The 60,948-nt window shown below is 47.0% G+C and overlaps 1 protein-coding gene across 1 annotated transcript; it reads left to right on the forward strand.

The window, feature by feature from the left end:
• Window positions 1-16,261: 16,261 nt before the first annotated feature.
• LOC144097932 (cytochrome P450 3A6-like) lies at window positions 16,262-46,213 on the forward strand. The gene is made up of 14 exons (XM_077630529.1): window positions 16,262-16,317; window positions 19,486-19,582; window positions 20,557-20,609; window positions 25,254-25,350; window positions 26,169-26,294; window positions 32,537-32,771; window positions 35,422-35,561; window positions 37,149-37,281; window positions 40,436-40,526; window positions 42,343-42,451; window positions 43,005-43,093; window positions 44,569-44,709; window positions 45,809-45,974; window positions 46,109-46,213. The coding sequence occupies exons 1-14, from the start codon at window positions 16,262-16,264 to the stop codon at window positions 46,211-46,213; spliced, it is 1,638 nt and encodes a 545-aa protein (XP_077486655.1).
• The last annotated feature ends 14,735 nt before the right edge of the window (window positions 46,214-60,948 follow it).

Raw genomic sequence — 60,948 nt, forward strand, 5'->3', positions numbered from 1 at the left:
TAGAGTACGGGGCTGTCCCTGAGTTCAAAAGCACTCACTCTTTGCTTTGAGGAGGGAGCTCTTTGTGGTTGGTGACTGAGCGGTACTTGCTTCTGGTATGTATCCAATTTTATGCGCAGTTCGGTTCATAGACATTCATTAACACATTTTATAAGGGCAAACTTAAACCGTGCTACTCTCTTGAAATTTTTAAGCGCTGCAATTCAACTTAGGGGAAGCCTGGTAAGATTGCATCATGGTACTACATAAGCATTTCCAATATAAAAAACGAAGGAATGACGGCCCTAGGCATGTCTATTAACTTTGGAAAAGCTTACGTGTTTTTATTAGTACTTTCTGTTCCCGCCGTTCCTTGATAATATGAGAGAATTAACCAACTATCCTAAGCTGGACTTTAGAGACAACGCCACGCTCTTGATCTACGCCTCTAAAGTCGTCGCTTGTCGCACACTGTGGTTAAGAAATGTTTAAGGCGCTTCGTAAGAGCTACAAGGGGCAGCTGATTAACCTTCAGATGCATATAGGCGACACCATTGTACTAGAAAATGTAAACCCTCTGAGACTCTCTCGAGCCTTCTTTAGCGATAACCTGTTCGTGATTCGAGTAAAGACTTTTAAGCGCTGTGTAAAGTCATTGGTCTCGACAATCAGAAAACACTTTGTTTTTGTTTCTCAGCTCTGTTTCCACCTGTCAATGTCCTAAACGTGCAATGTTTCAGTAAGGACGCCTCTTACGGGCCTTTGTGCAGGGTCTTCACTGCCGTTGCCATCTGAAGTTGTCTTCAGATATGCCACAAATCATTAGTTACGCAATTCATTGCGCGCGTTAACTATGTTCTTGCTTTTCAAAAAGCTTGGCCTAACTGTAATATAGCTGTCACGCTTTTGTTTTTCAGACAGCCCATGTAATTAATTGCACCTTTCTTTCGAGGTCCTTATCATTCTAAAACAATAAAAATACATAAATTGCTTGCCTTCATTCTATAGAGACCCGCCGCGGTGGCTCAGTGGTTAGGGCGCTCGACTACTGATCCGGAGTTCCCGGGTTCGAACCCGACCGCGGCGGCTGCGTTTTTATGGAGGAAAAACGCTAACGCGCCCGTGTGCTGTGCGATGTCAGTGCGCGTTAAAGATCCCCAGGTGGTCGAAATTATGCCGGAGCCCTCCACTACGGCACCTATTTCTCTTTATCTTTCACTCCCTCCTTCATCCCTTCCCTTACGGCGCGGTTCAGGTGTCCAACGATATATGAGACAGATACTGCGCCATTTCCTTTCTCCGCCAAAAAAACAATTATTATTATTATTATTATTATTATTATTATTATTATTATTATTATTATTATTAATATTATTATTATTAATATTATTATTATTATTATTATTATTATTATTATTATTATTATTATTATTATTATTATTATTATTATTATTATTATTATTATTATTATTATTATTATTATTATTATTATTATTATTATTATTATTATTATTCTATAGAGCGGTGGAATGTAAAGGTGGACCCCCGGGCACTCGCCTGTTTTTAAACATAATAATTGGTTTTTGGGGAAAGGAAATGGCGCAGTATCTGTCTCAAATATCGTTGGACACTTGAACCGCACCGTAAGGGAAGGGATAAAGGAGAGAGTGAAAGAAGAAAGGAAGAAGAGGTGCCGATGTGGAGGGCTCCGGAATAATTTCGACCACCTGGGGATCTTTAACGTGCACTGACATCGCACAGCACACGGGCGCTTTAGAGTTTCTCCTCCATAAAAACGCAGCCGCCGCCTGTTTTTGAAAACAAAAAAGTCCTTTAAAATGCGCACCTCGGTAGCCTAAAAAACTCGCGAGTTCTACCTTGAACGATTAATAACTGGACGCCCCACTCCAGTTTGAACCAACACAGTGCTGTGCGCGTGTTATTTAATTCCTCTAAAATGAACTAATCACGCGCACAACCTGGACACATTTCTTATTGTGTTAATAGTTTGTACATATTACTTCTCCCCCTATCCTCTCTACCTGTCCCCTCACCTCTTTCATTTCATTTCTCCATTCTGCCTGCTATCCTTTATTTCCGCTGCCCCAGCTCAGGTGCTTCAGTATCGATGGCAGATGCCGGGGCTAGCAAAAATCTTCTTCTTCTTTTTACTATTATTTTTTAATAAAACCACTACCACCACCCCACTCGTGTACCCAGGCCTGGGCAAAACATCTGCACGTCAGCATAGTTACAGATATTTAAAGGGGCTGTGAAAGGAGATCTCAGCAAAGATGCGATGTGCCTAAGATGCTAAAGGACGCCGATTCACAAATATGCTCCAGCAAGAACTTTTTATAGATACGTTTTGTGGAAGCTGAGTCATATCTAGACAAAATTTGAATTTCTGCGTCTTCGCACCTTTCCCTCTCCTCTCGTCACTTTTTGAACGCTGAAATGTCGGCGCTCCTCCGCCGGCCCCTCGCAACCGTCCCCTCCGGCGGCTGCCGACGAGCGCGAACCAATGCTAGCAGTCCGCTGCTGACGTAACGAGCGCGGATGCTGAAGTAATGAGCGCGGAATCGGGCGAAACCCAGGCACCGCATGTTACCGCTAGGCGCGGAATCGGGAGTTTTAAAAATTGTATTGTAAATAATCGCCTCGCTTTAGAGGTCTTGTACGCGGCATGAACGCTCGTTGGCCTGTACTCTACACAATGCGAGCATTTTATAGACAACCTCAAACACCCTTTTCAGGGACCCTTTAACTGTTGCTTACTGCGGCATCGGGACATCTGCACCTCCAGCGCTTGCTGCTTTGGATTTAGATATTCCCGATACAATATCAGATTAATTTCTCACTGTATTAAGCACCTAGCAAGAAAGAACTTTCTTGGCAGTATTTGCCTAACTTGCCCCAGAAGAGCTCGCATAATGCATGAGGTGCGATGTGGCTTGGAAGCAAAACGAGCCGTCTTCACTATAAATGGATAAGTTCCGCTAACAATACAGTTCAGGAAAAGCTACTCATGAAAAAAGGGACTGTTCAGAAACTGCAATCGATCTGTCACAAAATGCAATAAATTCTGCTGGTAGGGTACAGGCTCGCCTGTATGAATTGCATAGTTTGCTTTGTATCTACATGAATGCAGCAGTGATTAATGAAGGTTTAGAGGGGGCCGTAATGCACTGAAGCGTAAACAATGCCGAAAACTTCGGCAAACAAATTCAAGGCACATATGGACAGTTTTGCTAGCGGGTTTTTATGACCAAATAAGAGAACGCAAGGAGGAGACCCGAGCTGACGGATCAAAACACACAAGCTTGCCTTGATGACGATGATGCATTTTTAAGGCACGTGGTTATCTGTGGCCCAAGAGCGCCCAGATTGTTTTTCATTTACTTAAGATAGGGTGAAAGACCCATTTTCTATGCAATTCTTCCTAAAAAAGCCTAGCGCCAGGCCAATAGAAAGTTTGTATTCATTGCATCAGCAGTGGGCACACGGTGGCACACGGGATCGAACCGCGCCCATTCTGCGTGCTAGGCAGATGTCAAGGCTTATGCCTGTCTTAGTAATTGCTCTCATATAAAAATGTAAATGGTGCTAGCTCAACAGAAAAGGAGGAAGAATTGAAAGGACGAAAAAATTATTGCAAACATGCGAGAACAACATTTGGGCTATCATGAAGCGTTTTCCAGCACTAAATCTCATTTTGTGAAACAATGACAGACGCAGCGCTCATAATAGCGATTACGCGTCGTTCAGTCCCTTGCGCATCTGTGAGGTAACGCGTAGGCTTTTAGGTCTGTTTCTTCATCGGGGCATATGCTCGCACACATTACTCTGTAAGTCTAGATCTGTCTAGTCAGTTTTTTTTTTTTTGCTGCAGTTGTGTTAATTTAGGCGCATACGGAGGCAACCCCCTATTTTCAATATGTATTGCTTCCCGCAGGATAATTGAATTAGGTACACATCTACACACAGCACTAAGCGTGTCTTTTGCTTCTGCAGAGGCGCGTTAACTAAACGGCAGCATTTATTCTGCGACAACGTAAGAAGCTCGTCGGCTCATTGGGTGACGTCAGGTGTCACACCTGTGTCGATTGAAAGATCCAAGTCATGTGATCACACATGCTGAGCGTGACACGTCATGTGTGGTCATGACAAGTATGTGAAGTCATCTGACGTCTCATATAACGCGACGTCAACAGACCTGCAAGCGATGGCCGAAAACCACGTCAGCAAACCGGAATTGATGGCACGGTTCGACAGGCTCCTTGTGCTATCGCAACCCAAGCATGGGAATAGTCTGTTGTCCAGAAATATTTTTAAGCTCTTTTGCCCCCAGGGCATTCCCATTGATTTGGAAACAGTGGTAACACCAACCTTCTATCCGGTTCCTTTTAAGTTTAGGGTGTGCACGTGGTGTTGTTACATGCATAAAATGATCTTACCGGTCATGTTTTCTTTCCTGTCTCTTTTGTTCCTAAGAGGCGGTATTTGTGCTATTCTCAGAGACCAATAATAAGTCAACTATAAGTAAGTGCTCTCTGTGCCTTGACCTTTTAGTCGTGGCGCTCTCTGTGCCTTGGCCCTTTAGTCTTGGTTCGTTCTTTCACTGTCTTATATGATCAGGCTTAAGGGCGCACAGCACAGGTGGAACAGGAACAAGGACAAAGGAAGAACCCAGACACCAGTGATGCTGCTTCTATGTGGGCCTGTGTCTTATGTCTTGAACGTGCCCAACTCGTTTAAGTGTCATTCTTTGTTAGCAATAAGAAACACGGTAAAAACTTATTTCTAGTGAACTTGAACTGGCTAAGTTTATATATATATATATATATATATATATATATATATATATATATATATATATATATATATATATATATGCTAAAGTACCTGAATTCGATTGCATGTTGGAAGCGTTAATTTACCACATAGAAATCTCAGCTCCGTGGCAGCGCGTTATGAATCGGCAACATTTTGGTACTGGTGAAAGCGAGTCTCTTCTGGTTGTCGGAAAAGTAATGGAGGTAGAAAGTTTCTTTGTGAAATTTCTTTTTTTTTCAGACCATGGAAACAGTAGAAAAGTTTCCAGTAGAAGAATAAAAGCTAGCCTCGTGTTTGAAAAACTGGTTTTTTAGTTGCTGCTCATCAAAGAAAAAAAACGGTCTTGGAGAAGCAACGAGCCGTAATTATGTTAGGCGCAGTTTCAATAAGGCATAGCGAGCTGTACCGTCATTCTTTGTCGGTTTTTCAGTTTTATGACACGTGTGCTCACCTCTTGCTTGATTTTTGCTTCCTGGCTTTCTGCAGAGTAAATAAAAAAAATGTTTTGACTTTCTATCTGAGTCAGGGTTCCTTTGAAAAAAGGAAAGTCACCTGCGCTGTGATAAGCTATATCCGGCCGGAAACGACTGTAGGGTCGGTTTCGGCCACCTCAGTCGCATTTGTGTGGAGCGGAAATGTAGCGTGCTTGCTTAGGGGTCAGTGTGCGGTAAAAAGTCACAAGGTCGCTCTTACTGCTGAGCTATTCACCTAAGCGTGGTTAAAAGCCGACTGCATCACTCCATTAGCCCTTTCCACATTAAATCACTTAATGATTTTTGGCACGTAAGAATCCGTTTAACCCTTAACGAGCGGGGCGCCAAGTTATTAAAGGAAAAATTACAGAGCATAACGCTGTCAGTGAAAGTACACCTTCGTGTGCGTGTTATGCTTCAGCAAGAAATAAATGAAGAAATAAAAACGGATGGCGCGTGTACGACTAAGCCATCGGCAGTACTCTAGAACGGTTACATATACAGGTTGTCCAGGCTAATTTTCGCCAAATTTTAAAAATATGCCGCGGCACTCTAAGACGACGTGACCAAATGCATGTTGCTGGCTATTGTATGGAGCAACTTGCACTATTTTTTATCGTGCTTAATTGCATAATTAGTCGAGATTAATCAAAACTTCGCAAGCAATCAAGATAGGCGAAAAAGTCCAAATAGAAATTGATGATGATGATTATGGATTTTTATGGCGCAAGGGCAGCTATGGCCAAAGAGCGCCATGTCACAAGGTATTTTTTCTTTTTCTCAAGGTGGGGTCAAAGACCCAAAATAGAAATTTGTAGAACGGTCCGCGAAACGTCCGATTGAACAGTTTCTAACTTTCCATCTATTACGTATCGTCTTTTTTTTTTTCGCTCTCAGCAGATGCCTGCGAAATACAAGAAAAAAAAAATTCCACGTGACGTGTCTAGTTACGCGTCGCGATTGCAGTGCTATCAAACTTTCCGCGTAGGAACTAACAGATAATTTAGCACGGTGCGCTGCTGCTTAAAGAAGTGACAGGGCTACGACTCAGGCGCTGGCTGCGCGATTTACGTGAGCGCAAGCGTAAGGACTTAGTCTTCTTGTCGCTATCAAGCGCCCCAAGGGAAGCATACCGCTGGCCTATATCGCAGAGCCAGCTGCTGCGTCGCTGCCCTGTCACCTTTTTAAGCATCAGCACACCGGACTAAATGATCTGTTCGTTCCTACACGGAACGTTTGAGAGCACTGCAATCGCGGCGCACAAGCGACGTGTCACGTCGTATTTTTTGTTTGTATTTCGCGGGCATCTGCAATGAACGAAAAAAAGATGATACGTAACAGATGGACAGTTAGGAACTGTTCATTTGGATGTTTCGCGGACCGTTCTAACTTTCTCGTTAGACTTTTTCGCCTATCATCGTTGCTTGCAAAGTTGGTTAATTAATTTCGATTAATTATGTAATTAAGCACCATGCAAAAATATTGTACCTTGCTACATACAATAGCCAGCAGCATGCATTTCATTGCGTTGTCTTAATGTGCATCGACCTATTTTTAATCCCTTGCTAAAGTTAGCTAAGACACCCTGTATATAGACGTATCGATCTTTTTTTCCTGAGTACCAAATATATACACCGACAGAGCGAACGTGTCCTCAAAACTTTACTTGCTGCACCATTAATACTAAGCTATATTCATGTCTCTGTACTTAAACATGCACCCCGGTTTTCTTCTCTAGCAGAAATAGTAGATGTGTGGGAAAAAGTTCTGGGTAACATATTTTGGTGTTGTTGACAACGTGAACTGAAAGTAATTTTCATAACTCATCTTTTTTTTTTCTTTCACAGCACCCAAGCTGCCCGTTGGAGTAGCACCATGTGGCAGCTTGCCATTGTCGCCGTTGCCTTACTCCTTCTGCATTGGATCATGTAAGCGACGTGTCGCTTCGAGGCAGGGCGAAACCCCGGTGGTCTGAATCGAGTTTGAACGCTGCACGAATAGCGTATTGCTTTAAAGTGTACAGACATGACGTCAAGGCTGCGTATTTCCTTCTTTGCGATAATTCGTGATAGATTAACAGATATCATGAGCATCCTAATAGTATTTTCCAAACCGAATCGAATACGAATGATGTAGTCATGTGTAGCGCTCGGATAGTGTGGTAATCTGTAGGGTGAAATCTGTAGTAGGTAATCTGTAGCAAGGACACACGATCTCGCCAATGCTATTCACCGCCTGTTTACAGGAGGTATCACGAGGCCTGAATTGGGAGCAGTTGGGGATAAGAGTTATTGGAGAATACATAAATAATCTGCGATTCGCTGATGACATTGCCTTGCTGTGTCACTCAGGAGATGAATTGCAGATCATGATGAATGAGTTAGATAGACAGAGCAGAGCGATGGGTCTAAAAATTAGCATGCAGATATCAAAAGTAATGTTCGAAAGTCTAGCAAGGGAACAGCGGTTCACAACTAGCAGCGAGGTGCTGGAAGTGGTAAAGCAATACCTCTAATTAGGGCGGGTATTGACAGCTAAACTAGCAGCGAGGTGCTGGAAGTGGTAAAGCAATACCTCTAATTAGGGCGGGTATTGACAGCTAATCCGGATAATGAGAGGGATAACTAGAAGGATAAGAATGGGCTGCAGTGCATATGGCAGGTTCTCTCATATCATGAATAGCAGGTTACCAATATCCCTCAAGAGAAAAGTGTACAGCTGTATCTTACCAGTACGGGGCAGTAACGGGGAGGCTAACGAAAAGGGTTCAGCATAAGTAAAGGACAACGCAGCGAGCTATGAAAATAAAAATGACAGGTGTAATGTTAAGAGACCGGAAGCGGGCAGAGTGGGTGAGGGAACAAACGCGGGTTAATGACTTCCTAAACGAAATCATGAGGAAGAAATGGGCTTGGGCAGGGCATGTAATGCGAACGCAAGATAACCGCTGGTCCTTAAGGGTAACGGAGTAGATTCCAAGATGATGTAAGCGTAGCAGGGGGCGGCAGAAGGTTAGGTGGGCAGATGAGATTATGAAGTTTGCAGGCAAAGGGTGGATGCAGCTGGCAAAGGATAGGGTTAATTGGAGAGACATGGGAGAAGACTTTGCCCTGTAGTGGGTGTAGTGAGGCTGATGATGATGATGACGATGATGACGAATGTGTAGCCGTCGGAAGAACTCAGTCTTCCGTGCGGAATACGCAAAATCGTTCTCAAGTACGGGACACGCAACTTGAAGTCAGTATGTTAACTGTGTGACCGTAATGCCACACATAGGAAAATTGCATTTCTCTCCTGATCAATGCAGCGAACAAAGGAGCGCCAAATATCATTTGATGAGAGAGATGAGGGTTTGAGTTATGGCCTCCGATATTGGGTATGAATTAAGGGTTTTCTGAGTTTGGCTTGACACAGTTACGCGGCCACACATGGAAGACGATATGTATCAGTATTATGAACGCCGCCACAAGAATGAACCGAGTCGCGGCGCTCAACCATCACTCCATCATTAACTGATTGTAGTGGCGGGCTTTGCGGCGTCGGAGTGAGCCCTGTTTTCTAAACAGTCTTTAAAAAGAAAAAAAACACTACTGGTGCCCACCGGAACTAGGTGCGGAATATTCCAAAAGTATTCGGAAATTTGAAAGCGAATTAGATTTGTTTCGAATAATTTTTAATATGCTCTACTTGATCCGTACAGCAAATGTAATGCAATGATATTCGCTTCGCTGTCTATATTTCCGAATATTTTCACACCCCTTTAGATGTCCACCATCAAGTAATATTCTCCTGGAACTGGTATATAATTTCCAATTAAAGTCTTTCTCTCATGCTTCTCTCATGCTGGCCATCATAGCCGAACTGCGGCTATGATGGCCAAGTTCAAAATAGCCACTTGACGCACAGAAAAAATACTTTTTAATCGCTACTTTTCATGAGTTATCATTCCGACTATTGTGACAGGCTGGCTTAAATGTTGCTACGTATTAAAACGGTCAAACGGCGGTTATACTTTACATCTGTATACCTCACGAGTCACAGAATTGTTTAGGCTGTTGAAACCCAAACCGGAACAGCATGAGAAAAGAAACAAGAATATGAATTATTTGCCAGTCGTAGGCGAACAGTGTGTGGTGGTCCGCGTATAACCGTTCTCTTACTCATCCCTACCAGGAAGAAAACACGCTATAAAAAAAATCACGTCTATACTGCCTAAATTGATAACTGGCTTACAACACAGACAAAGAAAACCAATCGGAAGAAAACAGGGCCAGCTAACAACGAATGGTTCATTGCGGGACATCGTCATTAGAATGCAAATGCGTCCAGCAAGAACGACAGGAAAAGGAAGAGAAGAGTGAAAATGTAATGGACATGCAAAAAAGCAGTGAAAAATGAGCATATGTTACTAAGAAATCAAACAATTGTTAGCAATGCCGCCATGCGGTTCTTTTTAACGCAACAGCGTCAAGGAGCTCGTGTCGCAGAAAAGCCGGTGTCGGCGTCGGCGGCGTTGGCCGTGAGCGAAAAATCCTCCTCGTCGCACTCCTCCTCCTCGCAATGTACCCCACTGTCCCGACAGATAGCGCGCGACGGCAGCGCCCCCCACTCGTCTCGTTCGGGCGCTGCGGGGCCGTGCGGCGGTGCGGGCACGCAGGAATCACGCGGTGAGCGGCGAACAACGCAGCGCACATCCAAGGCGCGTCCACCACGAAGCTTGCGGCTTGCTGCCCGTCGTTCAGCGCGGAAGCTATGCTGGCGTTCGCGGCATCGGGTTTGTCGAGAACGATGTGCCGACGAACTGCGACTGCAACTTGAGTGCCGCGCGTTTCGGCAAAGCGCCTAGCAGCGCTTCTACATGGTTTGCCGCTCCGCGCGTCCGTTTCACCGTACGTAGCAGAGCGATTCGTCTAACGGGCAAGGCGTCGCGCCGAACGGCTGATGGCATTCCGTGGACTACCGGGCAGTGCTGCAACACATTCTCGTGTTCCACTCTCAAAAGCGAAATTTAAGTATCCTCCAATTTTTTTTTCTTTCCGCTTTCATGTCTGGGGCTTTGCGCCAGTCATTAAATCGCAGCAGCTCAATTAACTATCTGTCTTGGTGAGCTTTAAATGATGCAATGCTAGGGCGTAAAGTTGCGGGCTTTATTTCTTCAGCATCAAGAAATTAGAAAAAAAATTGGAGAGGACACTTAAGCTCCGCCTTAAAGATAAGACGCGATAGCGTTAATGAGTCAATGCCCATATATGCGGAGTCACGCATTCTCAACTTTACATTGATATGCTTGGGTATCGGGACCGAGGTCTTCACCACATGACGATGAACCCTGCAGACGACGGAAGGAAGCCTTCAGGAGGGTTGGTAAACTTGAAGGTTAATTTACATATATTTACAACAGAAGCAGGGAGACCAAAAGTCATAGATGAAGTGCCGTGCAACCAGCCAAATTGCGGCTTAAATACAGTGGATATTCCCTAGGCACCTAGCTAGGGAAACCGGTGGCTGATCAAGCGTCCAATGAGCAGACACACTCTTCATAGTCTCCGCCCTAACTCCGTGACCGCTCCGCCCTCACAAACACGTGCACAGGCGATAAGGAATCCTGGCGCCTTGAGGTCCTGGAATGCTGTTTCCGACGGGTTGACCAGGTGCATAAGGTCGTTGGCTTTGCAGGCGGTGATCCCCTCCGTTGGAAAGATGCGTCCTGACGGCCCCGTGAATTCCAGAGGGCAAGATGAATCAGCCGTGTCCGCCCCCGCTTTGTCTGGCCGCGCAGATGCAAGCGAGCGAGGAGGGTCCGGCGCCTTTGTTCGGGTCTTTCTGCCGGTCCACGCGAGGGCGCAGTTCCGGAGAAATGCCGCATTCCATACTCCGGGCGAAGGGATTAGAGGCCTTTCGTCACAGCTCGCCGTCGCCAGGAGCCGTTCCTAATCCTCTTCTGAGAACGACAGCACCTTTGGTCAAACATAGTTCGATGGCGCCTGCCGGGCTCGTCTGTTCCCGTTGTCGGGGCCTGCGATCGCAACAATCCGTCCGCCGCCAAGAAGATGCCACGAAGTGGTTGCAACTGGTCGGTGCACCACGAATGGGCGTCAGAGTCCCAATCGGCATCGTAGTAGTCAGCCCACTTGACCTGTACAGCTGGCAACTGTCCTCAATGGAGCATTAGCGATCAGATCTGAGCTCAGCCCTTACCTCCGGCTAGGCAGTACGCGGCCAGCCTCAGAACATTGCCAGGTCTTTAATACGGAGCAATATGGCTGCAAATTTTGGATGACTTAACCCTCGCCAACAGCTCACGCCCGGAACTCTGCTGAACCAAAACTAGTTCCTCTTCTTGTTTTTCCTTTTTTCGCAAAGACATGCGTTGAAATCTCGGGTGGCTCCTGGGAACTTTACAGTGCAGGGGTTTTGGACAGGGCCGCTTCCTCCTCTCTCTCTTTCTTGCATGTTGTGTCCCCCTCCGACACCCGGGCGTTCTGTGGCGCCCTTTTGGGTGGCAGCTGCGCGCCCTTCTGCGCAGCACGCCACACGCGTAACCTGTCTCGCGACAACTCCTGTCGTGGTCCCACAATGGAACAGGTGGCTTTCGCCCTGCACGCTTAGTTGGTTGGTATTGCAAGCGACGCCTTTCTGATTTCCTGTGCCGCGGCGAAGATGTCGGGCCGTTACACTGCTGATTAGTTTTCACACTTCTGGTGCTTTTGACCCGCACATCTTTCTTTGGCTGCAGCCGCCTTCGGGAAACTACCATTGTTGATTTTCCCTTTCTGTCATCAGTTCTCGCGGTGCCGTCGCGTGTTGTTAAGCGGCCGGCCTTCGCCTCAACACCAGCAGCCGACGTAGTATTTGGCAAATGCTTGTCGCGTTCTCTGTTTTTCTCGCGCAGCGAAGCCACTCGCTTTTTGCTCTCAGTACCAGGTGACCGTTTCCTGGACGAGCCGGTCGCTGCTCTTTCTTCTAAACAAGGTAGCTCATTTTCTTGCGGTCGGTCACTAGCCACTGTGATTTCCTCATCACTGAGCTTCTCTTTGTTTCGATGCAGCGCTGAGCCGCACTCTGCGCTTACAATCGAACTGTCAGCGGGCGGTATCCGTGGGCCACTACCCGTAGGCAACTCAACACAGTCTGCCCGCATTTGCATCTCCGCAGAGCGTAACACTTCGCTGTCCATAATTCTGGATATCGGAGCAGCGTCATTGCCATTCCGGGTTACAGTGACATCGCACTTTTCAACTAACGCTGCGCTCTGTCTGGGCGCTTCAACGCTGCTGTCAAGTGACTCTGCGTTACGCTCTTCGACGGAAAGCTCTCTTTCCGTGCGGTGACATACAGGCTCACCGCAGTCTTTCTGGCGCCGAATCTGTGCCTCATTTGCCATAGCGGCATCTGTATCAGGGCTAGAACCGGCCCTTTCTCTGCTCTTCTGAGCAACAATTGTGTCCCTAGCTGACCAAGCGGGGTTCGTGGGCTGGTCGCTGACGCCCTGATGGGAGCGTGGCCCGCTGCCATCACTACGATCTTTAGAGTGTGCCTCTGTACGTATGCCGAAAAAGTGGAAGAGGACTCTTTTTGCCATTTCGTAGTTGTTGGCATCCTCGTCGGACAGCCGCGCTAATACGGGGCTGACATCACAAGGAAGGATGGCCGTCAACATCCGTGGCCAGTCGCCCTGGTCTACCTGCTCATCTGCGCAAATGTTTTCAAAATTTGCGAGAAGATTTTGGAAATTTTCTCCTCTTCTAAAAATTCTCAGACGCGCTCTCGCTCTTTGCCATCTGAGCAATTTAACTTTACATCTGAGCTCTTCCAGTTCTCGTTCGCGTTGCTTCTCTATCTCTGCCTGGCTTGCCACTGTGTTCGGCACATCTAGCCTCGTGCGTTCTGCCTGTGCAGCCTGAGCTATCTGTAGATCGAGCCGTTTTTTCTCGATCTCTCTTTCATGCTCTTTGCGCTTTCTTTCGTGCTCTTCGCGCTTCCTTTTTTCTTCATCCTCTCGCTTCTTTTCTTCATCCTCTCGCTTCCTTCGTTCCCTTTCCTTCTCCAACTCCTCCTTAATTAGCTCCCAACATTCTACTATCTCCTCCTCGTCCGCACCGAAATCCTCAATTGCCCTAATCAATTCAGGTTTTCTACGGATCGACCCACAATAAATGCCCAATTCCCCGCATACGAGAACTAGGTCTGGTTTGCGCAGCTTCTTCCAGTCCATGACTATTTAAGCAACGGCAAGTCTCTACTCACGTGGTCAGAGGAGCCCCGGCTGCCTCTTATACCAACCTTCGATTACCTAGGCTAACAATTTTCCACTGTTGTAAAACCTGGCAATGCTCCTAGAGAAAGACCGCGCACTTACCATACCAGAGTCAGGACCAGGCGCAGACCATCCCACCGCTGCCAACCAGTTGATATGCTTGGGGATCGGGACCGAGGTCTTCACCGCATGACGATGAACTCTGCAGACGACGGAGGGAAGCCTTCAGGAGGGTTGGTAAACTTGAAGGTTTATTTACATATTTACAACAGAAGCAGGGAGACAAAAAGTCATAGATGAAGTGCTGTGAAACCAGCCAAATTGCGGCTTAAATACAGTGGATATTCCCTAGGCACCTAGCTACGGAAACCGGTGGCTGATCAAGCATCCAATGGGCAGACACACTCTTCATAGTCTCCGCCCTTACTCCGTGACCGCTCCGCCCTCACAAACACGTGCACAGGCGATAAGGAATCCTGGCGCCTTGAGGTCCTGGAATGCTGTTTCCGGCGGGTTGACCAGGTGCATAAGGTCGTTGGCTTTGCAGGCGGTGATCCCCACCGTGGGAAAGATGCGCCCTGACGGCCCCGAAAATTTCAGAGGGTAAGATGAATCAGCCGTGTCCGCCCCCCCCCCCCCCTTTGTCTGGCCGCGCAGGTGCAAGCGAGCGAGGAGGGTCCGGCGCCTTTGTTCGGGTCTTTCTGCCAGTCCACGTGAGGGCGCAGTTCGGGAGAAATGCCGCATTCCATACTCCGGACGAAGGGATGAGAGGCCTTTCGTCACAGCTCACTGTCGCCAGGGCCGTTCCTAATCCTCTTCTCAGGACGACAGCACCTTTGGTCAAACATAGTTCGATGGCGCCTGCCAGGCTCGTCTGTTCCTGCTGTCGGGGCCTCCGATCACAACAACATTCATATGTCTCTGGAAGTCCTCATACCACTCCTGCATTGGTGCCACGGCTAAGAGATACGCCACTGCCCTGCGATGGTATGCGCTGCCACCGGTGGGTCTTCTGCGGCTCAAGTTACTCATCCCGAGCAACCTCCCGCGATCAGCGATTAGTTTAACTGCCACCTGCCATGGTGGTTAATTTGTTCACAATCCGGTGTGTAAGTTGTGATGCCGTCAAAAGGACACTTGACCTACGTAGGTCACCTAGGTTGGTTCTTCAGGGTTGGCTGCCTGGGCCACCCTAAGCCAACCTATTCATCGCTCACAACACCGACGCCGGATTTTTTGCGGAACGAGGGTTTTTACCGCTATCGCGTTAAAATATGCCTGCCATCCTTGTCGTAAGGGTGCGTCTTATAGAAGGATTTCAGAAGATGGCTGACACGGTCTGGTTGGTGTATGTTGCCGGAGAGGATGCAACAAAAGACGTGACAAAGAGAACACAACTGCGTGTCTCGTACCTCGTTAAGCGATGTTACATCCTCTTCGCTAACATATAGAAGGATGTCCACCATGAACGCTGTGCACTACGAAAGTGAGTTGCATTATTTAGTTGTGCTTAATTATCATATTCCGTAGCTACTACTACGTTACTGGATCACTGAGGGCCCAGACAATGCTGTGCACTGCATCTTTTCATCCACAAATGTGCGCGTCGCTTTTGCACAACTTATTTTTAAAGGTCAAACCTGACGTAATTTTACCATTGAGTTGTATCTAGAGCTGTTAACCTGTTCTGCTCCGGCACACCAACAATGCGTGGTCAACTTGGAGGCGAGAGAGGACGCTGCCTTTGGGGCCCCGTAATAGGCGCTACGTTCAAGCAAATTTTTCCCTCAATTTCGTGTCAGTAAGCCTTACTAAAAGTTGTTTTTAAAGCCGAAAGCCTTTAATAGCTTATACTCCCGGTGTCGAGGTCGTGTCCGTCCGTTACATCGCCAACCGGAAGTCACGACGAAAGTGACGTCATGCCGCCCGTCCGTTAAGCACTTCTACTCGATAAGAAAAAAAATATCTGTGAGCTCGATTGGATTCGAATCACCATACTTCTGTACCGCAGCCGAGCGTGCCAACGACTACGCTACTTCTTCGCAACGTATATGCAGTTCTCGTTGTCAAAGACGCTTGAGAGTGCTTGCGAAAAGTCGTCTAATCAGACGGATGCCTCCCAAATGCCCTCCACTGTCTCCAGTATTTAATATTCACCAACAGTTGTGTATTTAAATAACACCTTAACCGCACATCAGTGGCACAAGCAACACACCGCTCTAAAGGCTCACATTAGGGAAAAAAGCCCCCCTGAATTTTGAATTCTCAATGAACCAAGAGAGCTCTGCAAGGCTGACCAACGAAAAATCTCCACAGTTGGCACAGTTTATAACTTGTTTGAATTGATTTGAGGTTGTTGTAAGCTACTGGTTGAGATTCTTCCTGTAATTACTCTGCCGGCAATTACTGATCCGTAGCCACACCTAAATGTTAATTAGGATCGGGAATTTGAGATCCATATATGAGACCTGCCAGATATACGTCGCTATGCACACAATCCTTCACAATAGTCATCAACTGCTGCTGTAACCTTCTGGAGTCCATGTAGAAGTATTCTGAGCAACGAACTAATTATGCGTCGCTTGTTGTTTGCGCTGCATTCGTGGAACTGTGCGTCGAGCCACGCTGATTTTGCCCCGGGCGCTTTAACTCTCATTCTATCCCCACTACCTCAAAGAAAAATCGCAGCACTGGCGCTCACGCCGCAAACGACTGAATGAGGAGCGAGAAAGACCTGTCTAACGGCACCAAGTCGGCCACTCTCAATGTCGCGTGAATGCAGAAATGCAAAAATTAAACAAAAAAAAAACAAAAAAGAGAAGTTAAGACCTGTGCAACAGGCGCGCAAGCGAGCCAGCACACCAAATGCCCTTGACACAAATTATTTTATGTATTAGTTTTTGAATTGCATTGAGTCTCGTTCTCCTCGAATGCTTCGGAGTGTTGAAAACGAGGTTGCATGCTTTAAAGTTGTCTGCAAAATTTCCGCTCTCTTATTTAGCCATAAACCTGTGTGGAACTATCCAACCGTTAGAACCATATAACATGGTCATCTGCACATGAAAATAAGGGATTTGTCATTATGTTTTTACACATCATTTATCGCGCCTCGATGGCATGTTGTACTATCAGCGTCAAAAGAAACGCGAGCAAGAGCATTGAAACAGAAACTGCCAAAACTTGAAGATATTAAACTATGAAGGCAATTACTAGAACAGTTAGTTTTCGCATCGAAGGCATGAAGACCGCTCTTTGTGAGTGTTAACAGGCACGCCTGTATTTCTTCTCCAACCGCTAATAATTTTTTATTGTTTGTGCTCGCGTTTCATTTCTCCTTGATGGTAAATCATCCGGATGGAAGCACGTTTCGCGGTTTCCTATTTTGATCTAGTGATTGCCCACAAGGGTGCGGCTCAGCTTGTTTGGCGTTTGGCTGCTGGCGCGAGGACGGGGGTTGGAGTGCTGACAGCGGAGTACGCATTTCGGCAGAAGTGAAGTGCAAAAAACTCCTTGCCGCTTTGTGATGTCACAGCTCAATAAAGAATCCCTGGTGCCTCAAATCAATCCGGGACCGTCCCCTACGGCATCCTTCAAAGCCGACGCGCAGTTTCGTGATGCTACACCACACGTTGAATTAAATAATTATAATCACTGTTATGAACGGGTTCCACACCGGCGATTAAAGCGAAGATTCATCGACCGGCATCGATTAAAGCGCAGATTAATCGACCGGGAAGACCACGGGGTAGCAGTTCGGTGACCCCACGATGACCCCACGAAAAAAAAAAGATGTGCTGGGAACTCGCCTGCGGAACCTTTCCCACGCTCATAGGAAGGGGGCAGATGACCTTCCCTTTGTCTGTTTTCTCGCAAGACGCGATCGACAGTGGTCAGACGATAGGGGAAGAGAACAATGACGCATTCCCGAAATTAACCGTGACTGACAGCTTCGGACGAAGTAGCAGCGGACCTCCGAATACTCCTCGCACATTCCCACGGGGGCTCAGCGTGCTTGTGCGGCGACTCTTCCGATCTGTGTCTCGTGTGGTGAGAGAGGCGGGGCCTCAGTCAATTTAACGAGGGTCCTGAGTAGGAACGAAAGATCTGGGCTTTGGCGACAAGGCTCATTCAGTCGCTCGACGCTACGAACTCTTTATTCATGACTGTTTGTTCTTTTCTAAATAATGTAAATAAGTTTCTTCATAGTGCCAGAAAACATGTTTGTTTATCGTTCCCAAACGTGGGCTTCTATCCTTCCTCATCCCTTCTCCGGCCAAACAATACCTTGCATCAACAACCGGTCATGCTATATATACCCGGCCGGTAACGTCACCTAATTTTGAATCAAATCTTCACGGTATCTTCACGGTATCTTTTGAATCGTATCTTCATGGTAAATTTTCAGCAAGAGCCGGTTTATTGTGCGCATTGCAGTGCTGCTGTGTATTTTTTTCTTACGTAGCGCAGAACAGCTGCACTAAATGCAGGAGCGCTATGCTTTGCTAAGCGCTTGCAGTCAAGGCAGGCTATTTTTTCAACTACTTTCTTTTCTTTATTGATTCCCCGCTCGATTACAGGTTGTGTACGGTAACTTTCATGCTGTTGAACAAGGCGGCGTACGACCGCTTCTTTTTCTTTGTCGGCAATAACACAATATAGTCTCATACATCTTACGAACGAAGCAGCAATTCGCCTCCAAAGGAGGACATCCAACCAATGGTGTTGACTGACTTTCATGAAATCGATCTTAACTTGTAGTTGATCCCAAGTCATGCTAGCGTGACAGGGTATTAAGAAGAGATTAGCCGCGTGGTGATGGCATTCGGTTGATGACACTGGCTATAGAGCTCCGCCATTCAGAAGCATTTTCAGCCACCTACACCTCACAGCTCTAGCTTATCATCGTGCTGTTTTCGGTGAAAAAAGCACCTGCATTCTCAAGGCAATAAATTATCTATATATCTTGTTACGTTGAGTGTTTTCATTTAGCGTTATTTCAATGTCTACCGGCTGCAGCGGCTCAGCGTCTGTGGCGGTTGGTCGATGAGCCCGAGTTCGCGGGTTACATTCCAGCTTACGCACACGCATTTTGAAGAAGCCGAGCCTAGAAACCTCCTCCCATGTACTGAGACCTTAATCCACGTCAGGAGACCTCAGGAGACAAAGGTTTTACTGCAGGTCGCATACGCGGCTATGACCGTGCGGGAAGTTCTTCAGTCGGCATAGTTTTGGAGCGCCACCATAATCGCCAGTAGCCGTGGTTTTTCCACAGACACCGGTTCCGCTTATAGGGAAAACTATGAACGCGTAATTCTTAGAGTATGTTTTAAGTAACTCAGTGTTTTACTCTCTTTGGTGCAAATTTCTGACGTTTTTCGTTCATTTGCCAGTAATTGTATTTCGACTCGTGTGGCCCTCCTGCCCGTGGGCCGCACGGTAAATTCGAAGGCACTTCAAAACCACCGCCACAATATGAAGTTTCAAATTTATGGGCACAGCATATCACTTGCTACAAGGAGAGGCACGCGTTACACTTGTCAGTTTTTTTCTTGTAGAAGGTGATTTTTTACGGCGCAAAGGCATATGTGGCCAAAGAGTGCCATGACACAAGGTTTTTTCGTCTACTCAAGCGAGAGTCAAAGAACCATCTCCCAAATATTTCACGCGAAAAAACCCCAGCACCAGTTCAAGCGAAAGCTGGTAGCCATTGTGTCTCCCGTGAGCACCCAGTGGTACTCGGGATCGAACCCAGAACATCTCGCATGAGAGGTGGATGCTCGAACCACCAGGCGACCGTTGCGGTGACGGTTTAGAATGTTTTCTTGTTTTCTTTCATGTGTTACGTTCCCAGCATTCCTTCGTAGATTCTTTTATTCTCGCACCACTGAAAGCAATGATAAACCAAATTTGTTGCGTGGGTTCGTTTCATTTCATTTGCAGAAAGAGAAAAGAGCACTTCAATTTCTTCAAGAAGTGCGGCATACCCGGGCCTCCACCTAACATCATTTTCGGCAATATCATGGAGATGTACAGGAAGGTGAGCGTGCGATATTTGCGCGCGACAGTTAAACATATGCACTGATTACGTGAAACACAGTTTTTTTTACAGGCTAATGTTGGTTCACCGCTGTGCGAACATTTACAGAAAATTGCCGAAATCGGCGTGTCAATGAACATCGATCGTTCTGAACGTTTGCCAAAAATGTTTTGTCGACTCACAGAGAACGATAACTTAACATTATCTATCCAATGCTGAAGGAGACGCCGAGTGGTTTGTTGAACCTTTTTATGTTATTTTTCAGTTGTCATCTCAATTACATCACACAGAAGCAGCATTCTCAGCAAAAGGGATTGAAGCCAACGGATAATGGCTTCTTTGCGTGGGGTATTTTTTCTAGAACAGTTATTCAGCGCAACTTTTCCCGGGCAAGCACATAAACATATTTGAGAGCACGCAACAAACATGTGTTAGCATCTATCACCACAACTGAAAAAAAAACACTGAAAGAAAAACCTCGCGGGTTTACCCTCACCCAATACGATTCCGTGTTTTACGGAGCGCTGTCTTAACATCACACACTGTGCTGACTATAGTCGGATACAAGTTAAGTTTGTAGTTACCACTGCACAGAATTCCTCCATGACGAAAAAAGTCACCTGTTAAAGCTTTTCTTGTAATATAAACAAAAAGCTAACCTATCGAAGAAACTATATGTAAGCTCAAGTATATTTATGCCTCTGGCTTATTTGGTATTACCAAAAAGCTGCTTTTGCTTACTGTTGTGATTGGTCAGCAGCGTAATAGAAAATGCCGCTGACCATAACCCATTGTAGACAATTGCTGTTTTTTTTAAGTTATATTCTGCTACAGTTTTTGTGGTGTGCAGTTGCATGTTTTTCGAGAGCTTTGAAAACTGTTCTCCTTGTGATATTCATTTTGCTTTCACCTGAAATTTTTGATCAGCAATAAGTCTGCTGAGACGTTTTCTGAATCTCCGTCTTGCTTTATAGTCGCCCACCAAGGCTTACCGTGAATGGATCAACCAGTATGGCGACGTCGTCGGGTACGTGACTTCCTTCTTTGTAGTGCGTTTTTCTGCAATGTTAGCCATGTTCTTTTCACAATGAGTGTCCCTGTGTACAAGATTTGTTTTTATTGGTTTTGGTTGTCTAGATTTGTCTACTCCTGCGGGATTCTTAGGTATTCATAGAACGAGTGTAACTGAAGTTTCGAAAACTTCAATCGAGATGGCGCCACCGACCCGCAGCTTGGGTTCTTCTAATGCGGCCCAGTTTCTAGGTAGCGCAGCGCATTCTGCGTTCCCTTGCAACGGCCCAGTGGAAAACAAGTGTTGTAAAACACCGCCACAAAATATTTACCCTAAACCGCGGTAATTATATAAGTCGCCGAGGAATTAGCGATCAAATCCTGGGATTGTAGTGCAGTGAAGCTCGTTAATATCCTATGGCTGGCTGTCGCGAATTCCACAGGTGCCGACTGTACGTCAATAAAGGAAACCGTAACCCCTAGGCACCATCGTTGGATGTAAAATCATACTTTGAAACTCGAAAACTGGTGAGAAAATTAAAAACAATCGGTGCTCCGAGAACAAAGCTTTGGAAGCACTCCCCAGGTAACTCCGAAACGTAGAAACAATGTTAATATTTTGTTTGGGTCCAGCGTTTGTATACTGCTCCTTACGTTCCTTTTCTAGCGTTTCTTAAACTTTACAAATATTCATTGGAATCATTAACCTTACCGCGATCTTAATTAAACGTTTAAATAGCATTAATGTCTCTAAAACGGTACAATCCAGTTGGTAGAGTCAGAACCCAAATATTTAAGTTTACAGCGGAAAATGCTTAGGGTGTAAAAGTAAAGATTCAAAATAAACCACAGTCAGCCGCTTGCTATCTACCCAAACTTAAGTTTAGCTTGATAAGAGCGCTACTTTTGGAACGCAAAAAATTGCGCGAAGACCAAATATGGCTGCCCTGACTGTGACCATGCCCTGTTTGTCTATATATTCTCCCATTCGCCTTACATATGAACTCATCCTGCTCGAGATAATAAAATCACCAGAAATTTGAAGGGCCAGAAACAAAATTAAGAGATATTATGAAGCCGTTTTTATATTGTAAGATCAGGCAAGAATGAATGAATGAATGCTGTTGATGCACTCAGAGCGAACGAAAAATTTAACATCATGCGAGTGGTTTCAAGAAGCGACGTTATTTTGTGTCGAAGATCCATTTTTGGCCTGCGTATGAATGCAACGCCCCCCCCTCACCTGCAAGAGGACTGCTGAAGTGCAAGTGAGCCACATTTTTAAACATCTCACTGTGCCTTAACTGATCGCCTACATCACCCATACTGTGCTCCTCCTTCTCAGAGTGAGTGGCCAGTGAAATCTCAAACAGTGATCACCACACTTTGCCGAGACGCAGGCGAGTGCTCTAGTAGATACGCTGGTCAGTTGGCTGAGGCTTTCCTTTTATCGGTTGCGAAAGTTCGCATGCCTAAAACCTTCTGAAATAAACTCACGTAACGGTTGTATTACCTTCGAATGCGCTGCAGTTTAAGAAAATATTCCGTATCAAAGCTTTGTTTCGTGTTACGCTCAGTATTTCGATGTTTTATTACAAGGATACGTAGTCTCTAAGAAATATTTAAGATTTTACAATTTTGGTGACTCGTGGTGAGGCTGTGTAGAAAACAGATGGCCTTGACCGAAACTTAGCTTCGTGCTGTAACTCTAGCATTTGCATAACGAGGACAACTGAACATTCCCCATGCATTCGGATTTTTAAAAAACGATAGACCCACGGTTGAGCTGCTTAGTGTTAACGGCTACACGTTTGACTCTGCTGTTGTCGCGGTAGGGGTCATAGGCACACCCTATGCAACCCTACCGGAGGTAGTCGGGGCATCGCCTGCTACAAGTGACAGGGAATGCCGTCTGTGCCGTCGTCTCCTACAGTGGGCGGTTCGATTTAGTTCCTTTACCACGGTGTTAAGAACTGCTTTTGCATGCAGAGCCATCTAGGCTGTCTACTTTTAACGATATGTTACTGAGCAAATAAAGTGCAGCTGCAGCACTTCTGACCCCGCAAGAAGGTTTTGCAATTTGAACGAACACCAAGCTAATAGATCGCCTGGCGGGGTATGTCCATCATAACACAAAATTTTCGTAACATTTAAAAAAATTATCAGCTTCGAAATGTCCTTGAAAAATTTGTCATACAATTCTTGGACTTGACCTGGAAAAGGCCTTTGACAATGTCAGACATGATGCGATCTTGGAGAACCTGCATGAACTCGGGGTGGGAGCCCGCACCTTCAACTATATCCGCGACTTTCTCTCAGGTAGAAAGGCGCATTTTCAAGTAGGATGTCTCCACTCGCATGACTTCCCCCTCGGCAACAAGGGCACCCCGCAGGGATCGGTCCTATCACCATTTCTCTTCAACGTTGCAATGTTGAAACTTCCACACCAATTAGCGCAGGTTCCGCAACTCCACCACAGACTCTATGCTGACGATATCACCTTGTGGACAGCCGAGGGCAATGATGCCGAAATCGAGGAGAGACTACAGCATGCAGTAGATATCGTGGGGAACTATGTAGACCTTAGGGGGCTGCGGTGCTCTCCAGCCAAATCTGAATTTCTCATATTCCGCAACATCAGATCCCTTGCGCAAACCCCACCGGCCATCGAACTCAGTATTCGCGGAGTCCCCATTCCTCGAGTGCCCAAAATTAAAATCTTGGGCCTAATTCTACAAGAACACGGCTTCAATGGTGACGTAATTCGGAAGCTTCAGGGAACCTCGCAGCAAATTATGCGACTCATTCGCCGCATTATAAACCGCCACTCGGGCTTGAAGGAAAGCAATACTCTCCGTTTAGTACAAGCCTTTGTGATAAGCCGCATAGCTTACGTATGCCCTTACCTACATCTCAAGTCAGCTCAAAAAAAAAAGTGGAGGCCATAATCAGAAAATGCGTCAAATAGGCAGTTGGGCTACCCATGCACACAGCGACTGAGAAAGTGTTAGCTCTCGGTCTTCATAACACCCTAAGCGATATTATTGAAGCGGTAACCGTCTCGCATTACGAACGACTATCGGCCACACCAGCTGGCAGACACATTCTGTCCACACTAGGCATAACATACGAACGACAAGGCGGACCCACAACTGACCTTCCCAAACATATACGCCAGCTTCTGGTCATTCCTCCACTACCTCGGAACATGCACCCAGATTTCCACGCTGAACGTCGTACAGAGAGAGCCAAATCATTAGGCAAACGCTTTATTAATGATACCTCTGTGGTATATGTAGATGCGGCAGATTCTTCGGCTGACAAGATGGTAGCTGTGGTCACCACGGAACGTGGTACACTCATAACTGGGGGCACTATACGCACTCAGCACACACATGTTGGAGAAGAAACAGCCATTGCTCTAGCCATTGTGGGATCCTCGGCAGAAACCATTGTCAGCGACTCAAAATTGGCTATACGTAACTACACGTTTGGAAGAATCTCCCCACAAGCAGCACGGATTCTGCTAAAGTATCAGCCCACGCGGCGCATTCGCCTAATCTGGACGCCTGCTCATGCTTCCCTCGCTGGTAATGACGCGGCTCATAACCTAGCTCGAGAACTGTCCCGCCGAGCTGGGTCGTGCAGCCCACCCGCCCTATACTCTGGCAAGGACAGGTTGTTTTCTTACAGAGAAATCCTGCAGCACTACAGGCTTGCAAGACTCAAATTCCCCCCAGCAGATAAAACGCTCTGCAAGCAACAGGCCAAAGCCTGGCGTAAACTTCAAACTAACACTTATCCAAATCCCCAATTGTGTAGCTTCTATTCGGAAGGACTCTACTCAAACAAATGCAAAAATTGTGATGCGAAAGCCGATCTAAATCATATGATCTGGAACTGCCCGCAGTCCCTACCAGCGAGTCACTTCATTACCGACTCGGCTCATTGGGAGGCTCTATTGCTCAGCCCCGACCCGGGGATACAGATCAAGCTCCTCCAGCTGGCTGAAGACGCCGCCGCTGCCCAAGGGATAGCGGCCGCCGTTTAAGCGGGGGGCGACTTCGTGTCGCCCCTCTATATCCGCTGGAAATAAAGTTTCACAACCAACCAATACATTTGTTCAAAGTACTCGCTGTTTACGAACGACCGCCTCCATGGGAGCGCCGTGAAGAGAGAAAAATAGTTAGGGAACTTTTCCTTACATGTGTTTCTATGTGCTGCATTCCTATAGCTGCCCAGTACCCACAGCCGAGGGTGACTCCCGCACAGACGTATCGATGTGTTTTGAAAATACATCACCTTTGAAATTACATTTCGTACCTTCACGTTCGATGCAAGAGTGTGCTTAGCTTTTCTTTATGAAGATACGACATCATAAGTGCAATCTCAAATAAATAAACCGCTTCGAAAACTTTGGTTTCCTTCATGGGGGTTTAACGTCCCAAAGCGACTCTGGCTATGAGAGACGCTCGAAAACGTTGGTTTACATGCATGTTTAAGGGGCGTAAACATGACTGTTGACAGCAGCCGTACCAAACTGGGGAAAGCAGCGCCACCGATCATTATTTCGTCATAGGTAGGTCTTGGTCTGTATGGAAGCTGGCTTTTCTTGACGAGCCCAGCCGCTGACATACTCCGTGAACGCTCGTTATTTCAGGTATTTCAACGGATACCGACCCGTCATACTGGTGGCAGACCTAGACTTACTCAGGCAGATCCAGGTGAAGGACTTCCACGACTTCACGGACAGAGCGGTGAGTGTCCAATTCGTGTGCACGCTGCGGAATCGAAACTGGTTTCAAATAATTTGCAGCATATCACAAATGCAACAGTTAGGGAGTGGAGTGGCACGTGGCAGTGCTCAGCATAAAAGCAACTGGTGGCGTACTTCGTGAGAGAAGGGAATACGTGTAGAGGTTTAAAAAGAAATCATTATTTCTTGGCAGTTGGTAGCAAGGAAGAGCGTTTTCAAGTTACGAACAGTGAGGCTTCATTCCATCATCTTGATGTGAGCGGGAAGAGTAGAGAGTTTAAGAAAGACCTATCCAACAGCGTTTATGTGAAGTCCTTTCAGGCGCCCAGAGACCACAGTGGTTCCCATTGTGAAGGCCAGACAACAATGGCGTTCAGAGTAGATCCACCCTCCTCTTTGCGGCCAAAGGTCACATCACAAGAATATAATCCTGGCCAGAAAGTGTTTGCGTGGAAATTTTCAAGTGGGCTTGACTGGTTAACATAACCATTCGGGATTGTATCAGCCAGACCCAACGCTCACTCAACCCCTTCCGATAATGTTTGCATGAGCCTTTTCACAAGACCGGCGAAAGCAGCATTCGGTAAACTGAACTAGAAATCGAACGCATTAAAGTCCGTGCTAGTCTGGCTGTTCGCTTTAACAGTAGTTATTACTCGATACTGGTTGGCGAGTTCCACTCTGACGAGCTGGCACAGCCCTTTTCCGCTCACTTGATGTAAAACCTCTGGTAAGCAGATTATTTTCTCCTTGTTTCACCCACTCGACACAGCTGCAGCCTTGTCAAATTGTGCCTTGTCGATCTGCTCTCCTTCGCAGCTGCTGTTCCAGGCCAAGCGTCCTCCGAGCCCGCAGAACAAGGGACTGCTACAGCTCACATCCACTCGTTGGAAGGAGGTGCGAAGCGTTCTCACGCCTTCATTCACCACCAACAAGCTCAAGATGGTGCGTACCCTTCGCGATTCCAATTTACTCTACGGCAAATAAAGAGGGAGACGGCTTGCACTTGTTAAATTAACTCGATAGCGGCCGGTCAAAGTTAAATTAATGATTGGTCGCGAGTGGCTGCTTGGGAAGAGTAACCTGGGTCTCACAAGTACCACCTGTGGCAGCGCCTGCCATCGCAGGGCCGTGGCGCATCGCTTATTCGCTGCACCACTGAACCAGGAGTAGTATGAGGGCTCCTGGTGATCTGTGAATGTAAAGAAGAGAATGGCCAGTTCCGCATAAATGGTCATTAATACAATAAGGCTATCGCGTCATAGCCTAGGCTCAGTGTTCGGGTCCATCCCGGTTGTTTGTACTCTTTTCAAAAGCGGTTGGCAGTTTTAAAATGCTCATCAGACCATGGCTTTTCACAGATTCTACAAAATTGCGAGACTGGTGCCACCCGAGCCAGCAACGCCAACACTGATCCCGTTTTACCTTTTTGCCCTATCTCCTCGACGCGGTACTGCTGTGCCACCGTACGTAACTTTATTTGAAGCACGTAGACGCAATGAAGCGATGACAGTTCAGGTGTCATGGCAGTCGCACTTTAAGCAAATACCTCATAGCTCATAGTTGGCGGCGGCCGCACAGTTGTATTGCCTCGGGCATTTGGCTTCAAATAGTTCCCCTGTCTTCGTCCTTTTATGCTCTTCAAGCTAGACAGCGCTCATTGCCCTTTTGGCTACTTTCACAGCTTTATTAGCATCCAGCGCCAGGCGCCTTTCTTACCAGGATTACAAACCAAGCTTCCTTCACAGCTTTCGTCGCTTTATGTGCTGCCAAGTCCAGCCACGTATATCCTCCGCGCTTCGCAGCGCACACTCACCTTTCCTGAATGTCTTCGCTGATTGACGCTCCCTACCTCTCTCTCGCTCCAACTTTTTTGTCTTAAAGGTGCACTGAAGAGGAATCTGAACTCTTCTTTTTACCGCGGGAACTCGATCTACACGTTCCGAGCATTCTCAGAAACGTCGGATTACTGTCCTGTGCGGCCGATTTTCTCCATTCAAATCTAATTAAACGTGCCGGCTACCGGCCTTTTTTTTTAACTCAACGCTGAAGGTAGGAGGAGTCTATCAACGCGCTGGAGCGCCTTTCAGCCAGTCCCGTGGTGGCTTGCCGCTCTGCCATCGGCGGAGTGATACATAAATCAAAGAGTCCGTGCGTGTTTTTTTATTTACGTGGGCATAATTTGCGGCTATGTTGTCTCCGACCGAAACTATTTATTCACAAAAGCCTAAAAACTAAATAAAAGCGAAAGCAAAGCCGCCACAGAACTGGCTGAAAGACACTCCACGCGTTGGTTGACTCCTCCTACCTTCAGCGTTGCGTTAAATAAAAGGCGGGAGCCGGGACGTTTATTCTAATTTAAATTAGGAAAATCGGCAGAACAAGACAGTACTTCGAAGTTTCTAAAAATGCTCGGAACGTGTAGATGGAGTTCCCAAGGTAAAATGAGGAGTTCAGATTCCTCTTCAGTGCACCTTTAATGACGTGTTCGGCCTCCTTGGCCGCTGTCTCACCTTCGTGTGCGGCTACGCAAAGCTGCCATTAGCAGCAGTGTCGACATTGCTTGACGATGGTACCAGCGCTACTGGCGCTTAGTGTTCGGAAGCACTGAACGAAAGGACGAAATGTTTGGAGGACGACGTGAGAAAACGCAGCAAGAGGCGCACAGTGTCCATCTCCTGGTTGCGTTATGCAATTCCCGTTTTATTTCGGTGTTCCTTCTTTTTGTTTACTTCTCTGTTCCCCAGCTTACGTTTTATTTTCGTCCATGAAACAATCGATCTGAAAAACACTCTGTGCACCCAACTTCTTGGTGATACCCCTGTGTGGGCATGTGCCAATGTATGCCATTGACAACAACAACAACAATGACGACGACGCCGCCACTAAGATCAAGCAGCGCGAGAGGCTTCGGCGGTATCGAAGTGCTTTAAGGCAACCAAAAACGAAACTACTCTGTTTACGCCAGCGGTGGTTCGAATCCCACGCGGGTTGTAGAGAGGTAAGGTTGGCTTGCCGACTACCGCTTTGAAGGAAAATTTTGGAAGTTTTCAGTGAGGGAAGAGTGGGCCAAAGTGCGATAAAAATTTGCAGATAATCACCATTATCTTCTATTAACAGATATAAAAAGTAAGCGGAACTCTAAAGCTCCGCCTTAAAAGCATGACGCGATAGCGTTAATGGCGGTATTTTCGACATTTTTAATTAGTACATGTTTTTAATTATACGCTTTCATTAAAGTAGATCAAAAGACATACTAGACCACATGATGCAGCATAGGACACACAAGGTCTCCCTTTAGCCAAATCAAACGAACGTGATTCAGTGTCCTGGGGGTTCCGCGTTTAACTCGCAACCCAATCGTAATGGGTTTGATGCCCAACTAATTATTCCAATTTCCTTTTCTGTGTAATTATTCGGTTTACATTGCCACATGCGATGATGGCATTTGAGTCATGCCATGACCATGTAACGACGATTTAGGTTTTAATCGTTCATATTCTGTACCTTAACGTGTGACGTCATGACCCTCTGGGCCAGTCGGGATTTTCTTGGCACGCCAGTGTACAGTCGCGAATAAAAAAGGTCAGCACTAGTGACGTGCCACCAGAGCGGAAGATACCAACGCTCGGCGCTGCGGTCAAGAACACGTCCATGACAAAAGTGCCAGGTGTGTTCGCAAAGCAAAGCGCCGCGTCAGCCGCGCGGTGCGATTTTCGCTGCTCCGGTGACGTCATTGTGTTAAGCTTTTTACTCGCGACTCTAAGCCACTACGGTGTTTTCCCCTTGAACGGGATCTTAAAAAACTGGCGCGTAAAAAAACAAATACTGCAGAATTGTTTTTTTTCATACTGGAATCACACTCATCAAATATGTAAATATGTAAAAGAGAGCTGAAAAAAAAACCCTAAAATTTAGTGAAATTATAAATTCAAAAGGTCTCATTTTCTCCCACCCCTTCAGGCAAAACGGGACTGTGCAAGGGGAAAAATGAGATTTCCTTTGAAAATAAGGGGGAAAATGAGATGTCCTTTGAAAATAAGATATTTAATGTCCATGCCTTGAATGCACAAAAAGTTGGTTCCATGGACATCTTCGCAACCTTTGTGGGTCTCTTCAAATGACAGACACTGTACTCAGACCGAACCCAGCATTGCTTTGGTCCATGGGGAACTTGCGCTAAAATTTGCAGTGCCGATTGCAGCGCCATAACACAATGCCTAGCGAGAAGAGCAAGCAGTTTTGGGTAGTACTATTAGTACTTTTCCGCGCCACCTTCAGGCGCTTATTGGCGTGAGCCTCCGCGCTCTGTCGAAGGCGCACGTGTCGTGCGTCAGCTATCTGGGCTACGCCGAGAGAAGCTAGACAATGAATGCTGTCAGTAAAACGCGGGTATCTAATCGCGCAGAATGTGTTCTCGCGTTTGCAGCGGCCTAAGCGGCTGACAAAAGCAGTTTTGAGTCACCGAATGGAACAATTGCAGTGCCACCTTGGGAGCGCAGGTTCTCCATAGGCCACTACAGTCTACGCAGTCCTGTTTCCGGGCTCTGCGTGTAGCTTGTATACGCAATGTTTTTGAACTTCCTGCTTTTGTCGCTGCTATTTTCTGTTTTCGCCTCCCAGCAGTTGCTCCTTCGCTCAGCCGTGTTGAGTGGACATGCGATTTGATTCGATTCGTAGCGCGTAAGCACACGGTTTCTGAATGTGATTGAAGACCAGAGAGAACACTTTATACTAAGAATTGGTTTTGGGGGAATGGGATTAGCGCAGTATCTGTCTCATATATCGCTGGACCCCTGAACCGCGCCGTAAGGGAAGGGATAAAGGAGGGAGTGAAAGACGGAAGAAAGAGGTGCCGTAGTGGAGGGCTCCGGAATAATTTCGACTACCTGGGGATCTTTAACGTGCACTGACATCGCACAGCACGCGGGCGCCTTAGCATTTTGTCTTCATGAAAACGCAGCCGCTGCGGTCGGGTTCGAACCCGGGAACTCCGGATCAGTATTGAAGAAGGAAACCAGCGCAAAAGACGAAGACACAGGAACAAGGAACACAGGACACCGCTGGTTCCTGTGTCTTAGTCTTTTGCTCTGGTTTCCTTCTTCAATCATGTACCGACTCGCCCTGCTCTCCACTCTACTCAATCCGGATCAGTAGCTTGGCGCCCTAACCACTAAGCCACCGCGGCGGGTTGGTTTCACTTTCAAAATGTGTTTTAGAATAACGCTTCGGGCCCACCAGACATACGAAGCTCAGGCCCGAAGACGTTTAATGCAGTTTTTACCTATCATGTCTTCTCATTTTCTTCTCTGTTCAGCGGTGGGCGCCTTTGGGAACACCAAAACTCTTGAAGGCACCAGCGCTGCTTGTGTCTCTCCAAGGCTTTTATTATGTTTTCTACGTGCTGGTCAGCATTCGTTGTTTTCTTTCTGTATATTCAGACCATCCTAGAGATAGGAAAAACACAGGTAGAGCTTTAGAGCTAGCAATAAGAACATTACGCTTAGTTTGGTCCTTCCAGAACATCAGCACGTCGCGTTTTGCCCCATATGTAGCGCGCTGCTAAAATTCTTCTCTCTTAATCACCCGAGAAGCGAAAATTACTAACCTTTCCATAATGTTAGACCAATAAGAAATTGTAATAACTAAAAACTTATATTAATGTATGACGCCAATTTTCAATATTGTGGCGAGCAAAATTTCGCGCATTTTCGACTGCTTTCTTGTTCACCAAGGCGCACTGTACAATTTTTTCCTCTCGTTAGAAAAAGCCAGTCTGCTCAACCTTAAATTCAATTGTAGAGGATACATGGTGAGTCATAATGCCTAACTTTGAAATAATATGATTGCTCATTCAAACGTCGGGGCCGCTAAGTAGCTAAATGTTGAGTTTTGCTGTCTGTCGCGTTTTAGACCACTCTCCCCAAAGTTCGGCTTCATATTCGGCTGTATGTTCGGCCTCACTTTTGTTGGGGTTGCCGAATGTTGTTCGCTTGAACGTGCCGGGAACGGGCGCTAAAACAAGGCTAAGAAACTTGTCGTTTTTCATGCTGCTTTCATTCAGATTTTGCAGTCTTAGGTTCTCGTAGTTAACAGTCAATGGCTGATAGGAAGTTATCCAATATGTAAGCAATGCAAGGGTGTGCACCTCAGAGCAGTAACCTCGGCCCTCTATAATTTAAGAATACATTACATTATGTTTACAGGACCTAATTGTAGCTTATAACGTATGCCGTAAACAGTATATTCTATAGAGCGACTAACATATCTTATCTTGCTGGGCAGGGAAATGAACTTTTGCCCATATTTTATGAATCGTCATAATTAAACAATTCAGTGATCAATGCGGATTCTTAAAATAATTAAATACGGATATCATATAAACGATTGCGAAGGTTTGCACAGAGTCGAATACCCTTGTTCAGACTTCCCGTGGGCTTTTTCGCCTTTCTTACATGCTTCGGTGATAAAAAAATTTGATTTTATTAAAAATTCACTAATATTACGCCTCAATTTCTTAAACAACAATGTCGTAAAAAGAGACATATTCTTGTACATACTGTTCAACCCTGAAAGCGAAGCCAGAGAGAATATTCCGGATGCTGGGACATTTCGTGCTTAAAAAAATAGCTTTGAAGTGCTGTTATTTAATTTCCAAAGACTTAATGAGAAGCACTCGACCAGATTTGGTATGTCAAAAGCATACCACTCAGCTAGCAACTAATTTTGTATGAGCTGCATGAGCTCTACTCTGAATGGTTGTATAACCCCAATCGTTTTCAACATACCGAATTCCCCGTTCGGGCATAGAAGGAAAGTCAGTGGAGCGTGGGATATTTTTCGGAAGAAAAAATTCATAGGGATACCTCATTACGTTATGCGTCCGCAATGCTACAGCACTACAAACTGTTGATGTCATTAGTGTAAGAGATGCGACTTCTGGTCTGGTGACGTCACTTGCCTCCGGCAAATGGTAACTGTTCACTTTGGTGGCGTCACTTCTCTCCAGCCAATGGGCGAGTTAATGACCGACGAACGTTTTTTCCTGACCAGGCTTGTAATGCTATCGCGTTAATACGGGTAGTAATGTCACAACTCATCCTTTTTTTCGCACTCTGTTATATTTCTTTACTTGAATCTGGCACTATCCTAAGAGGTACGGCATTTTTTATGTCTCCTGCCGTCAGATGTCTCCGGGCATCATCTCAGCGGTAGAAAAACTGATCTCCAAGATCGACCGGAAAGCGGAGACGGGCGAAGAATTCGAATCGGGCGAGATGTACGCTGCGCTAGCCCTGGACGTAATCTGCAAGTGCGCCATGGGCATCGACTACAACCTGCAGGACCACCCGCGACACGGCTTCCTGGTCGTCTGCAGGCAGCTGTTCGGATGCGCTTTTTCCTTCATCGCCGTCGTCCTGAGTGAGTCATGCGTCTTCATGCGGGCTGTTCAGCTAGTCGTTAACTTGATAATAGCTTGTTTGTTTACCGCTAGGCATCGTTCACGGCACAATTGCGTTCTGCGTTGTAGCTGTAACCACCTGTGACAGTTAAGACATCAGGTGATGGTTTTTATGAATTGCCATATTTCTGGTTGCAACAAATCGTCTTTTCGAAAATTAATTTATGCCTTGTCTTGATCAATATACCATTCGTTTGAACTTGGAATGAAGGACAGCTTCTTGAAGAATTTTAGCTTAATGCGGATTTTTTTGCCGAAAGACAGTCGGCAAGAGCGATGCGTGTCGTTATTTTAATCTGTATTGAAAAACCTTGAATTTTCGCCGTCCTGTGCTGCGCAGAAAGGAGAGCAGCGACTGCACTTACACATGCATACATCCCCCTCCCCTCTTTTTCCTGCTTACAAAAAGTAGGACCTTTTCAATGACAACTGGAGATGTTGACTTGGTAATGAACTGTCGGGCACGGAAGTATCCAGGAGACCAGACAACAACCAATGCCGACACCGTTGTGACTAGGCGGTGGCTTGGGACCCTGCCATTGAATCTGCAAGTCCAGCCCACAAGCCTTTGCTATGTGTGATAATAAGATGAGGTCACTGTTGGTGGGCATGCGCCTATATCGCTTATGCGCATCGCTCATATCACTTAGATATTTGTCTCTATAATCCTTATAGCACCTGGGCGTCTGGATCATCATTGGCGGGTCCTGGATGGTTTTGATGATGGTGCTGGTGCAGTGTGAAATGCAGGGGTACACACTAAGACACAATTCAGTGCCCCAGGTGGTCGAATTTTTGGAACCCTTCTCTACAAAGTCCCTCATAGCATGTGTTGCTTTGGGACGTTAAACCCTCTAAACCCTGCCAGTTTTTCACCGAGAGTAAAGTAATTATCTCTAGGAAATCAAGGGAAGGTCTTCCTCACATTAAACGCTGACGCCGTATACTGTACAAGATTCGAGAATATTATCCATGCCAAAGAAATAATTGTGATGCTACCTACCCTCAGTTTCTAGTATCCAATGTGACGACACAAATGTACTACATATGCGAATTGTATGTTCAGAATCTCCAAGAAAAGTGTGCGGTGGCACATCACGGAATTCCAGGCGTAACCGGATGAGATGACCGGACGTGAAAATCTCTCAAGAGAGTCAACAACCCGGCACATCGGCTACGTGACCGATACTCATCTGAACGATTTTTTTTAAATTGTCGACATGGAAGTTTTCAGCCATGACATACTACATTAACAGGGAACGGACAATGAAGACATCGTAAAAAGTGCCTCTTAAACTGTGTCTACAAAAACTGAAAACCATGTCTGCAATCTCCAGCTGTATAACTTTTTTGTTTTCTGCTTTCGCAACCACGGAAAGATAAAACGTCGTTTTCACATGTTCTGATGAAATTGGTCATTTAAGTTCGAAATAAACAAACTGGGCTTCGGAGTTTACGAAGAGTCTAGTTTCGAAGAAGGCGCATCAAAGGTGCTTAAGAGGGGCTTAATGTAGAGTAATTTCTGGCGCAGAGACAGTCCGTACCCTGTGCTTAGTTTGCACCCAGCCCATAATATAGCATTAGGCATTTCGCCCTATATTGGGCTATATTGAAAATGAAGCATGTATATGCATAAGTATATGCTTAAAAGTTAAAATCAGGCTACGGAGGAATATTTGTAGGCGCGGACTTTACAGCATTTCCTTTTTCAATGGCGGCCAATATAAGACTAAATATTTAGTGTGAGCCTATGTGCCGGGTGCGAACGTTATACGGGGTGCGGACTGTGCACCCCGTGTGGACAACCTAGTACAAAAAGTTCTATCCTGAATTTACCTTAAGTGCATATTTCCTCACTGATAATGTAAGGCGTGTTTAACACCGGGAACAACAAAATGTGAAGCCTCCTGCAGGACGTGGTTTGCGCCCGTTCGGATGTGGCAAGGGAACGAGAGCAGAGCCACTCCTTCTTTCTCACTTCCCTCTTTTTCTCACTCATGTCTGCGCTCTAGGATCAAACCATTTGACAAATGTGTTTTGTCAGAAACTTTGCAGAAATGAACAACAGCCATTGTCAGATATAGACTGTATTCTTGAATTTGCACAAGCCCAGAATCACTTAAACGAAGGCAACTCAAGAGAGTGTAGTCGAATGTTTATTTATTTATTTATATGTTTGTTTACTTCATAGGTGTTCCTGTAGTAAACACCGTGCACGAAAGTAGTTGATAAATGTGTGATGAAAAGGCAGAAGGAAGCATTCCACACAATACTGCATAAACGTCTCGCAAAAGGTGCAAAAACAGCTGTTCTGTCCCTTGCGTCCAAAATGGCAAGGCTGCAGGGAGGAATCAGTTCCAGCCAGTGCTGGGTCCTGGTATGAAGCAATCATTGCAGGCGTTAGCGCTAGAAAATGTCACGCCACCTGAAAGCATGTGATTAGAAATGAACGAAATGACAATCTGTGAAAAAGAAAACAAAGAAAACGTCCTGCATGATCAAAACACTTGCCCGAGCACATTCTACTGTGCGTAGAAAAATGCAGCGAGCCCGAATATGCGGCTCTGCAGTTCTCCATGAGAAGCTCATGCGTGCCTCTCTTGCTCGCAGACGCGTTCCCAGCGTGGGAGTCCGGGCTAAAGTTCATCAACTCTCGCTGGCTCCGTTACCAAAATGGTGGTGTGCACCCGTTCGTTGAAGTGCAAGAGAAGTGCAAGCGCATTGTTATGCAGCGACAGGAGGACGCCTCGGTAAGCAGTAGGAATGATACCGCAAGCGGACTGAATGAAAATGTTTTAGCATCGACACATCCAGGTCAATCTGCTTTCGGCCTATTGGCGTTTCATGCACAAAATTACGAGCCTGTGGTCTCAAGTTAAGGGCAGTATAGGGGCGTATAGTTTCTAACCAGCGCAAGTGGTCGAGCGCTGAAATATTTGAACGTGATAGCGTTAAGGCTGCCGTCGGCGTTGTGAGCGAAAAATCTCCTGAGAACCAACCTACGTGACCTTGTGGTTTCATCACAACCTGCCCACAAGATTGTGAGCAAACTGACCACTGTGGCAGGTGGCAATTAAATTAATTATCGATCACGAGAGGTTTCTCGTGCAGAGCAACCTGGGTCACACTTGCCTCAAAGGTGGCAGCACCTGCCATCGCAGGTTAGTGGCGTTTCACTTGACCTCTGCACCACTGTGCCAGGATTGGTATGAGGTATGAGGGCTCCCAGGGATCTATAAATCCAAAGTCGAGAATGACGAATTCGGCATATATGGGCCTCAGCACATTAAGGCTCCCGCGTCATATCCTTAAGGCGGAGCTCAACTGTCCCTTCCGTTTGTTTTCTTTTTAGACAAATCAGGCAGAGTGCAAATGAGAGTGCGAAAACGAAACTAGCTGTATTGAATGCAACGTGGTTAACCACCACGCAGACCTTGCATTCGTTTCTCCGTTTCGTTACATATGGTCACGCACGTTCGAGGGGTGGTCTTTAGGGAAGTTTGTTTTTCGCTGGAGCATGTAACAAGCAAGCAACTTTCAAACCACGCCTTCGCTATTCTGGCCACTTTATACTTAGTGGCTGTTACCCTGCGGTGCTACACAATTAATGGATTAACTTCGCCAGCAGTTTGATTGGCAGCATAATTCATGAAGTAAGCCAGTGACATCGGTCATTGAATTCAAGTCGGTAATTTTGCGACAGTATCTGCAAGGCACTTAACAGGTAAATTAGCACGTGCTTATCAGTCCCACCGAATGCTTCAAGGTGAAAACCCAGAAGGCCTATTCAAACGTTTTACTGACTTCTCTATCTAGCTGTATATTGATTCCTTTACTTGTCATGACCAAGTATGTTTTGTGCGGACTTTCATGCCACCTTGTTTACTATCACGAGGGCTAAAACAGACGTACCGTTCAATAACTGCCATCTTTCAAGGTGTAACAATTTCTCTAGCATTACTTATAGGCATCCCACGTCTTCCCCCAACTAGTCCATGATAAGCGGCTGTGTCCTCATCATCCTCATGAGGCTTTCGTAGTGTCTGCACGAGACATTAAGCTAAGCGCTAAGGTTTGTTTTTGGAGATATTTTGTGCAAATCAGTTATTCATACTGATTTCAGTATTAATTCTCTATATGTTTAACTCATCAAATGACCACTGAAGAGTCAGGGAGACCGCATAATCCTGAAAGCAAGAACGCAGCAAAGCTCTCGAGGTAATAGCATTCCGCTGTTTTATGCTAACTTTATGGGCCCACTTGAGGTAAACCTTTCCTCCGGTTCTCTGTATAGGCGCTTGCATAATGCGTGCTGGCGTACTCCACTTTCTCAACAGCTCCGCCAGAAGGACTTGCTGCAACTAATGATAGACGCAAAAGATTCCCATGTTGACTTCGGATCTGTCACGTCGGCCCAGCTGACGGCTGCCGAAGACAACGACCAGGAACTCTCCAACGGAGACGTAGGCGGTAAATAGTTTTATCGCTGTCGTTCTATAGTTGCAGGTTTTCTTTTTCAAAACTTCAGTTCAATCCAAGGATTTTTATTTTGCGATTGGAATCGGGAAGTAATTAGGAGCAAGGAATCCATAATGACCCCCCATGGTCGCACAGCATCGACACACTACAAACTCGATTCCCAGCTGCAGTCAGTTCTAGTGTTAGTACACTGAGGGCAACTCAATTCAATTTTTGTTCTGAGTAAAAATCTATTGAATGGCCCACTGTGGCTATGCTGACATTTACTGAGCATAAAAAGAGGCCTTTGCAGCTTAGAAAAATGGGCTTAAATGTGGAAGATTTTCCCTCCATTCGATTCAAACTCTTCCCGTCTGTGCTCAGAGGGACTCCGTGGTGGCCAATCGGAAGTGAATGGCGGTGGGGCAGGGATACGCAAAAATACACGTCACGACAGTTTGCTTCCTCTATTTTCTCTATGAAAGAAGCGTATTACTAATAAGAATGGGGTACAAGCCGATAGGTTGGTGATAGAGGTGTTGGTGACCAGCTGATAGAGGCCAACACTAAGTTGCCGTCAGTACCCTTTTAATTCTAGCCCCAGTGCAGTCCCACGAACCGTTTCAAGAGTGGGGCTCACAACTTTTTCACGCGATCCCAGCTGGTTGTGCAGCGCACACAGTGTTCAGCTGCAGCCCCACATGGGTTTTAAGGCTCGAATTCCTGTGGAACGCCGAAATTCTGTGGCCATGTTCAGATATCACTTAAGACAAGCAAAAGTTTGGAAAGGATTTTGCAACTTCTGTTAGTGTATTCTGAGTAAACATTGAAATAAGTTGTCAGATATGAATCTATTAAACTTTCCTTCTCGAAGCTTTCTATCTCCGTAACGGAAACAAATCTTACCTTGCGGCCAGCATTTTGTAGCGTACACAGAGAAATGCCCTAATTTATTTACGCTGTGTTCTGGAGTGCGGAGGAAATTTGAAGAGTTTTATACCTAAGGCAATAGTGGCGCTCTTTTTGTGCCTTTAGCATTCGCGAAGTATAAAACTCAAGAAGGCGCGCATTGGCATTCACAGTTAGAGAAGACTACGCTGCTGGGCTAGCTGGTTTTCAGACATCATGGGATAAGCAGCGCTTGCAGACGAGAACAGTGAAGTAAAAACGACACGCAAAGCAGCGCTGAACTGCCTTGAATAACACGTTAACTAAGTCGTGTAAGCACTGCCTTCAGGCAAGCCTCCATAATCAAGCTCAGAGAATGCTTCTTTCCTGGTACAAGCCATTGCTTCTTTTTTCAGTAGCCGAGAAATTAATAAATGTCATACAAGGAAAAAAAGCTTACTTCAACAGACGGAAACGAACTTCACAGTTTACTTCAGCCTCAGGTCATTTACTTTGATCATAATTTACGAGAGTGTGTTTGAGCTGCACCCTCTCATTACGCCTCACTTTATGCAGTAATACCTAAAAAATTTTACTCCACAATGCATGTAAAACTCTAAAAAATATCCAGCCATTTTACTCATCATAATACCGCTCCAGTCATTAGCAGTGTACGGCCAAACCTAGCAGATCTAATCGCCAAATTTATTTTCACTGATACGAAGAAGTTTCGCCTTTCATTATAGACGAACTGTCTAAACCGAAAAGAATCTGACGCAGTTTGAACTGAACCTATACCTTTGCTTTTTGAAAAATTAGTATATCAAATGCTGTCTCCCTGCGGTAAGGTACTGAGCTTTGTGGGTGCTTTGGAACGTGATGGACGCTCTGTGGGCCTCTACGCTGTCACTGCACATGTTCTTTCTGGGCAAACTGGAGCCCGTAAAGTATGTTCAAGATTCGTAACGTTATCAATAAGGGATGCCAAAGGGCTGTGTCTGTATAGACCACTTAGGTTTTAGGCGATGACAGTTCGTGCACGTTTTACAAAAGTGGACCTTCAATAGAAAAAAAATATTTTGTTATTGAACTAAGCTATGGTAAAACCATGTATATGGATCAAAGCAGTCTCTACGCCAGGTCAATAATCTGCCCATTCAAGGCAGAACGAAAGACCATTCTTCTTACTCCTCCAGATAGTTCAAGCAGTCGGCCCAAAAAAAAATTCGTGTACACCAGTGATACGAATTAGCACACTCGCTGTGAATTCACTGTTTACTCTAACCATTTATTCTTCAGCTTTTTAAATATTTTGTTGCAAAACAGTTTCGAGCACCTGGACGTCGCCGGCCACTTTTGGCCGATAACCAAGAATGGGTATTCGCCATTTTTCGAGTCAAGTCAACAACTTTTGCCAAGTTAAGCTAACGCGAGTACTCTTTGGACAGTGATGTTCTATTCGGGCAATATTTTCTTGTTGCAGATATTTTGAAGAGTAAAATTTGGTAAAAGCCAAATTTTTACACATTTTCAGGTGAATTTTAGAAGCCGAAATTTTCTCACATTTTCCAAATTGACCAGGACTCCAAGCTGCTGCTGGGAAAATGCGCTTTAAAGAAGGAATTTGGCGTCTGATTGAGGGAATATTTGGTTAAGCTCGGGAACGTCACTGTCATTTGCTCGTTCGACCCATCAACAAATAAAAGCCATATCCCACGGCATCTATACTGTCAGAAACCCAACAATTCTGGAAAAAAGCATTTTTGAGCTGTAAACCGTTTATGAACGCAATTTTTTCAGATAATGCGAGATTTCACTAAAACAATCAATATATCCTCAATTCACACGATTGCATTCTTGCATTTTCTTTTATTAACGTTTCTGCTATGGTCAAAAGCGTTCAGCATTGCTATTCTATGGAAGTCTTAACTCTTCGATGCGATCGCTGGAAAAACTTTAATAGCACAATTATGCTACATGTCAGGAGAAAAGACCATTGCCTTCAAAATTTCTAGAACAGTGTCTTACATTTTTTTAATTTTAAAAATTTTTGTCCGAGAATGCTGGACATGTCCAAACCACTGCCTTAGACAATCCACTCCGTACCTTAGTGGAAGGCAGTCCTTTGGTCAAGTAACGGAACTGCCCTGCATGATCAGAAACTTTGGACTTCTTGACAATATCTCATACGGATTACCCCGTTTTCTAAATAACTTCTGAACGCTTTTTACTATGTCGTGGTTTTTATGGTAGCAAACTCTTTTCCCCTTTCGTGCAGGGGCTGCTAGAAGTGGGCTGTCCGTCTTCAAGAAGGCTGTCCTGGACGACGATGACATCACTCAAAACGCTTTCGTTGTTCTTGTGGGAGGGTAAGATATAATGCTTGCGGCCCAGTTCTCCTGTCTCTGCACTGTGTTTTCCTCAAAACGCGTATAGCCCCACTTCTAGTGAAAGAGGGCACTAATATGCAAACGTAAACAGGATCTCAGTTCGCGCGTAACGTTAAAATAGTGTCCCATTCAACCGAGACACGTGCGTTCACAAAACATTCTGGGGCTGCCTACCACCAATTAGTGGAGGCTTTAGGAAGCTGTGCTGGGAAGAGTTTAAATGGTTGCCATAAAATGAGTCGCTGCTTTCATTACCTATTCCTGATTAGTAATGTGATTATTCTTCTGTTATTAACTATACGTACGACGTTACTTCCACTCTAGCAGTAATCGATATAAAGTGAATTAGTCTTCTATAGTAAAAGTGTTTAGGTATGCGCACAAATTGCTCGTATTAAGCCGAAAAGCGTCGCTACATGAAGTGACTAGCCGAGAGGCTTACTCGTAGGTCCAGCTCTCACAGTCAGGCCGCCGGCTTTCCTGGAAAAAAAATTGTCTTCACTATGTACGCTGTCCCAGTGCTTCAGGTAGTGCTTAACCTCTTTCTGGCAAGGAAGATAAAATATTCTGATGTAACTATGTGTTCACGTACTTTACAGGAAGAACGGCCCATCAGTTTGAGAGCTCGTACTACGTCTGATGTGCCTGTAGTAAGCATGATCACGTAATTATTACGTCGCTTTAGAACATCAGCGAAAGCGACAAATTTCCGTCCTGTGCTCGCACGTACCCGAGGTGCCGCCTGTGGCCATCAAGAAATTCCATCCGATAGTTTTTTTGCACGTAGTTCGTGACGGCCCTGTTCTCTCTGTTCGTCGCTATCACTCCACCTTAATGTGAGCTGAAGAATAGAAAAATCAGTCATGATGATTACCACTTTCGTGCAGAACCTCTCGAAACTGATTATCTCAAAATTACGAGTATAAAATGTCCGTATTGAGGTACGCAGTGCTCGCTACAGTCTAAGGGAAGAAAATTTTCTGTGTTTTTAGTCGGTGCGTTTGCATTTAGGTCTAAACTTAAAAAAATATAGACGCCGAAAAAAGGAAAAAAAACGTTTCGGCTCCTGTACAGAAGCCTTTTTCACAATAGCGTCCTTTTTTTAAGTATTAGTAAGATTGCTCTCGACCTGACGAGATATCGACCAACTCTCGACTTCAGTGTTTAAGCCTATAGGGCAATGAAGTGGTTGACGCCTCGTTGACGAAGAGCTGAAGAGACAAAAAAATATTTTTGAAGCGCATTTCACAAGCTATTGGCGAGCACTGCGATATCCTTCCAACCAGCGCTATGAGGTCAAAGGGCTAAGGAAGCCACCATCTACAACACTCATCTCTTTACTTTGGTTCTGCTCGAACTAGAACCTGGATGCTTAAGCGGACTAGAATCGTCAGCTCTGTGTAGCTCTACGGCTTTTGAGGTGATAAAGTCGTTATCGGATGTCGGGAACCCAACACGGAAAGTGGGTTCCTGACCGCTTCTCTGAAGAGGACGCAGGTGCCATTTAGTCGGCAGACAGAGGTTCACTAAATCATCGATGGCTATATGACTGACAGGACAAATCTGTGTTCACAAAGTATTTAAGAAGCTTTACAACTTAAGAACCGCTGGGCTCATCTGCTAAAGCGCTGTTTCACAATTCACTCTCGCGTGCCAACAGCTCAAATAAATTATAAGAGCGAAGGCTCGTCGGCATGGCTGTCTTGATAGCGAGCTTACGGTATGCGGCACAGTACTGTAAAGTCAATATGCCTTAATATTATTTTTCATTTCCATTTTTTCGCCGGTTAAACAGGTTCGAGACAACGAGCAACGCGATGTCCCTGGTGACACACATGCTGATCCACTATCCGGAGGTACAGGAGAAGGTGCGAGAGGAGCTGCTGTCTGTCCTGAGGCCCGAGGTGCGTGAGCTATGCAATGCACCTAGTAGAAGGGTTTCAAGTTGCTGCTAGGCTGTTATGCGAGCCGTTCAGGCCGCATCTTCATGTGGCTGGCCTGCCGCGTTCGCTTCAATCAAACCGTATTCAAAAAAAGTTACTGTATAAGCATTAAATGAAGATAGTAACGATGGCTCCATGTCTAGACAGACTTCATCATTCGGTTCTCAATGACTGCCGCCTAGGGAGTAAACTTCCTGATGCACCTCGAAGAAGGAAGTATCGTAGGACACGGCTAAAAAAGCAGTTAGGAAAGGAAAGTCACGATTTACGGTTGCCAGTTCACCTCACAAGCACTTGGAGTCACTTGGGTGAATCAAAGTTAGCTGCGCTGTTTGGTGTCAGGAAACCCTGGGATACATTGAAGACAATCAAGTGCAGTGCACTGGCCCTCAGTATCCTGTTCTTTATTTCGCCTCATGCCTGCTGCTTGCGCTGCGCAACAGAACATTACCGCATAGGAAAACCTTTTTGTGTTATTAACTGCTGCGAAAAATCCCTCTGCACTTCTTTCCAGGAGACCATCACGTACAGCACCATTCAGAACCTACCCTATATGACCAGCGTCATCCAGGAGACCATCAGGCTCTACCCGCCGGCATTCGCGTGAGTTTGGAAATGACGAGTGCGCTGTTTTAAGAGCGTTAGCTCTTACTCATCACGTTTCGAGATTTCGTGGGGTCTGCTACCACCCTCAGATCACAGCGCGACCTGTGGCAGTAACTAGAAAATAGCACATCTCGCATTGAGACTTGTAGCGCCATCTACAATAGCAGTGCAGAAACAACCACCTGCCGCGTGCCAGTGATGATGTCACGGTACAGCATGGTGGATAGAGGTAAAACTATGTGAATGTGACGTCAGGGGACGAAACGGCGGCATAGTTCAGGTTTATTGAATCCAGATGGCGGCCATTAAAATTGGTTGTGCCCTCCCATCCCTTTCCCCCTCACCCGCTCCCACCAAAAATATCCTATAACGTGTAGAAAAACTGCCCCGTTAGGGTACCGGTGGTACGGCAGTGAAACGGGGAGCCCACCTCTGCGAACTCACCTACTGTCTGACCCGTTACGGGACCGCTATATATGCATACATTCGTTCCGCTATATACACTCCGACATCAAGGGGCACCCTACCCGGGACAGTTGTGTACCGAGTTTGGTAGGCAAATAAAACCCTATGGGTTGTGGTATAGAAATAAGACCACATTAATAGGTAAGCATTGTACACATGCAAATACTAATTGAAGCGTTGCCATATCACACTGCAAGCCGAATTCTAAGCCTACCTTGTCCCCCCAAACGAAGCAAATTTCGTTTGGGACGTATCTTGAGGGGTTGTAACTCGACAAAGGGCAGACATGCATCGTAATTTCACTGTTAGATGTCGCCAGGCGCCGATCGCTCCGCTGGGTGGAAAAACTATGTTACTTTTCCGAACCGCTCAGGGTTTTCTTCACTGGCCCCGCTGGATGCGGAAATACTTTCGTTTTACGCATGGCCAATAAAGCTAAGGCTCGTTACTTCAACGTCTTCCAGACAGTGGCGGCCTTTTTTTTTTCATCAGCAGACTACAGAGCACTCACTTTTTCTATTACTAGAGCACGCGCAAAACCATAGAGTAAAATGTATTGCTTCAGCAGCACTATTCATTCCGCGTGCCCTCCTTTCGCAAACGCATCGCATCATGCAGTCTCTGGAAAGGAATGGCTGACTGCAAAAATCAGGCAGTGAGTATGTGCCTACGGTATAGGAAGGAAACAAAATCAACAAGCGTGGCCCGCTTCAGACATTTAGGAGCATTCGTGTACCTTGCTATGACTTAACTCACCTAGATAAAGTAAGGAACTCGATTAATTTATTTACGTTTCGCAAAGCATCTACGTTGTGAGCCATTTGTGTCGCTACCGCTTCTGCGAGGTTTTCAACATCGCGGATACTATTCAAGCATGCAGCGTGATGTGAAGTAGGTAGACACCGTATAAAACCATGCAGTCCACGACAAAATCTTGCGAGCGTGAACTTTCTACGTCGTGTTCAGATCTTCACTGCGATCTTTCTCTCAATCGCCCCTTTGTTCAGGGTTGTCACTCGCGAGGCTGTGGTTGACAAGCAGTACGGCAAGATGCGCATCCCAGCCGGAACGGCTATAATGGCGCCTGCTGAGTACATCCACAGGGATCCCCGGCATTGGGAAGATCCAGATCGGTTCGACCCAGAAAGGTGACCTTTCACACTTTTGCGAATGACAGCGGGATTATGTCAAAATATGTTTTCACGGTGGTTAAAGGGACAGATAACTAATTGACAAGCAATCCCAGAGTCGCCCAAAGAGTGGCGGCTTTACAAAGCTCGCGATTGGTCGAAACGCTGGGACGTCATAAAGACGCGAAATACTAAATGTTAACCAGTAATAATCAGTACTAATACAACTACATCAACTACATAGGAACAGACTAGGATTAGAATAGAATTGGAATATAATGAGAATGAAATTGAAATAAAATTGAAAATGAATTGGAATACAATTAGAATTTCAATGCGTTTGCATTACTACCACGTAAATTCCTTAAGTTCTCCCGGTAATTTCTGCTGTGCAAGTTGCATTTATATATTTTCCTGCCATTCAATTCAAACTCATGGCCTCAAGGCCAAAAAAAAAGTCTTTCGTCGCTCTTTAGAAGTGAGTATTACTGTAGCCAAGTTTCAGGGATTCGTGCGCAAAAAACTGTCTTGACGCCACGCCACGCCTATCTTATTCAACGTGGGCCAATGAACGGGAAAACGCAATGATATTCAGGTCTACGAGCGCAAAACGTACTTGACGGAACAGCACCCGCCCCGTCAATTTCATTTTGAGCTCGCCTTTCATAGCGTTAAATTTCTGTTCATCGAAGCCATGGTGACACAAAAAGCCCTGCATATTGTGTTGGCGAGTTTCATACTTCGCGAGCCGGTACTTCCATAACCGGGATGCTTATAGTTTTGTTTTTAATGTTCCATACCCGTGCATCACTGGCAATGAAAAGCACCGTTATTAATTTCATGTTGGTTGGATGCGCAAACGTAAAAATACTCCTCCACACTCTAAGCAAAGTTTCGTGGCATTTCCGCAACACCTTCTAGTGGATTGCTTTTAATACGCTATAGGTAATGTTTGTGGTACACCACTCAAACAATATCAGAAAACGCCGAGGGCAAACCCAATCTTTCCTTTCGAAGTATTTGAATATGAATCAACGCATCGGCTCCCTCTTGTGTTTTTGCATTTCTCTTAATTTAAATTTGTAAGCAGTACAGCAATTGCCACTCCATTCCTTAGGTTCCTGCCGAAGAACAAGTCGCGGATCAACACCATGGCCATGCAAGCATTCGGCAATGGGCCCCGCAACTGCATAGGCATGCGCTTCGCCTACATGGAGCTGCGCTACACGTTTGCGCACATTCTGAGGAAATACAGGCTCGAAAAGACCGAGAACAGCGAGAAGGTGAGCCAGTGCACCTACCAATTCGCTTATACCGGCATGCGTTGACTCCCATCATAGCGCCTATCCCGCAGCCCTAATAACCAGATTTTGCACGCAGCAGTTCACTCATTACTATGCACCTATTCTTTTTTCAGGATCCCCCGAGCATCGATATGAACCCACTTGTACTCAAGATTAAGGGTGGCGTCCGGGTCAGGGCGGTGCCACTGAGATGTGCCGCTCACTCTAACACCCAATAACCCGATGACCATAATAAATTTGTCGTTCCGGACATTCGATTAGATTCTTGTCTTGAGAGTTCTGCTGAGTTTTGTCGTATCACTCACTCAAAGTTCGTGCTGATTTGATACATACCCAAAACATGTCTCCCGTGGGGAGCCGAAGATATTTCGAAAAAATCATGCTGTAGAAAGGAGTGGAGTGAAGACCGCCAACTTTATCCACGACATTGGAGAGGAAGAACCAACCCTATAGGAGGCCTTGCAACTCTTTTGCGCAATCCGAGCAAAGGCTTACTTCAGTATGCGTGATACCCGAAGACGGCCTTTCCACGGAAAGTATTGTCCGCTTCATTCGAAAATCTCATCACCACCGCCGTTTCAAGCTTATGAGTGCGAAAGCACAGCTTCGATGGGTAAACCCCGAGCGAGACCTTCCGATGTTATGGGTTTGTGTCAAGTGAAATAAAAGGCTTGCGATGTTTGTGGGTTTCTGCCAAGTGAAATAAATGAAAACGAATGCAGCAAGTGTCCCTGACCGGGATTCGAACTCACGGCGGCGCAAACAGATCAACTTCGCTATACACTGCGAGAACACTTAGCAATTGCCGCAGCCGATCACGCCTCGTGTAAAACTGCAAGCACACTCTCGCGCTGTGCACTGCACATCGTCTTCTTCATCAACTAATACTGCTACATAATCGCGCTTTGAGCTATGTGGCTGTAGTAACAGAAGTGTGCGCTGCAAGCGTTGGCCTCGACACCGTTGTGGCAGAAACACAGCACTACAGCAATACGCGTTGACGTTGACAACACTGCTGCAGAAAAACGCGGCTCTCAAACATAGGCCGCAAGCGTAAACTGGGTAAAATGGCATTGACGGTGAAAAAGCTTAAGACGCGCATAACTGACTCCCAGGATCAGTGGACACCTCAATCACGCTTTCAGGTACGTAGCGGTGGTGTCCACCTGCAAAAAACTGTGACAATATTTTCACGAAGTGGTAGTCCTGAGAACAGGAAGGCTGTGAAAATGGTGTCTAAACAAAACATTTTATTTGGGCTGACTTGCGCCCACAATGGACTGAATCACTCGGCGACAGCGTAGCAACAAGCACGGTCGGCTGTAGTCGAACAGAATGCCCGTCACTGTCGGCTCGTCGTGTGAAGCCTGTAGAATTTCTTCGCGGAGACTAGCAGGTACAAAAAGGAGGTAGGCTGTTTTCTTCGCTGCGAAGTTCTTGACGAGGACATCATCCTGTACACAGAAGGAAGAAAGTCCTCGCTTGAATGAAGTGTGTGTGTGTGTGTGTGGGGGGGGGGGGGGGGTGAAGAAACCTTGCTTTGCAGGTACTCGATGAGGCGTTTTAGGTCGAGGTCTGAGCGTTGCTGCTGTGCAAAAGAGCTGGGGCTGATGGGTCCCAGGAAGGCATCCTCATCGTCGTCCGGCGGCGGTGCATCTACAGGGGCTCGCGAGAGGCAATCAGCCTCGGAGTGCTTGCGTCCGGACATGTAAACGACGGTGACGTCAAATTCCTGGAGACGCAGACTCCATCGAGCGAGGTGGCCAGAGGGGCCTTCAAATTGGCAAGCCAGCACAGCGCGTGGTGATCGCTGACCACCTTGAACAGTCGTCCATGCAGGTAGGGGCGGAATTTCGAGGTAGCCCAGATGATGGCAAGGCACTCCTTCTCACTTGTCGAACAGTTAGCCTCCGCCTTGGAAATAGAACGGCTAGTGCATTCGATGACTTTCTCCAGCCCGTCGCTTTTTGAACGAGGGCGGCGCCTAGGCCCACGCTGCTTGCGTCGGTATGAAATTCAGTATCGGCGTTTTCATCAAAATGCGCGAGGATCGGTGAGCACTACAAACGACGCTGAATTTCTTTGAAGGATTCTGCTTGTGGCGTTTTCCGTTTAAATGGCACGTCTGCCTCCGTCAGTTGGGTCAGGGGCTCGGCGATGCGAGAAAAGTTTTTCACAAATCGTCGGTACTATGCGCACAGTCCGAGGAATGTGCGCACTGCTTTCTTATCGGCCGGTGGTGGAAACTGTTCAATAGCAGCTGTTTTCTGCAGGTCTGGGCGTACTCCCTCCTTGCTTACGATGTGGCCTGGAAACAGCTGCTCTTCATAGGCAAAGTGGCACTTCTCTGCTTTCAAGGTTAGGTCAGACGACTTGATGGCGTCTAGTACGGCTCGAAGTCGTTTGAGGTGCTCTTGAAAGTTCCAAGCGAAGACAACAACATCATCTAAATATACCAGACAAATCTGCCACTTCAGGTCTGCCAGCACTGTATCCATTACTCGCTGAAACGTCGCTGGTGCGGAACAGAGACCAAATGGCATCACCTTGAACTCAAAGAGCCCATCCTGAGTGATGAATACTGTCTTCTCGCGATCTCTTTCATCGACCTCAATTTGCCAGTAACCGCTTTTGAGGACCATCGATGAGAAATACTTGGCGTTGCAGAGCCGGTTCAGTGTGTCGTCGATGCGTGGGAGGGGGTAGACGTCGATTTTTTTATATTGTTCAAGCGGCGGTAATGAACGCAAAATCGAAGTGCGCCGTCTTTTTTTCTCACTTGAACAACCGGTGCCGCCCATGGGCTGTTTGAAGGCTGGATGACGTAGTCGCGAAGCATTTCTTCCACTTGGTCCCGGATGGCTTCTCGTTTTCGATGCGACACACGGTAGGGGTTTTGACGGAGATGTCGGGCGTGCTTGTAAGGCGATACTTGGTAATTGGCGCTTGTCGGACCTTCGGCAATAACGAAAAACACTCGCTGTAGATTTGAAGCAGATTGCAAATGTGCTCTTGTCTGTTCCGGCGCAGGGCTTGGTTGATATTAAAAGTGGGCGAGTTCTCTTGGTCAGGCGAATCTTCTGTGAATGGGCCGGAGAGGGCGAAGGAGTCGGATATTTCGTGGAAGAAAGCAATCGTTGTCCCTCTGTTAATGTGCCGGTATTCTTCGTTGAAGTTAGTCAGCAGTACTTCGGCCTGGTCATTGCGGAAATGTGCGATGCCGCTTGCGACGCTCATTCGTCGGTCTAGAAGCAACTGCATGTTCCCCTCGATGGTGGCTTCAGCGTTATTGGCTTTTGTGAAGCCTACGGTCATGATAACGCTTGAACGGGGTTGGACGCTTACTTCTTCCTCCAGGGCACCCAGGGCAACGTGATTTTCCAGAGTTCTCATCGAAGTGATAAAGGTGGCCTCGTACGTCGAAAGCGTGATCAGCTTGGATCGCAGGTCGATGATCGCCTGATGCTCATTAAAGAAATCCATGCCCAAGATCACTTCGCGGGAACACTGCTGTAGCACAACGAAGATCGCAGGATAGGTATGTCCTTTTACAGTCATTCGCGCTGTGCTTCATCCTGATGGCGTAATGAGGTGGCCCCCTTGCGGTGCGAATTTCTGGGCCAACCCAAGTGGTCGTGACATCCTTCAGCTGCGCAGCGAATGTTCCATTCATCACCGAGTAATCGGCTCCTGTGTCGACTAGAGCGGTAATTTTCCGGCCGTCGATAACTACTTCTAAGTCGGATGTCCTGGCTCTTGCGTTGCACGTAGTCCTGGGCGTCGGCTCACGGCTTCATCGAATGTGAGAATTGTCGGTAGAACGTGTCGTTGAAGCTTTTGTCGGTAGCGGCGTCGTTTTAAAGGCAGTGCGCGTCGTGATCGAGGTTTTCAATGTATGCGGCGTCGGCGTGTCGGGTGCGGCGTCTTCGTGCAGCATGGTCATTGGAGTGTCTTCGATGTTTCCCTCGGGAGCAACCTCACCTCTGGAGGTTGCTGTGTTTAGTTTACCGTACGTGGGCTAGGAGACCTTCCTAGTACCGCGGCTGCGTAGCTGCGGCGTGGCGACGCTAAGCGCCAGGCTGACAGCGATGGTGAGAAGGAAAGGTGGTCCGGCGAGTACTCCCCTCGACGCAGGTACTCGTCGATTTCACGCTAATGAGCGTGGTCGTGGTGTATGAACGGCAAATCCAAGAAGACTGATACGTCGGCACGGGCAGTGACGAAGAATATAGCCGGCCTCACCGCAATGGAAGCAAACCGGTCGCTTGTCGGAAGTCCTCCAGGCGTCGCATTTCCTGGGGCCTGAGTGTCGTTCGTTGGCTGGGTGGGCGGGGAAAGAGAAGCGGCGTTGTGAAACAAGTGGCTCATCTCGGGGAGAACGTAGGGGTTGTCGTTACGGCTGAGGAATGCGTATTGCAGCGGCGTAGGTCATGGCCAGGGTTCTGTGGCCGTCGTGGTACGAAGTGCCTGTTGCACTTCTTCCCGTACCACATCCGTGAGAGTCGCTGCTTGCGGTTTTTGGGAGGATGGCAGTAATCGGCGCAGCTCCTCGCGGACGATTTCGCTGATCACTTCCCGCAGGTTGTCGCCGGTGGTGGTCGTCGTGTCCGAACGGATTGTACAGGCAGAAGAAGGGCGATTGTACTGCCGCGCCCGGACGTCGAGGGTCTTCTCGATCGTACACCTTCTTGCATGAATTCGTCGACTGTTCTTGGCGGCTGGCGGACGAGGCTGCCAAAGAGTTGATCTTTTTTGCGCCGCTTATTAAAAACTAAACTTTTTTCCCTCGGTCATCTCGGGGTCGGCGCAGCGAAAGAGGCGCTTCATTTCTTCGACGTAACCGCGCACTGGCTCATTCGGAAGCTGAATCCTGGACTCGACGTGTCGTTCGGCTCTTTCTTTCTTGATGATGATTGTGAATTTTTATAGCGCAAGGTCATCGGGGGCCGAAGAGCGCCATGGCACAAGGTATTTTTTGTCTTCTCAAGGTGTGGTCAAAGACCCGTTTTCCAAGCATTTCACCCTAAAGAGGCCGAGCGCCAGGCAGCAGAAAGCTTGTACTCATTGTATCACCGGTGGATACCCGGCGGCACTGGGGATCGAGCCCCGCACCTCCCGCATGTGAGGCGGATGCTCAAACCACTAGGCCACTGCTGTGTCTCTTTCTTTCCTCACGACACTGGTGAATACCTTCTAAAGATCCTTCTTGAATAGCTCTCGTGTCGCTAGGGATGACTCGCGGTTTTCGTACCATGTATGTGCTGAGCCCTCCAGTGCGAAAAATGCTTGCACAATTTTTGCCGCATCATCCCACTTGTTGAATGATGCCATGCGCTCAAATTGGTCCAACCATTCTTCGAGGTGTTCGCCTAGAGACTCATTGAAAGTTGGCGCACCCGCGGCTGTTGCTGTATGATTGGTGTCGACATCTTTGGCGAGGTTGCGGTGCTCGTAGCAGCGTCTTTTCGCTGTCTGGTGCGGTCCAGCAGGGTCCCGAACTCAGGCTGTTCTCCCTGGAGACGTCGGCTGGCTCGGTGAGCTGCTGGCTCGTCCTCGGGCGCGAAGTAGAGAGGGCTGGCGTCACGACTTGAAGGGGGTGTCCGGTACATGGAAGGCTACCCCGCACTTCCACCAGATGTCAGGAAGCGGTGACTGCAGTCCGGAGAGCAGAAAGGCTGCGAAAATGGTATCTACAGAAAACTCTTTATTTGACCTGACTTGCGTCCACAATGGACTGAATAACTCGGCGGCGTAATAGCAACAAGCGTGCTCGGCGGTCGTCGAACACATTTCCTGCCTCTGTCTGGCGTGCTCAATTTAAAGCTGATAGCGAACCTTCGAGATAAAGCGAGCAAAGTTACTAGCACGTTCTGGAAAACACAGAATCAGCTCTGCCTGGATGCGATCAATCGAGATAAATATGGTCGCGTCATGCATCGCAAACAAAGCAATAAAGCGGCATGCCGACAGCTTTGAAGAATGAAAAAACAAACACTGCAAAGATTCGCGGCAATATTTCATGCTTAGCATTGCTAAACCATCAGCCATTTATTTTCTTAGCAAAGAAGTCAAGATGTCGATATAGCTGCCGGAGATTTTTGCGCGAAGAGTGCGGATCCTTACTACGACCCCGTGAAGCACTCGATAAGCTTGGTGTATACAAATGGTTATCACCGTCTGAACCTGAGGACCTAAAGTACCATTCGTGGAAATTATGGGCTCTGGGAATACAAAAGCTACGTGTTTTCCTTCACGACTGGCAAGAATTCTACTATAATCCCACTGCCGGGACTAGAAGTGAACTCGATAGTGAGTCTATTTTTGACATAAGGTGCGGCTCTACTGCCATGACAAGTCATATCATGAAGACTGCTTTGCTCACGAATAGAAGCTCTTAACTTTCGGACTATGCCTGCTGATTTTGTGTTCGCCTACTAGCATGTCGATTGGCCTGATACTGTGCGATTTGTCCATGGTTGCCAATATTAGTCCTTCAGTATTCGTCGTACGCTGAAAAGATGGCAGCACTGTGGTCATCAATTGCAGATACACTTGCAATAAGTTTCATAGCATCAGGGTGGCTATAGAAGTGAGCTGGATGAAAACGCTTCATTATCTTTGCAATTTATCGAATAAAGGGTGGAAAGCGCTGAGCAGCTGTACGAAAACCCGTGGACGGGGATGTTGCTGGCTCGTCGACTACTTGTTGCATATTTTGATTGTCGCTCCGGTTAATAATCCTCAGGTGCAGACCTCGAGTTGGCGATAACGTAGAGACTGCGACTTCCCCCCTGCCACTGCGGCTCCATAGGTAATGACCTGCGGTTCATACTGCTGCTGTCACATTTCCACTGCTTGTCATGCTAGAAGTTGTATTTAACAGAAAAAAGATTAGAGGAGGTTTAAGCTTCCATTTTAAGAGTGGAATGCGGCAGCGCGTTTCAGAGCTCCTAGGGAGTTCAGATGACGCCATCGCCCGTTCGGCGCCAAGCCTTCCACTTGGAAACACCTTTCAAGATGTTTTTAATTTGTTTAATTGTTTCAATACATAATTGATCAGTTACGCGCTCAAAATTTTCATAATTACTGTCATCAAGCATTGGCTTTTCATTTTGAACATTTTGACACCTTTGAACCCCCTTTTCTCAATTTTACATTTTTTTCATTAAGGCTTCGAAATGGGCGAGTTGGTACTGATTCATTTTTTAACAGTGCAATAAAACAACGGTACACAACGAAGAATGGACACCACAAGCGCTGACTCGCCAATAGATTCACGGCTAAGGTCTCTTAAATACTAGGAGTAACACAAACGAGAGGAAAAAGAAAAGAAAACACAACAGCTATTCATCATGCCCACAACGGTGACAATCGGCAAGAGCGTGTGGGGGTGGGGATCGGGGTCGCTTCTCGCCTCTACCTCGGTCAAGACCACGTCCGTTCCGACCCGGAAAGGAGTGCCGCTGAGTTAAGGAGTTCGTTAGTGGAGAAAGAAGACTTGGTTTATTTTACATATTTACCAGCATTTGTGTTCAGAAACGAGCTGCTTCAACTGCATCCGCTGTCCAGTTTTATACACTGCGTCTTCAATAAATTCCCCAGGTTGGGGGCGCCCTCGTCGTGGTAAGAGTGGCCGAAAGCTTTCACACGCACGCACAGACGGACACCTCCACACACATGGACACGCCCCTGGCTTAAGTTGAACCCGACAGAGAGGGGGATGCGGTCAGGACCCCGCCGGGCTGGTAGATGACGTCAGCTGGACGGCCAACTCTCCCACTGTCGGCGAACCCTATTCTTCCTTCGAAGAAGCCGGGGCGCAAAGCCAGAGCGCCCCGTCGGGAGATAATCCAAAGTGTTCTTCCATTAGCGGGGCCGGCGGCTGCTGTGGACGAGCGGCACCAAAGACTGCCGAAAAGGTTGATCTCCAGGCTTGAGCTCTTGCTCGTACGGATCCCGGGAAGCCAGGAGTAGTAGGGTCGTTAGAGACGCCGGGGAAGATCTGAAGACGGCCGAAACCACTTGCTGGCGGCGGCGTCGACGGCGACGCCTTATGGGGATTTTCTCCGAACCCTGCTCCCCGCTTGTCCCACGCCACGACCGGGCGGAGCGCGGTAATGGCCCCACGCTGACACCTGGCGAGAGATGCTGTCTTGGTGGAAAACCTCGAGACCCGCTGGCGCCAACCCTAGTAAGCGCAAAGCTACACATCTTGGCCGGATAAGTACATCATCGCTTAATCAGAGTGATAGAAGGTACCGGTATCAGTTGCAGTGATTAAGGGTATCAGTTGCATACAAACTAAAGATAGCTCAAATAATAAACACAGCAATAAGAACTAATGATCCAATTCCTCTTAGACTGTTTAAATCGCCGCTGAGACAAACAAGAGCCGCCACTAATAATAGATTTAACCTACCGCCTTGTCATAACACTTGCGGTCAAAGGTTATTAGAGTACAATGGTGCCCAGATATGGAATGAGATTCCCGATGACATCAAACTCAAACATAATTTTTCGGCCTTATTGAAAAACATTTTTCTTATCTGCCCAGAACTGTGGGACTGAATGCGTTTGTGCTTGGTTTTGTACATTCATATACCTATTTTTTGTTGTGTTTCAGAATATGTATGTGCTTAACATATTTGCAATGCCGCTATTGTAGCATCTCACGTCTTTATGTACATGTATTTTGAATGTCTGCCATTCTTTAGTGAATTTTATGTATTTGGACCTTTCACTAGCCGAGCTGGCTATGGGTCCAATCAAGTTTTGATGTACTGGTTTTATAAAATGAAATGATGATGATGATGATTAAGGGTCACTGATACAAATATCTGTTTCCAAGTAGATGTGAAAAGCCTCTAAAAATATTTTTCACGCGTTAAGCTGTCATTATGATTACCTAAGATGACGGTGTTAGAAAACAGAAAAGTGCATGTACCTTCTCTCCAGTGATGGGCAAGGTTACAGGATGACCCATTATCTCGGGACCTCTGGTGCTCACTTAGACCAGCGTTAACACAACGTCCAGTCTGGCAAATATAAGTCACCCTGCAAGTGCACGGTATCCTGTACGCAAAACCGACATTACCGGGCACAAAACGGCTCTTATGGTTGGTCTGGCAGCCTCCACTCTTTTTCTTAGCGGTTGTTGCTTTTGCCTTCACTTCCACCTGCCTGCACACACCTCTGAGTTTTCTTGGCGCCAGCTCTTGTGTCCATTCTTCGTGTGTCCCGTTGTTTTATTGCGCTGTTCAAATATGATTCCAATTTTTTTTCATTTCTTTCATTAATCGTTTAATGAAAATATATAAAATCACTTCATTAACTCGTCATCGCCTATCACCCGCCAATCAATCAACAACCACTAGAACCACAGATTAACATGATACAATTTTTTTTACGCAGCCCCCGATTATTTCCGACACGCGGTGCCGACTACGCCGATGGCTTTTCTACCGAACGAGCTGTTCACGCTGCCGCGTAAAAAGGGATAACACATCAAGTGAAGTGCGTCACCAAATATTTCTCACCGACAACGTGATCCTTTATGGGCGTTTTCCATCGACCGTACTGCCGAAGTGGCGTCAGCCTGAAACGTCGCCTTTAGCGCGCACACTGCAGTCACGTATACCATCAAGGCATCGCGCGCCGCGAAAAAAAGTAGCGAAATTTTGCACAATATTCACGCAAAGCGCAGCGTTGCGTTGCATATCGTGCCATTTCACGCATTATGTCGCCACACTGCATGCGTCAGTGGACCTGTGCTGAGCCAAGATTCGCTCTCGTTCTTCCTCTGCTCAAGCCTAACTCCCCACTCAATGGTCAGTTTCGTCAGTAAAATTGTCGGAAAAAAAAGCACCGATGCGTCTGAAATGGCATCTACCTTGGGTGTCAGAAACTATTGGTTCCTTCTACGTTTGCTGCAAAAAAAAAACTAGTTTCTTAACAAGCTCTCAATTGAGCAGAGTGACTGTGCTGTCCGCGCTTTCTGTCGTATCGATATTTTTACGTTCAGAAAACACGGTGCAAATGCAATTCATCCAATTATCACTTCCTCTAAAAGTGATCTCAACGCCTCGGTCAGCAATGGCCCGGAAAGGCTGAACAATGACTGAATTCTCTGCGAAAAACCATAAAGAGAAAGGCCGGAAATAGCATGCACATGGTGGCTCGTCATGAAAACGGGCCTAGCAGGATTGCCACAAGGCCCAAATACAGGCGTTACTGGGGGTGCGCTACATGCGCTCGCGGTGCACGTACAGTCCTCCACATACATCCTATATCGCTGGCGAGCTTTGCTGCCGCTGCTGATTGATTTCAGGTAAGCCATCAATCATACGAAAGCACACACATCGTAGCACATTGTTTAGAGTCTAGGCTACTCGTACCCCCCCCCCCCCCCCCCCCCCTCGATCGCTTTATAGACAAGTTTGCGGCCTGTGCCAATGTGCCAGGAATCGCTGGCGACGCTGTAAAGTGGCCGCACACGTTGTTGTGGACAGTTTCACTGGTAGTGTTAAAAGAGGCGCAATGGACGGAATCATTTTTGTTTTTTGAATATTAACACACTGTGAGCCTTTATTTGCAGTTGTTCGTTCCACCAAAAAGACTGCTGCATCGTCTAGTTGCTAGCAGTATGCATCTCACTGTAGCGAAGGGCGCTCGCCATATGACGCCAACCGGCAATCTTGTGCAATAGCGACATATGTGCAAACGCGTCACGGCCTATTTAAAGCACTGAGCTGCAAGGAACAGCGCTCGGCCGTCGCGTGGGACGCATACCTTCCGGCAAAAGCTCTGACACGCGAACGTACGAGAATACCTCGGCTCGCAGCTGCAGCTGCCGCCACATCTGCACAGCACAGCACAGCCCAGGGCATCAAGTGGCATTATCAAGGAACGTAAGACCGCACACGACGGGGACACTAAACGCTATGGCCAGAGCGACCCGGCAACGATGAGCCGTGTCTCAAGAATTATCTACCGAGACGTAGCGGTAGCGACCGCAGCTTGGGGCAATCAAGGCGCCGGGCAGGTGAAAATGTCTGCCCACACTGCCATCTCGACATGCACAGCAGGCACTTCGCATCCATGCAGGAGCTAAAGACCATCATTGTGGCTATACCTGAATGCACCAACTGCCAGGAGCACCGCCAGAAGCGCGCGGAACTGCTGTCCGAACAGTCCGAGAAGCTGTTTTAGGCAGTCCGGTGATCCATAAAACGAGCGCCCCGTGGTGCGTGTGAAACGGAGAGGGGCGTACAGGCCCCACGGTCATTCGCTGGGCCAACAGAACGATGAGCGAAGCAACACAGAGACACGGGAATGAAGCCGGGCGCGAGACGGTCGCCGTGGCCGCCGCAGAGTTCGGTAGCAGCGCGGTGGCAGGGAACAGGGCCGATGAAGAAGCCGCTACGAGCAGAGCCGCGGTGAAGTATGTTCAAGGACGATCGCCCGCGAAATCGACTCAGGGGAGCTGGGGGTGTGCGGGAAACGATGAGGTGCCACGAATGTGGGCGTCATGGCGAATGGGAGCAGGGAAGGAGGCTAGCTGATCAAGAAGGCTGATGCCGCCGTCCGCCCACTGGCCGGAAGACGATGGGCCCGTATGGAGAAGTGCTGGTATCCGTGGTGTGCGGCACACGACGGTTCGAACGAGATTCTTCTTTGCGGCACCGCTCTTGCAAACATGCTTCCGAACGGCGCACAACTCCCATCGAGCCTCCCACAGGCTTTCTTACTTTTTAAGCAAATCGCGCTGTTACCGCATTCCGGGCAACGACGTTTCCCCCAGCTTCGCAAGGAATAAGCGTGGAGCGGTTGCTATGGAACCTAGCTTCACATAACTACACGAGTCCATCGTTTTCACTACAATTTCTGCACACGAGACACACCGCAATAAAATCGCCACAGCAAACAGCGTAGTCGAAAACTGTCCAACAGACGGGTGTGCTCTCTGGAGCGAGCAGGCTTACCGTCATACTCGCCTGCACACAACACTGAGAACGGAACGAGGTAACGAGTACACAGACGCCACAACATACCACCTCTCAACCCAGGGCGCAACCAGACATCGACGCTTGGCAATATAACTACCGTGGCATAAGCCGAAAACAAGCTCAACTGAAGCTCTACAATCCACCCCCCCCCCCTCTCCCGCTTCATTGCCCTACAAGAAACAGGAACCACAAACATAAACATTACGGGTTATCAAGTTACGGCTTCCATACCTCTTACAGCCATCCTCGCCCTCAAAACCTTCCCTTTCATCGGCCACACGCATACACAAACCACGAGGACGCATATGCAATTTCTGCTATCGAACTCATCAGAAGCACTCACTCTCCTCCACTTTTACAGCCTCCCCAAACACAGTGGTTAAAGTATCCCAGGCATTCTTTGTTCATTTCGCAGCTTGCAGTTCCTCGTCACTGGAGGTTTGACGCCCACCACACACTATGTGGTTAGCCTTCCTACACTCTTAAAGGCAACATCGTCTCTACCACCATGACTGACTATGGTCTGGGACTGTTAGCAGACCCAAGCACACCCACAAGAATCGGCACAAGTGTTAGCAGGGACACCAACCCATACCTTACATGGGCAAGCTCACAATATTTGGTCAAGTGGCACGGGGTGCTAGCAGACAACCTCGGCAGCGGCCACTTCATTATTAACGCCAACTCTACATATGAAACAAAAATATTTGCTACCCCCACTCCAGTTTTTACAGACTCGGATAAACTTCACACTTATCTTGCAGCAGACTAAAAAGCCCTCCCTATACCACCTATACCACTAACTCCGCCTCCGCATCTCCGCCCTCACACAGGTCGTGGAAGCTGCAACCAGCCTGCAAGTCCAGCTTTCTCGGGCAAATATTTTGAAAATTGGAAAATTGTAAGACATTGTTATGAAAATATCGAAGGTAATGGTCGATTATTCTATGTAGAAAAATCTCATCTTAAATAGTTTCCAGCGATCGCATCGATAAGGTAGGACTGCAATAGAAAACCCACGGAGAACGCTTTTGACGACAGCAAGAATGTGAATAGAAAAAGACACAAAACTGCCGTAAGGTGATCTACGGATATGTTTTTTGTTATGGTGAAATCTTACGTTATATGAAAAAATTGTGTTCAAGAATTGCTGGGTATGCAGTGGGCCAAGAGAGGCCCACTGCACTTATGTGTATAATGTGCCTCAAGGGCACATTATACACAAAACGCACCTGGAAAATTCTCTGCGCCCTCCTAGAACCCCCCCAACCCCACCAGCAAAACCCAAGCTCACAGCAACACCCATCTTCTTATTCACCTTGAGCTGCAAAAGATCATCAACATGATTCAAACTCTGCAGGACATACACATCCCGACAAGCTATTCCATCGACTGGACAACCATTCCATCCACCTAACCCGGATTTCGACAAGAACATCACTCTAATTCAGTTCAAACGATCACTGATAACCTTACGCAGCTCTACAGCACCCAGACCAGACCACATTACACACAAGGTCCTCCGCAACCTTGACGCCAACTCACTTCCGGAATTGACGGACCTCTTTAATGAACAATGGATCAACGGGATGCTGCCCTCCACCTGGAAACATGCGCAGATCACATTTATTATCAAACCCCGAAAAACACTCCTCCTGCAAAACCTTCTCGCTATTTCCCTTGCCAGTTTCGTAAGCTATTTGAGCATGTTGTCATCAACAGACTGCAACCCTTTCCAGAAGCCTCGAAATTCCTATCCAACAATCAATTCGGCTTTGTTCCCAATCTCTCAGCACACGGCCTACTCCAATCACTGAAGGAAACCTTATTATACGCCAAGAAGCGCACGGCCAGCACATGCGGAGATCTCGCCATGAGCATTCAAAAAGCCTTCGACAATATTAGCCAAGACCGTATCCTTCGCAACATCGCCATCTCGCGCTGAAGGTTGCGCATACGCCGCTACATCCGAGCTGTTGGATAGGGGTTCGGGGCCGCTACTGTTGCTTGACGAAACCGCGGTCAAGACGCCGCTCGTTCCCACCACCAGGACAGGAGTGCCGTCGAGTGAAAGAGTTGGGTGATGGGAGAAAGACTACGAGAGGGTTTATTTAAATTATTTTACATCGTTAAGAGCAAACGGGAGAGTCCATTTGCCACACTTAATGCTGAGTTACATAGGCATCTCATTCCCTAAAGTCCATAGGTGGAGGACGGCCTCGCCCAGGAGGGAGTGGCCTGGACGTTCACTTCAGCGGACAATCTCACACTTTTTCTCATCTGTGGACGCGCTCCCATCACATGTTTGAGTTTGAGAGCGAGGAGGATGCCTACGAGGTCGCGTAGGCTGCTGTATGTCAGCACGTGCTGTTCCGTGGCCAGCTAACGGTCGATACACGTAGCCGAAACCTGGGCTTCATAACACCCGACCCGTGAGGCAGGCACGCAGGACGGGAAACACCGGAAACAAGACCTTTGTCTCCAGTCATGGTCACGATCATTCCAGAAGATAACGCCCGCCGGCTCACTGCGGGGGCGCTGGGCACGTGAGGCGGCACCGGAAATTGGGCGCTTCAAACTTTAGTCCGTCGTTCTCTTCAGTCGAAGATGTTGATTGAAGCCGTATCAGAACCGGACCGTCTGCTGATGGTCCATTACAGCAGGGCTGGGAGCAATCGTCGTCGAGTAGACAGGAGGAACTCGGAGCCACCGAGTATAAACATGTGTGCCGGCTGTTTCCAAGCGAGACCTGCTGACGCCGTTCTTAACAAAGCCTTCTTAAGACAACGAAAGGCCCAGATACAACTCGGCTCTGTATCATCACCTCAATTCTCCCTCCCTAACCGGAGCACTCCACGAGGGGCCGTTATCTCCCCCTTCTACTTAATGCAGCACTAGCCCCGCTGGCCAGACAACTCAACAACATTCCTGACCTCTATGCGGCTTTA

Source organism: Amblyomma americanum, chromosome 7 (assembly GCF_052857255.1).
Source record: "Amblyomma americanum isolate KBUSLIRL-KWMA chromosome 7, ASM5285725v1, whole genome shotgun sequence".
Taxonomy (NCBI): domain Eukaryota; kingdom Metazoa; phylum Arthropoda; class Arachnida; order Ixodida; family Ixodidae; genus Amblyomma; species Amblyomma americanum.

Excerpts from the sequence above, each read along its gene's own strand:
- LOC144097932 (XM_077630529.1), top strand. The coding sequence starts at position 16,262 with ATGAGGAGCGAGAAAGACCTGTCTAACGGCACCAAGTCGGCCACTCTC. Across the intron at positions 25,351-26,168 it reads ACGACTTCACGGACAGAGCG|CTGCTGTTCCAGGCCAAGCG; the intron begins GTGAGTGTCCAA and ends TCTCCTTCGCAG. Across the intron at positions 45,975-46,108 it reads AGACCGAGAACAGCGAGAAG|GATCCCCCGAGCATCGATAT; the intron begins GTGAGCCAGTGC and ends TTCTTTTTTCAG.